This window comes from Quercus lobata, chromosome 10, assembly GCF_001633185.2.
Source record: "Quercus lobata isolate SW786 chromosome 10, ValleyOak3.0 Primary Assembly, whole genome shotgun sequence".
Classification (NCBI taxonomy): domain Eukaryota; kingdom Viridiplantae; phylum Streptophyta; class Magnoliopsida; order Fagales; family Fagaceae; genus Quercus; species Quercus lobata.
In genome coordinates, this window is record NC_044913.1 from 60,872,402 (window position 1) to 60,944,490 (window position 72,089).

General features: G+C 37.3%; 1 pseudogene; it reads left to right on the top strand.

The window, feature by feature from the left end:
- Positions 1-18,107: 18,107 nt before the first annotated feature.
- On the top strand, positions 18,108-20,475 carry LOC115962441 (annotated as a pseudogene).
- Positions 20,476-72,089: the final 51,614 nt, after the last annotated feature.

Consider the following 72,089-nt stretch of genomic DNA (forward strand, 5'->3'; position numbering starts at 1 on the left):
ACACTTTGTCAACTTGAAATTCAGGATGTGTCGGCGAATACTTCAAAGATGATAAAACTAAGCTTGGCAATGAGGAAGATCCTAGTAAGAGAATGCAAGGCTACAAATGTGTGCTTAATTCTAAGGCAACTGAAGAAGTCATGGTAGGCTGCTAACTATCCTAGTGGGTCAATTTGCTAGTAATAAGATAACTATTGAGTACTCAGTTTGTTAAATTTTCTAATTCAATTGTACAGGCTAATCTTGCAAGATGGGAACCTGCAAATGGCAGATTCAACTTTCAACATCCATGGAAACAATACCTCAAGATTGGCACATTAATGTGTAAGTGTGCTTATTGCATTGAGGCTCTCAACAGTTGCATAAACTCAAAAATTCAAGTAAAACACTTTACTTTGGTTTTATGTATCATACTTTGTTTACTTAAATTTCTTTTAAAATTAATTCCAATATTTTTTCTTGGCCACAGGCACCAGCCTATCTAAAGAAACATCTCAGTGATGTATGCATGGTATTGAGCACCAATTCTTCAGAGGTCTTGAAAGAATTGGTCATTACAATGAAAACTCTCACCAAATCATCCAAGATAGATTTATAACCTTAAAAACCCCAAAAGCCCAATCTTCTCCTTTTCTTTTTTCACAATTTCCCATTAACCAAACAGAGAAAATAGTAGAGTAACATACTATCTTAAAAAGCACCTGAAATTTGGGGAATATATGAGACTCCAATCTAGCAAACCATGTAATCCTCAACTAAACAAAACAAAAGAATGTATCAGATCATTTTATTAAATAGCCATAAAATCATCAAATGATTGTAGAAATATTACTTGGTAAGCCCAAAAAAAAAAAAAAAAAAAAAAAAAAAGCTAGCCAGATAGGTTAGTTTTGAACTTTAACTTTCACCCAATGAAATCAAGACATTTCCCAATTTTCATACACTATTACATTGACAACCCTGCTTTTATGCTGGAACTCAACATGGTTTCCCAATTCTTTCATTGGGTCAATTTGCTAGCAATAAGATAACTATTGAGTACTCAGTTTGATAAATTTTCTAATTCAATTGTACAAGCCAATCTTGCAAGATGGGAACCTGCACATGGCAGATTCAACTTTCGACATCCATGGAAACAATACCTCAAGATTGGCACATCAATTCGTAATTGTGCTTATTGCATTAAGGCTCTCAACAGTTGCATAAACTCAAAATTTTAGGTAAAACACCTTACTTTGGTTTTATGTATTATACTTTGTTTACTTAAAATTCTAGTAAAATTAATTCCAATATTTTTGCTTGGCCACAGGCACCAGACTATCTAAAGAAACGTCTCAATAATGTATGCATGGTATTGAGCACCAATTCTTCAGAGGTCCTGAAAGAATTGGTCATTACAATGAAAACTCTCACCAAATCATCCAAGATAGATTTATTAATTGGAGAGTTAAATTTAGCTGCACAAAAACTTCAAGATTCCTTAAACTCTCTTCCCAATTCTTTCATTGGACCTACAGTGTCAACACTACAAGCTCCCAATCTCTTTTCCATATATCAATACTCTTATCAGCAGAGCCACTGCACAAAAACTCCCCCATTTGACACTTACATAGGATAGCCATTTGATGAGCTTTTGTCTCATTAACTAAAAGGTGACAGATTTAATATATAGATTCAATATAGCTACATGATTGTCACACTATTTCTGGGTTTTCCCAACCTAGAAAATCCCCAAAAGAACTCCGAATGAACATACCCAAAAGAAGTAGTGCTCCAATTAAATAACCCAGCAGTAACAAATTCAACACCCTAACAAAAATGATTTAGAAAGTAAATGTAATGTAATAGCCATCCACACCACAACAAGAAATAGGTAGAAACAAATGTAGAAAGGGAAAAAAAACCATCAAGCAAAAGAATAGAGCACAAAGATGTAGGGATACCTCACCTCAATTGAACCACCTAGCTTACATCAGTATTTATATAGATGTGAGGAGAGGAAGGAAGACAGAGAGGCTGCCGTTAGAAGCCAAAACAGAAGCTGAAACCGTAGAGCAGGACGATGAAACCATGAGTGAAACGATAGAACAAAAGCTAAAACCATGAGACTAAAAAGGTGGGGAAGGGGAAGGAACTAAACCTAAAACGATGAAACAAAATGTGGTAGATTGGAATTTGAATCCGTGTAACAGAAGGGAATAGCATAAGTTGTAACCTTGAAAAGCAATCAAGTTTGACAAAGGGAGTTAGTTGAAAAGGCTTTGGGTGTGGGCTTAGGCTATATAATGGATTTAAATGTATAAAAAGTGGAATTTAAAGTAGAGATAGGGCTGAAAATAATTTTAGTTTTATTAGCATTTTAAAATTGAATTAAAAATTTAGAAAATAGGATAGAAATGACATGGTTGCTGATGTGGCTCAATGTGAGTGTAACAACATTAAATGCTACGCTTCAGCTTTTAGTAATATATAGATATAGACTAGTCGCTAACCCGTGCGATGCACGGGAAAGATATTGAAAAATAGATTTAATCTTTCATTTATTCTATTATATGTATATATAAGTGTGTTTAGGTCTATCGATAGAGAGCAATCATTGTGTAGCATACTCCATAAATTAACATTATACTGAAATTAAAAAAAAAAGAAAAAAAAAGAAAAAAAAAGAAAAGAAAAGAGATATAACATCATTTTCAGTTGTAAATCTATAGTTTTATAATATTTTAAACTTTTTTTAATGATATAATGTGTTTGGGACCAAGTGTGTGTGTAAAACATCATATAACTATAATCATAAAAGCAAGCATTTCTCATAGCAAAATGTGAAAAATAACCAAAATTTTTTTTTTTTTGGGGGGGGGGGGGGGGGTGGAACTTGTTGGGGAATGAGTTATGGGCAACCTTGTAATCATTTTGGATTTGAAAAACCTTTTCACTTCTTGGCCTGTGTTTGCTCCACTACCTTTCTCTTCTTTTCTAATAACCCTTCTTCTCTAATAACCCTCTTCTTCACTCTTTACTCAAACTTGTTTTCATAGCTCATATTTAAACAATCACAGTAGAAAATTTTCTATTAATAGTAAAATTTGTGTATACACAAATTACAGTTTCATGTAAAGTGTACATACACATGCTCTATACCTCTAAGGAAGGAAACATCACAAAATCTTTACATATATGGTTAGATTTAAAACAAACTACATATATTCCAAGTTTGATAAGCCAACTCAATGGTAGAAAAATGTTCTTTATAAAATTAGATAGTAACATATTTTACAAAAGAAGGAAATTCTTTGTAACTCTATATTGCTGACCATATTCTGCAGTATACAACAAAATGATTTATCTATCTAGGTACAATGGGCAATAGCATTGGCTGTTCTTAAGCACAATTCAATACAGACAAATGAGATAGAAAAAAAAAAAAAAAGTAACATAACAAATACGAAAAGTACCCCCGTTCCAGCACTCCAAAACTCCATAAACAAAACCCTTTCCTAGCCCAAAAATACAAAAAGTTCCCTCCTTTCCCACAAATCCAAGAGGGTTGAGACCACCAATAACTCCCCACAGCAATCAGACAAACCTCTAAAAGAAACCTGAAGAAAGTATGACCAAAAACATATAAAGCTTCCTCCTTTTTCTTATTGAACCAAAAAACCTAGCAAAGGCAGCTCCTTTTCCCATTCACTCGCAAGTTACCACGAAGCTAACTTTTTTCCTACATATATATATATATACACACACACACGCATATACATATATATTTATATATATTATTAAAACTTGATAACTCGATTTCTCTACTATTTTGTGAATCTAATTATGTCTTATGTTCTTTACTTAACCATTCAATCATTGGCGATCAATGATGTGCATATTAAACTTTTCCTTATTCCAATTTTAAATTCCATCTAATTAGACGGAGAATTTGAGATTTTAAGATCATTTAAAAGTTTCTTATGCTCAATAAATGTAGGATTATTTCAAATTAAAGGTGGAAATTATTTTTATTTTCCTTGATTTCTGTGTGAAATGCATTTAAAAAATTTTCTGCTATAATATGTTTTCCACTTTTATTTTTGTAAACAGTTTAGGGTTTCAATTGGGTTAGATTTCTATTGACCCAATATTTATGGACTTTCTTGGAGGTGGGGAAAAGAGTTCTCAACCCACCGATTTTGTTTTTAAATGATTATCATCCCATAATTTTTGGGCCCTTTTTGTAATGGGGGCTGTAGGCCTAGGCCAAGAGTTAGCTCTGGTTTTGCGCCATACAAAAAGTAACAAACAAAGAATAGGAGAAAACTAGATACTATTGGACAATACAATTTTACATTTATTCATAATGAAAGGAAAAAGGTACCTGCTCTTTTCTCATTCCTACTTTCTTGATTGTTCAAGTCTTCTTCCCTTTTTCTTTTTGTCAGTGGGTGGGTATGATGTGTCATATAGTTCCTCTATTGTTGCTTGTAAGAGCACTGGTTGAACTTTCCATTGCTGTTGGACTTGAATCTACTATGCATTTGTGCCTCTAGCTTCTTGCACATTTTCCATTATAGTTCAATCTGGCAAAAGAAAGAGAATACGTTGATGACTAGAATTGCCTCCAATTGAAGCAACTTGCAATTATTTATTTATTTTTTAAGTATAACTTTGACAAATGAAAAAGTCAAATAATAGATTGTTTTAATTGATGTCATATTTTGTCTCATTTGAAATGCAGAATTCCTCGATGGTACTGCTTAATTGTTAATCATCACCATTTCATCTATCTTATTGAGTTGATAAATTTAAGGCATTGATCATACAGAAAATTGCTAAGAGCATAAATCAATTTTCTTAAAGATCTTTATCTTAGTGCAGTTCTATGCTAATATGCTACTGTCATTTGATAGAATTTCTGAATATGATAGGGTGTTGCCTCTAATTTGAGCATGCCATGAAGTCTCTACTTCTGCATTTTAGCATGTCATCCATAAATAGCTTGTCATCCATAAAACTGATATATGAATTAATGTGGATTATTTGGAATTGATTTGAGTGTTGAGCCTTATGTCAGAAGTTGAAGTAATTAAATTCTTCTAAGAAAAGAATTTCAAAGATTTATTTTTCTCTCAAGAAAAAAAAGAAGAAAAAGAAAAAGAAACTCCCTCGAGAATCAGGTAACAGATTTTGTATTCTGGCAATATAGGCTTATTTTTATGTAGAAACACAACTTTGAGTTTACTGACAAACAGAATTAATTTGATTATTGTTTAATATCTATAAACATATTGACCAATTTTGTGAATGAGTAAAGTCTAATGGCCAATTAGGGTGGAACTTGCTCCTAAGATATTTTTGTAGGAGCATTTCAAGCCTGCTATGAATTTATATTTTTGAACAAAAATAAAATTTGTGAAGCTTCATTGTTGTTATTGTTCTTTTTCTTTTTTTTTTCTTTTTCTTTTTTTCTCTCTCCCTCTCTCTCTCAAGAGAGAATAGGGGTCGGTTTAGTTGGAGATTTCTAGTATCGTTGTTTAAAATGATGTGAAAACTGTGGTTTGAACAAAAATAAAATTTGTGAAGCTTCATTGTTGTTGTTGTTCTTTTTCTTTTCTTTTTTCTTTTTCTTTTTTTCTCTCTCCCTCTCTCTCTCAAGAGAGAATAGGGGCCCGTTTAGTTGGAGATTTCTAGTATCGTTGTTTAAAATGATGTGAAAACTGTGGTTTGAACAAAAATAAAATTTGTGAAGCTTCATTGTTGTTGTTGTTCTTTTTCTTTTTTTTCTTTTTTTCTTTTTTTCTCTCTCCCTCTCTCTCTCAAGAGAGAATAGGGGCCCGTTTAGTTGGAGATTTCTAGTATCGTTGTTTAAAATGATGTGAAAACTGTGGTTTGAACAAAAATAAAATTTGTGAAGCTTCATTGTTGTTATTGTTCTTTTTCTTTTTCTTTTTTTCTTTTTTTCTCTCTCCTTCTCTCTCTTAAGAGAGAATAGGGGCCCGTTTAGTTGGAGATTTCTAATATCGTTGTTTAAAATGATGTGAAAACTGTGGCTTAAAAAGTGTTGTGGAAACACATGTTTACAGTATTCATAAAGCAAAAAATGTATTTGGTATCATGTTTCAAATAATATGTTTCAGTATCTGAAAAAACATAATTGTTTATTTAGTATGTGTATGTTTTATTTTTAAAAAGCTGACAAGCAATTATGTGTTGAATAAGGAAGAGATATCAATGTAGAGAGAGAACTGCGTGTTTTATTAGTTTGACTTTTCGTTTTTAATTCCACCGAGTCCTAGCATCTTCTTCTCCATCAGTTCCTTGGTATATTCTTTTTCTCCCTCACAGTGCTTGGTAGCTCAACGTTCACTTCTCATTTATTTTGGTTCCACCATAAGATCCACTAAAACCCATTTCGGCCGGCATTTACCAAAACTGAAATTTTTTCTGAAGTGAAACAATGGGGTTTACCAATAAAAAAACACCCTTACCAAACGTGATTTTTTTTTTTGGGCCCACAGTTTTCAGTGTTTAAACATTGAAAACTGTTGTTCAAACTTCCTAACCAAACAGGCCCTAGACTGCCTAGAAGCTAAAGAAGAGATTTGTTTTTCCACTTTCATTTCTGATTTAATTCTTAATTTTACTTGTTTTCTATATTTATATGAAAAAGTCCGGGGAAATGAGTACAAAACAAATAATATGTAAGGAGAATGTAATATTATTTAAGGAGAATGAAGTTATGTTTTTAAATATAATAGAGAAACTAAAATAGGCAAATTTGACAGAAGCATAAAAAAGCAAATGATATGGAAGTTTTACTATTCTAAAGGAGAACCATAAGTAAACAAATAAACATTGCAACTTTTGTAAGGTTGAATTTATTCAACCATCTAATTGGCTTTATTCCGTGCCAAATTTGCTTGTAATTCAGCAATTAGTAACCCTGTATATAGGTGGGTTTGATGTAAGGGTAGTGAGTGAGATAGAGTGAAGATTGCTCAAGAGTGTGCAAGAAAACAGAGACTCGCGGCTGGGCCTCGCGGGTGACTCGCAGCTGCAAGCGCCAGACGCAGCACACGTGCCAAGCATGCTGGAAGGTGAACAGTCATGCAAGCTGGAGCACTACAGGACAAAACAGGACAACTGGCCATATGGTTATCTCGCGACTGGATCTCACGACTTAGTCAAGCCGCAAGGTCAAGCCGCGAGCCACCCCTGTTTTGTAAAACCTGACGTTTCACATTCCTCTCCCACTTCAGTACCCTTTTACCCACGATTGTAAGAGAGCTTCCAGAGAGAATTTTGAGAGAGAAACCCTAAAGAAAAACAAGATTGATTCACCCACAATCTATACATTAGAGTCTCTTCAAATTCCTCAACTCTCTTCCTCTCCATTGTCAAATCTTTAAGAGGCATTATACCAAACCTGATTCTCACCATTATCATTACTGTGAGAGAGCTGTTTGGATTTCTGGGAAGCCGTTAGGAAGGAACCAATCTTCATTGGTTGATGCTACGGTCTAGTAGCGGAATCCGGGAAGCTAGAAAAGAAAAAGGTTCGGCGCAACCTCGTTGGAGCAAGAAGCTTGGAGGGCTTAGGTGCACTGGGTAGATTAGGCTTGGAGGGTCTATTGCTGTCCATGTATCCCAACTGTATTTTCCAGTGGATTGTTTACCGCTTAGAGGGCGGCGGAGAGGTTTTACACCGAGGGCTTCGGTTTCCTCTTCGATAACACATCGCGTGTTGGCTTTGTGTTTGCATCTTCCTTCCTCTCTATCTTTGCCTTTTTATTATCTGCTGTGGATTGTGTTTTGTTTCGGCTTAGATATTTTTTACCAATTTCATATTATAGCGTATGTTAAGTTTTCGCACACTAGTTGTTTGACATATTGCTTGAATTGGTTAAGTTGTAATTTGGGGGTCTAAACGTTCAAGGGTGTTTATACACATTTTTGAACTTTCAACTTTGATTGTTGCTTGTATGTGATTGCCCTATATTCTTACTATTCATAAAAAAGGAGAATTTGGCTTGGTTTTGTTTGTGGTGTAATACAATAATGTTAAAATTGGTAAATGACATATACTACTTCTACCACCTATAACAAAAGGCGGGGAGAGAGAGAGAGAGAGAGAGAGAGAGAGAGAGAGAGAGAGAGAGAGAGAGAGAGAGAGAGAGAGGAATATGGGATTACACAGTTGTTGAGAGGGGTGAAAGGGAGAGACAGAAGTGACTGGAGCATTAGAGGCTTTTGCGTACTCGGTGTGGCTTTGAACTTTCAACTTTGATTGTTGCTTGTATGTGATTGCCCTATATTCTTACTATTCATAAAAAAGGAGAATTTGGCTTGGTTTTGTTTGTGGTGTAATACAATAATGTTAAAATTGGTAAATGACATATACTACTTCTACCACCTATAACAAAAGGCGGGGAGAGAGAGAGAGAGAGAGAGAGAGAGAGAGAGAGAGAGAGAGAGAGAGAGAGATGCAAGGAAGATTTATTTTCACTTTGTTGTTTGCCTTATGATTTTTTCAAGGTTTGCCTTATGATTTTTTCCCCCATAATTCTCTGATTTTCCTTTCACACAATGTGGTGATGTTGTTAATGATTGGACTAGATCTGTTGTCAATTAAAGGAAGGCAGTAGAAAGTATGTAATTAGTTGTAGGGAAAAGTTAAAGGATGCCTTAAGAACATTGGTTTAGGAATTATTTTTAGAAACTTTTTATGGGAAAAGAAAAAAGTAAATGATTTTTTGTTCGATTTTTACATTTTCCATAAAAGTAGTATCAAAACTTTCCTAAAATAGTCAATTAAAAAATGCCCTACGAGCACCTATTAACTGGACTCTTAATTTGTTTGGATGCATGTGTTATTGGACTGGATCTGTGTTTCCCACTGTTTCTGTCTGCTACTCTGAAAATGGGGCACAGCCATGTCAATATTTGAGCGTTGTAGCAGTATTTGCTGCTAATGGTACCACATTGCAACCTTCCTCGGTAAAATTCTGCATGGTTTCTTGGAGCCATTTCCTGTAATTATATCACCTGTTGTTAATTGCATCTGTTCTGCCTCAATTTCAGGTAAAAAGTGTCAAACCCCAGGAATTCAGAAGAATATTCACAATGGGCCTTCCATTTACTTCTCATCATGGTGGTCAGCTTCTCTTTGGACCTGAAGGTTTTACTTGTACTTCATGATTGGAGATGGTGGGAGTGTAGACCCTTACAATTTTGCCAAAAAAAAAAAAAAAAAGGAAATCCGTGCTTGGAAAGATAATGAGGCTTCACATAGATCATATCAAGTAAGTACTGGTCCTACTGGAAAATGTATTGTTTTAGTATAAATACTTGTTTGTATTTCACTTATCAAAAAAAATACTTGTTTGTATTTATGTTTATGCTCTTTATGTATTAGCTTTCGGTCTATTGCTTTCCTGTTCAGGTGTATCTTGTTTTCAACAATTCTACTTGTATAAGAAATTCAATTTATGGCGCGCATTTTTTGAAGACAGGCTTTATTTAAGGCCCCAACAAAAAACACTTGAAAAATAAAATCTTTTTAACAGGGAGGTATATATATATATACTTTTTTTTTTTTTTGGGTTATGATTAATAGACACTCTCTACATCACTTTCTTCTCTATTCAATCTTAAAGTAAAATTCATTTAGGTGATAAATCTGATGACTTATGGATATCAATTTTCATGGTTATGGCTGGGTGGGGGGGGGGGGGGAAGATTTTTCTTTTTAGGAACAAAACAGCTTGCTAGGGTTTGGCTTTAGCAGGGGACAAGGAGGGTTTTGGGTGTTCTATGTATTAAATATGTTTGACCAAACTTTTGATTCCTGTTTTACCATTTTAAACTTTCAAATCCACTAATTCTTAACAATGTATAATATGTTCTTGACACTACTTTTAAATAAATGTAATGCAATTAAACCTACTTGTTGGACATTTTACTATTGTAAGACCTGTATTTTTCAAACACATAGGAGTAGATGTATCTCTTGAAAATTTTAGCCTTCTTTATACTTCTATATCTCACTCAACCAACTCTCCTTGTATGCTTTCCTTCGCAATTAATAAATTACAGGTGCAACGGAAATTGCTGACCTCGAACTATAGGGAAATTATTCTGTCCCTGAAGATAATCTATTTGCTGAAGATGAGGAATTGCAGCCTGAAATTTGGGCCATAGAATTTAGAAATCCTTGGCAAATGTAGTTTTGATTTAGAATGGCCTTGATGCTTGCCAAGTTGGCAGGTCCTAGATTAATTTTCTTCCAAGTGACTATCCTTTTCAAGTTTTGTAGCTTTACGTGGGTGCAAAAATGTACACATGCAGTGAATATTTAAAGCTCTTTTTTGTTGCTTGTTCTTCACACGCGCAGATGTTTCTTTTTAAGTGAATTTTTTAAGAATCAATTGCCCTTACCTTATTTAATACCGTTAATGCTTTAAGTCACTGATCTTTTAGAACCAATATGAAGAGGTGGATGTAGTCACTAAGAGTGGCAACTATGGATGGAGTGTTTCTGAAGGCCCCTTTCTACAATCCCTGGGGGTAAAATTTCTGCTAGCTCCGTTGATCCAGTCTTCTCTGTAATGGGATACACCCACTGTGAGGTAAACAAAGTTGTCATATTTGCATCAATCACAGGTGGCTACTTTCATCTTGATTTAGCCTGTTACTTCTTTTTCTTCTTTTTTTAACTTTCATATTTTTATTTGCCTAAGTACTTAATTGGAAACAAGCTCACTATATTAGCACATATATGATTGTTCTTAATAAGTATGGTACTGTCCATCCTTACTTAGCTGGTTACTTATTTCTTAAAAAATTAAAACTTTATTACTTTTTTTTATGAAAATATTATCATAATTCCTTTGCAATTTTAGTTTTATAATACTTTTGCCAAACTCATGTACTCTTCTTACTGCAACATGTTATTTGATCCAAAGAAAATTCAGAGACATATTTAAGAAGTTTACGTAAGTGAAAATCAAGATTTGAGGCAGTTGGCATATGATGAGTATTTTGCTAATTGTCTTGAATGAAGGTTTGTGTGCTTTTTCTTTTTTTTTTTTTTTTTTGGGATATGTAATAAAAATTATATTATAAAGTACAAAAGTCCATAAACCCATGAATTGAAGATAAATCATGAAAAAAAGAGAAAGAATGACAGCCTAACACTGCAACCCAGTCCAATAGAGTCTTGAAAAAGGAAAGTTTGAGATCTAAAACAGTTTTCTCCAAGTCCTCAAAATGCCGGTTATTCCTCTTCCGCCAAATGCACCACATCAAACAATGAGGGACAGCCATCCAAATAGCACTATTCCGATGTCGCCCAAACTTTCCCTACCAGCAAGCCAACAACTCAACCACTGTCTTCGGCATAACTTAGTGAATGCCAAACAAAGTAAACACCATAGACCACAAATCAAAAACAAAGGGGTAATGGATAAGGAGGTGGTCTACTGATTCCCCATTCCTTTTACACATACAACACCAATTCAAAATCAAAATCTTCCGTTTCTGAAGATTCTTAATAGTCAAAATATTCCCCAAAGCTGTAGTCTAGACAAAAAAAGCAACTTTGGAAGGGAGCTTAGGCTTCCAAACAGTCTTCCAAGGGAAAGACTGATCAATACATTTTTTCAAAACCTGATAATAAGAACGAACTGCAAAACCTCTTTCCATAGTAGGTTTCCAACAAATCTTATTGTCCCCAACTCCTCTCAAAGGGATCCCATAGATTCTAGCCATGAAATTGTAGAAAGATTCTAATTCCTGATCTTGGGGGGCTCTTACCAAAAATTAAGTCCTAGAAAAGAACACCACTTGGGAACTTCATCACATCAACTACATAGGTCTCCTTATTTCGACTGATAGTAAATAGTTTTGGATAGCTCAAACTCAAAGGGGTGTCCCCACACCAGAAGTCCTGCCAGAATCTAATAGTAAATCTAGTCCCAACCTTAAACTGGATGTGACGAATAAAAGAAGGCCAGCCACAACTAATAGACTTCCACAAAATCACTCCATGGGTGCCAATAACAGGAAGAGAGCACCAACCTCCTTCTCCACAGCCATACTTTATCCCCATCACTCTCCTCTACAAGGCCTCTTGCTCATTCCCAAATCTCCATAGCCATTTACCAAACAATGCTTTGTTAGATTTCCTTAAGCTTCTAATATCCGTTTTTATTTATTTGTATTATCCTTAGCCGTTGTTATTTATTTTCTAATACAAGCTTTCACTGCTTGTTTACCTATTCTTGATGGCAAAGTCATTTGTTTATTGTCTTTTGGTGTTAATTTAATTTTTCCCCTGTATACATTATAAAAAGTTTTGATTATTTATATGTAAGAATGACAAAAAAGGCTTATTGATTTGGTATGACCAATACATAGAACAATAGTGGAATGCTCAAGAAAAACTATTTTTAGACTTGTGTTCTTAATTGCTGGTGAATAATTTTATAAGAGTCATGTTGGAAGATAAACTAAGGACTAGATTAATAATGTTAAATTTGTAATTTTTTAGGAAAAAGATAGAATTTTTAAAATTATATTAATTCTTCCAATAATGACAACTTAATGTATCAACTTTATGACATAAAGGTAAAATACCATTACAATTATTAGTTTGTGTGTTCTTTTTTACATATAATTTTTTGTGTTTTTTTGCTGAAGTAGTTTATTTATGGACAAAGTTTGATCATAAACTTAGTTAAAGCCAATGGCTACAATTCCATTCAATATCTTTTTATTGAATATGAATTTTGACAAATCCACCATTCGATTACATTTTCTTCTTATATTTTTTATGCTTACAAAACTTTTAGAGGATCAAATATTAATAGTTATGTTATCAATCAAATTTAAATTTCAACGTTTTGTAGTCTAAATTATGCATAAAAGATAAATTTAGGGATGAAATAGTAAATAATATGCAATTGACTCGAAATTCGACATACATGTTAAAAATATAAAGAACATGTAATCTAACAATTAGATTTTCAAAATATATAATCATGTTAATTTTTTTCGTGAGAGTTGTAGCCAAACTTTGTCCTTTATTTATTTAGTTAGTTTGTATATGAGACATCTATCTACAGGGGCTTGCACTTTGTTATAGGGAAAGGGATGAAGGTCGAACTTCATTCAATAGCAGTGGGATATCGAGTCTTTAGTAACGCTGCCTCACTTCAAAACCGGAAAGAAACCTGACTCACTTAAATGTCCTAGCGAACCCCTCCTATGAGAAAGAAAGGAGTCTAGCAGCCTTTTCTTTTCTCTCTATTTCTGATCAAACTCCCTTCCTGTTTTTTTGATAGGTAACAAGGCTTTTATTGAAAAAAATTGAACATCATGTTCACGATGATGAACACTCTGAACAAGAAACAAATACAATCTAATCAAGAACTAAAGGAGATAGAGACTAAGAATTCAGATAAAGAAATACAATTCGTACACCCCCCAAATATGAGCCCAATGAAACAGAGTACTAAAGAGGAGAGATTTTAGGTGATCTAATGTTCTCTCCTTGTCTTCAAAAATGTGGGTATTACGTTCCTGCCAAACTAACCACATTAAACATGCCGGGACCATATTCCAAATGGTTGAAAGATACTTTCCAAACCAGTTTTTCCCTTCCTGTCATCGTATTTTGGTCAGAATCACTTTCAGGTGTTTAGTTATGATGTTCTTACTGAAGAATAGCTTATTGTTTTCTTGTATATCAATCAACACATGCCACCTCAATAGTTATGAGAATAATTGTGAATTTGTTAATGTCTTCAGATTTTGAGAATTATTGTGAATTTGTTGATGCCTTCAGATTTTTGAATGTCACACATGGATTTTTTATTATTATATTTTTTGAGAAACACGTACTGTTAGTTGATTATAAGGAGGCAGGTTTATTTGTTTTCTTATGAAATTAATTGTTATTCTTTGTTAACTGTAATGATGTTATTTATGTGAACCCCATTACCGATCATGCCCTGTTATAGCCATTTTAAGTGACTAGCAATTTGGGTTTGGTTTATGGTTTTCTGTAGCACACTGTCAATTCTTGGGTTTGTTTATTTTACTTTAATGTTACATACAATTTTATCTATTATACTACTTATAACAATATTCTCTTATCTGATCTGGACTTTTCTGAAGACTAAAAATATCCTATCCAGTTACCAATGACTTCTCCTACAAATGATTGGAATAGGGTCAACATCACAGGATTCCCCATAAATTCCCTTTCTTGGATTGGACTTTTATGTGGTTCGAAAATACTCTCATCAATAAATGAGTGAGTTCTCTTAGAAATAGGGTTAACAACATCAAATACCAAGTTTCAAAACACCCATTTCTAGCTCAACTCCTCCGAAAAACATCAATAAACGAGTGAGTTCTCTTAGAAATAGGGTCAACAACGTCAAATACCAAATTTCAAGACACCCGTTTCTAGCTCAACTCCCCCAAAAAACATGAATCCACTCAGCCACTCTCCTATATGTACACAATCACTGAATGAAATCAGTTTCTTCACCTCACGTCTCCCACTTTTCTCATTCCACACAACTCACATTCACCCAAATTGCAAAACCAAGAAGCCAACTTTTGCCTGAAATTTTTTTTGCCAGAGCCATTTGTGACAGATTTGGCACAATCAATACAATAGTAAAAAGGTATGTAAACCTTAAATTTTGGTGGCATTCTCTTTTGAAATTGACAAAGTGTTTGTCTCATCCTCTTTTTATACCAAAAAAAAAAAAAAAAGATTGAATACACACTGAATTTGTTTTTTGTTTGGAAAAAAGACAGAATTCATGCAGATTTTTTTGCTCAAGCTATTTTGTGACAGAGCTGCACAATCAACACTGCTGGAAAGGAAGGTATCTAATTGCTCGAGCCATTTTGTGGCAAAGCTTCAATCAACACTTCTGGAAAGGAAGGTACGTAACAGTAAACCTTAAATTTTGGTTTACATTCTCTTTTGAAATTGACAAAATGTTCATCTCATCCTCTTTATACCCCAAAAAAAAAAAAAAAAAAAAAAAAATACCGAATATGCTTTGAATAAGTTTTTGATTTTGGAAAAAAGACACAGAACTCATGCAGACTTTTTGCTCGAGCCATTTTGTGACAGAGCTGCACAATCAACTCTGCTGGAAATGAAGGTATGTAACAGTAAACCTTAAATTTTGATAGTATTCTCCTTTGAAATTGATCAAGTTTTCATCTCATCCTCTTTTTAAGGAAACAAAAAATAATTATAGTAAATCAAACACACTAAATTCGTTTTTTGTTTTGGAAAAAATACGTAGTAGTCATAGTATCATCCTCTCAAGTAAAAAATATATAAAGCCATAACATCACATAATTTTTAGGAAAAAAAAATAAGAATTTTTTTAAAAAAAAAAATTTAAATTGACCAATTGTTTGCAAAAACAGATTTAATTTTCTTTTTAAAGAACCAACCAAATCCGGCGGACAGCCACCTTGCTAAATCAGATTGAAGACCAACAAGCTGCTGAAATGACTGAAAATCACAGTGGCTGGATTTCGATGAAGGGGACGACAGAGATCAGCGGTTGATCTGCGGGCTGGATTTGTTTTGGTTTAACTTTTTTCTTCACTTAATTCTGTTATTAATGCTTTTTCTCTATCATTAATATGAGTTTTTTTTTTTTTTTTTTTTTACAAAATAGAATTCTACTCTAGCCTAATCTAACCTAAGTGTATATGTGTGTGAAACTCCTTCCTAGAGATTTAAACCCCAGCCCTTGCTGCCCACACTCCACAAGCATTTATACTTGTGGAATGACTATCGCACCAAGGGTATGCGGCGGTCATTAATAGGAGTTGTTAGATACCTTTTGTGTTGGTTTTACTTTTTGCACTTAATTATGTTATTAATGCTTTTACTCTGTCATTAATAGGAGTCATTAGATACAAATTAAAATAAAAATTTTTTAAAAAAACACTATTCACATGTTTTCTGTTTTTTTGGTTTTCCTTTTTTTTTATTTTTCTTTTTCTTTTGTGATCAAGGTTCTTGGATTTTGCAACATTTTAGGAATGTAAGTTGTTTACTTCAGGTTATACACTTAAAACAGAATATTAATGAGTTCCCTTTATATATATATATATATATATATATAAAGGGAACTCATATAGGGTCATTCTATTATACCCCTAGTTTTTTTTAGTGGGTATGGTACCCACGCAAATCTTGACCATGGATTTTACTTTCTTTAATCCTGACCATCTATTTTACTTTAATGTCATACTTATTACCGGTCAAGTAGGTTGAATATAAAAGCAAAAAATAAATAAATAAATAAATAAAACATAGAGAGTCACAGAAGGGTTCTTCTCTTTGGCGTTCCCTTCGTTCCCTCTTTCAATTTCTCATGTTCAAAGCTCTCACAAGCAGTGGCGGCGCCACGTACAGGTCAGGGTGTTCCCAGGAACACCCTAACCTGAAAAAAATTAAAAAAAAAAAAATTATATTTAATCTATGCTAGGAACACCCTCATCCCAAAATTAGGAACACCCTGAATCAAAAAATTAGGAATACCCTCAAATTAAATAATTAAAAAAAAAATTATCTATCCTACTTTCAAGCCAAAAAAAAAAAAAAAAAAAAAAAAAAAACCCAAAAAAAAATTTTGAACTAAAATCTGAAAAAAAAAAAAAAAAAAAAAAAAATTGTTAACAGAACCAAGCCCACTACCCACGGCAAGCCAAGCCCACGGCAAACCCAGAAAGCCCAACATAATACGGAGGTAGCAAACCCATGAATTCTCACCCAAAAAAAAAAAAAAAAAAAACAGAGCAAATCAGAAATCAAACCACGGTCACGTCGTTGGCAGAGATCAAGACAGACAGTCTATACTCTATACAAGGCAAAAACAAATCAAACCCCATTACCCAACACTGCAATACAGAGGCGTTTGTCAAAAAAAAAAAAGAAACCAAATACAGAGCAAAAGAGAAACAAAATACAGAGCAAAAAAGAAACCCCAAACCCAGAGCAAACCAAACCCACGGTGGCGCCGCCACTGCTCGCAGGCGCAGCTCGCTCCGTGACCTCCGCCGCTCCTCGTCTAGTCGTCGTCGCTCGTCTCCCGCCGTCGTCGCTCGTCGCTGGCCCGTCGTCGCTTGCCCGTCGTCGCAGATCAGAACGGTCTCACCGTCTCAGCTGTTCCGCCGTCGTCGCTTGCCCGTCGCCAGTCGGCCTCAAGGTATTTCGCCCCCTTTTTCTCTCTGACTCTCTCTCTCTCACACTGAAATGAAAACCATGAAATGATGAAATGCAAAAGTCTGATGCCTCTCTCTCTTTTTATTTAGTCTTTAAGTCATTAACTCTCTCTCTCTCTTTTGAAATTTGAACTGGAATAATCTGATTGGCTGGCTGTGCCGAATCTTTACTCTTTCTTTTTTTTTTTTTTTTTTTGGGAACCAATCTTTACTTTTAACTTTATTTTGTTTTTTTGTCTGTTTTTTTGGCTTTATCTTATAGCTTTATTCGTTGCTTTTGTCTGTTGGGCAGTGACTCAGTGTGTTGCTGATTAGTAATATGTATTGTGATTGTGAAATTTTCTGATTGGCAGGTTGTGATTGGGGGATGATTTGTGCTTGTCTGTTGAGTGGGGTAGGGATAAATGGGCTGATGGGCAGTGGGCACATGGGGCCGGATAGTAAATGATAATTAAAGCAGTGTAATGTGTTGCACATTACACTGCTTTTATTATGCTACACATGAGATGTATAATGTTTAGTTCTTTTAGTGTAATGTGCACAAAGAACTAAACAATATAACAAATTAAAGTAATATAATTAATAACAAATAAATTAAAGTAATATAGTTTATTGTTACGCTAAACAATAATAATTAAAATAGTATAATTAATCAATGCATTATAAAAGACAAATAAATTAAATTATGTTAGGCTAAATAAAAATTAATAATTTTATAATTAATGAAACAATAATGTAACAAATTATAGTTTATAAAAAACAAACAAATTAATAAAACAACTAAACAACAATAATTAATAATTTTATTAATATTTCAAATAAACTTATAGTTTTTTGTTTATTCTTTTGCTAGAATTATGGACAAATATTTGATAAGAAAACCACGTACCCAAGATTCAGCTCCTGCACAAGATTCTTCTTCATCTTCTAAGCGAATTCGTGTTGACTTTAACTTAGAGAATCTTCCTTCAGATCCTGGGCTACGAGAAAAAATATCATCTTATCATCCTAATGATCGTGATGAAATAAGAAGATATTATTTAACAAAAGGCCCTTGTCAACCTGTTTTACACAGTGATGATTACCCTATATCTTTTTTTTCTGGAAAGCCTCGTCGATTTTTATCCAAATGGTATAAAGATAGATGCTGGTTGGAATATAGTATAGACAAAGATGCAGTATTCTGTTTTTATTGCTACCTATTTGGACAAGATGTTGGTAAGCAAGGGGGAGGTGACACTTTTGTAACGAAGGGATTCAAACTTTGGAATCAGAAAGATAAGTTAAATTCCCATGTTGGAGGAGTTAATAGTGCTCATTACCAAGCTGTCCAGAAGGGTAATGATTTGTTGAACGAAAAGCAACACATTCAAAGTGTTTTTGTTAAGCAATCAAATCAAGATAAAATTGACTATCGGATTCAATTAAATGCAATAGTTGATTGCATAAGATTCCTTTTATGCCGGGGATTAGCTTTTCGTGGTCACGATGAATCTCAAGGTTCAAGTGATAAAGGAAATTTTCTTGAGCTTGTACAATTTTTGGGGGATCACAATGAATCTATTAATGAAGTGTTGCAAAAAGCTTCGAAAAATTGCAAGCTTACCCACCCTGACATTCAAAAAGATATTGTGAATGCAATTGCACGTGAAACATCCAAAGCCATCATCAAGGATCTTGACAATGGGTTCTTTTCAATATTAGTTGATGAGTCACGTGATATCTCAGTGAAAGAACAAATGGCTCTCGTTCTTCGTTATGTGAACAAAGAAGGAATTATTATAGAGCGATTCCTTGGTATTGTACATATAGCAAGTACTACCGCTTTGTCACTCAAGCATGCTATTGAATGTTTACTTTGTGAACATAATTTGAGTTTATCGAACCTACGTGGGCAAGGTTATGACGGAGCTAGTAATATGCAAGGTGATATCAATGGTCTCAAAACTTTAATTTTGAAAGAGAACAAGTCAGCATTTTATGTCCATTGTTTTGCTCATCAACTTCAATTGACACTTGTTGCTGTTGCTAAAAATCACATTAACATTGCTGAATTTTTTTATGTGGTTAGTAATTTAGTAACTGTTGTTGGAGGCTCTTGTAAGAGACGAGATGCTCTTCGAGATATACAATTTGCCAAAATTAAAGAAGATTTAGAGAATGGTGTACGTAGAAGTGGGCAAGGTTTGAATCAAGAGACAAATCTTAAACGTCCTGGTGATACACGTTGGGGATCATATTATGGGACCATTCTCAGTTTGATTTTGATGTTCTCTGCTATTGTTGATGTACTAGAGATTATTGAAGAAGATGGCCTCTCCGACCAAAAAGTTGAAGCTCGATCTATTATGAGGTCAATTCTTTCTTTTGAACTTGTCTTTGCTCTACACTTGATGAAAAATATTTTAGGGATCACAAATGAGTTGTCAATAGCATTACAAAAAAAAAAATCAAGATATAGTAAATGCTATGGATCTTGTTAAAGTGTCTAAGCAACGGTTGCAAGTGATGAGAGATGATGGATGGGCATCTTTATTGGCTGAAGTATCTTTATTTTGTACCTCACATGATATTCCTATCTTGGACATGGAAGCGATATTTGTAGTTAGTGGGAGGCCGCGGCGCAACACCCAACAGAATACAAATTTACATCATTATCGTGTTGAGCTATTCTACACAGTCATAGATATGCAACTTCAAGAGCTTAACAACCGTTTTTCTGAGGCGAATACTGATTTGCTACTTTGTATGGCTTGCTTGAATCCAAGTAATTCATTTGTGGCTTTCGATAAGGAAAAGTTGATACGTCTAGCTAAGTTCTATCCTTCTGATTTTCTTGGGACAGATATTTTGGCACTTGACTCTCAACTGCAGAATTATATTTTTGATATGCGCAGCAATGACTTCTTTTTAGAGCTTCAAGGAGTTAGTGAACTTGCTGAAAAGTTAGTGAGCACAAGAAAACACGAGACTTATCCATTAGTCTATTTGCTAGTGAAGCTAGCTTTGACCCTTCCAGTTGCTACTGCAACAGTAGAAAGAAGTTTTTCAGCAATGAAATATGTAAAGAATGAACTGCGCAATCGAATGGGAGATCAATGGATGAATGATTGCTTGATTGTGTATATTGAAAAAGATGTAGCTTGTAGCATTGATAATGAGACTATTATGCAACGATTTCAAAATATGAAAACTCGTAGAAAGCAATTGTAAATTCTATGTATTTGTGTATTTTTTGATTGTTGTTATTGTCAATATATAAAATTTTCTTTTTATTATATTGTGTAATTTATGCTTATTGAGGAACACCCTAAAAAAATTTCCTGGAGTCGCCACTGCTCACAAGTTCCACTCCACATAAATTTGAATGAATATCCGATCTTTCTCATTCACTCTCTTTTGCTATTAGTTTTTGTTTAATTTTTGTAGTGGTTAATTCTAATATTGTGTTTTAGGGTACTTTTCTACAATTTCTTAAACATTTCAAATATATATATATATATATATATATATATGTCTTCATCATGAAAAAAGGATACCTAGGCTTGGAATCAATAATATATATGGTTAGGGACTAAGGTTTGGTTTGAATTTAGTTTTACTATTAAAACTCTTTAAATTAATCATGACTAACAATAATTGTATAGATGAACCCAAGGGATTAAAAGTTTTTTTTTTTTTTTTTTACAAAATAATTTGAAATGCACCGCACATTGCGCGAAATATCAGCTAGTATTATATATCCTCCGTTCGGGTACCAATGAAAAATGAAAATTATTTCACTATTTAACTTATTTTTGCTATTATTCATGGACCTCACTGTACTTTTGATACTATTCATTGATCACACTGTACTATTTTAGCTTACTTTTGCTTTTATCTACAGTACTTTCAGCAATAAATTTTCAATTTCAACAAAATAAGCAACATTCAAACAAACCCATATAGCGGTTTAAGCTAGCACCCGTTTCAGCATATCATCTTGCTCGACCCAAATCCATAAGAGGCGAAGTCCCAAGCATATTGAGAGTAGCTATAGCAGATCCATTTAGAGATCGCAAGCCCCCTCCAGAAGTAGAGATAGAGGCAAAAGCACTTTTTGATTCTCCAGTTTTATATCAAAAGTAGTTGACCCCATGAAAGCAACGGGTTCCGGTGTTGGCTTTGTTGCGGATTTCACTGGAATTGGATTCTAAGAAGTGCGGTAAATTTCCTTTCTCCAAGCTTCAACAACTTTCTTGAGCCTATCAAAGAGATAAATTTCAAGATTTTGTTTAAAAGGATGAACTTACAGCGTGCATTAATGGTTAACTAAAATCCTTACCAATCATCTATTAGCATATGACCCGCACTCTCTATTCTATTAACTTTAAGCTTGATGGCAGTTGGATTTCCTTTTTGAAACTATTTAGACAGATACTTGTCTAATATCCCCCAAACCAAAAGTACTGGTTTATCCAACAATTCCCATCTATAAGTCCAGAATCCATTAATTTACAATTCATTAGTTGAAAGTTGAATACCATATCAATAACATGAGTAAAACATATAGTTAGTGAAATACACAACTATATTTATTTGAATTTCTAAAATATGACCATTGTCAACATTATAAGACCAGCCATAATTGCTGATGAATAGAGTCTCGAGTGTGACAAGGTAACTACAACCCATGCATACTCATGTCCTACAGTTGTTCTTGGCTTCAGTTTGCATAGTAGACACACTACAGCATTGAAGTCAAACCCAAGTTATATTTTAGTCAAGCTTGCAAAGGTATGATGCATAACTTAGATGCCTACTTGGCTAAATACTTGCACTTTTTGACGTCTCTACACTATTAGAGCTTGATCTCCGGCTGACTGCTTTTGGTCAATGATCGATCTGCAACTTAATATTTTGACATACCTTGTTTCAACTGCTAGCATTTTCAGATTTTTTTTTTTTTTTTTTTGATAAGTTAAAAAAAAAAAAAAAAAAACCCTCTATATCATCCAGCTCCTGTAATATATACATAAAAGGGAATTTGAGCAAAAACAAATAAACATAAAAGGGTAAGAAGGCACCGAACACAGAACAATATACATAGGTGAACTTCACCCTTGTCTGCATAAGATTCCTACTAAATAGTACATTTACCAATGTTGGAATGTCAAAATACAAGGGAAACAACATAATTTAATACCTTTCAATAAAATAAAAAATCAGGTCTTTGACATTTTGAAGTAATTCCAATTGTTCTTGTTTCAGCTGCAGGCAACTAGCTACCATTCATCTCTGCTTGTACAGTTCTCCTGATTATCTAGGCTTCTATGTCATACTTCTACTTTCAATAACTCATGTCTCTTATCTCAATATTTCTTCCAAGCACCTGATGTTTCGATAAATATATAGAATATGAATCAACTCAAATCCTTTTTTGCAAGTTATTCTATTCACGTATCAATCTTGTTTGGATTTATATGGATATCACTGAAATACAGACGACTTAATTATAATGCATTCTGAAATAAAATTTTATGTCCACACTAAATTTATTCTATGTCCAAGGTCCAAAGGCACAAAATTATTAGTCTGCCTCACATGTGAACTTTTGTCTCTGTGCCACCGTGATGTTGCCTTGTATGCAGATGTAGAGGATATTTTTAGTTACCAAATCTTACTTCTACCTAGCTAGCTTTTCAGAAACATACCTATGGAGTATCAATAAAATTATTTAAGGGATCTTTTTAAAGCTTAATATTAAAATTAAAAATTCTATTGTGTAGTTAGTGCTAAATCTGCCAATTTTGGATTTGGTAACATTCTCTATTATTTTTTTGTAAGTATCCTAAACTAATATTAACATGATAATTTGCAATATACAGTCATTTGAAAGTCACAAATGACAATAGTTAAAAAGTAATTCCAAGAACATATATATTTGGTTGCCCTTTTATAGCTTTCAAATATGAAATTCACCATCAAGAATTTGAGTTATAAGAACGTGATTGCTAAAGATTTTAGAAAAAAAGAAAAAAAAAGAAAAAGAAGTGAAGTGAAATTGAAGTGATTGTAAAAGGAGAGTTAGGGTATATATAACTTAGATAATTGCAAAAGGTGGGCATCTAAAGGGCTAGACGTAGAAGAGACATATAGCTTAGATGATTGCAAGAGGTGCGCAACTGAAGAGTTAAAGGTAGAAGAGTTAAAATAATGGTATTTCTTTTTCTATTATTAAATAATTAATAGTATACTTGAAAGTTTAGACGTTATTTTAGTCAAGTAAGACTTGAGAGAGAGAAGTGACGTGGAGTAATAAGTAATAGATGAGGTGTAATTTCAACAAAAACAAAAACAAAACAAAAAAACAAACAAACAAACAAACTTGGATGATTTTCATAGAAGGCGTCATACGGTAGAACCTCATGCTTTCCCGCATGAAGTCTCTGTTTATATATATATATATATATATATATATATATATATTGATTATATAGTGTAAGGACTCGATTTGTAACGAACCGTAACAGTGTTGGGTTCGCACGTAAAAAGGCCCAAACAATATCATTTGTAGAGCGTGGGTTTGAAAGGCTAGGTCTTGATCACCAAACGGTGGGTTTTTCGTGGTGTTCATACATGATTAAGTCGTTTTCGCCTTAGAAGTCTTTCTCCTAGAGGCGGGCTGGGAGGCTCTGGTTTTTGGCCATTTTTCCCAGCCCCTTCTTGGTGCACTAACTTTTACATTATATAGTCCTTCTTGGTTGATCTCAACCCTCCACTTGTTGGTCAGGCAGGTGCTTACTTCTGTACCCGTCCCATCAGCCATCCCATCTTACTTTCTGTTAGTTGCGATGATCGAAGTTACACCGTCCAAGCGTCTTTTCTCATTAACATGATAAAAACGCTGGCAGGTGCATTTAATACGGAGGGAACGTATTTTCCTTTCAACCAATTTTGCACCGTACCTCCACGTGGGCCCTATTCCGCTCACATCCCCTTCAGGGGGCTGTTTGGGGATAGTCTTCACCAAGACGTTGCTCTTGTCACCGAAGTCCTGGAGTGCCGAGGATAGGGTCGTCCACAGCTGTTCCCCTTAACACCTCGGCCTTTGATCACTCGTCCTCGGCACACTACCTCCACGTGGGCCCTATTCCGCTCACATCCCTTTCAGGGGGCTGTTTGGGGATAGTCTTCACCAAGACGTTGCTCTTGTCACCGAAGTCCTGGAGTGCCGAGGATAGGGTCGTCCACAGCTGTTCCCCTTAACACCTCGGCCTTTGATCACTCGTCCTCGGCACACTACCTCCTCGGCACGAGCCCTGAGCCCGGATAAAGCGTGGGCTGGATCATAAGCTCCCCGGCCCTACATATAGAAATATAATAATATTAAACACATGTTTACAATTATTTTTAGAATCCATTTACCCTTTTTGGTAACAAATTTCTTGGAAGTAAATACAAATTGTTTATTTTTTTAATGTATGGGAGATTGAATTTCATACAGTGATTTAGTTAATTTTTTTTTTTAATGAATGGGAGATTGAATTTTTATTTTTTGTGATGACAAAATGTATGTGTTTTGTGCACGCATGTACTGTACTTCAATGTTGAGGCACTCATTCTTTTTAAGTTTTGTAGTTGACAATAAGGTTTGTGACATAGATTTGAAAATAAATTTGCAAGACTCAACCATTATACTTTGAAAAAAAATAAAAATAAAATGTTCCGATTATTGTTAATCATATTTCACTAGTTGAAAGCTCAAACACTTGCTAGCAACTGGATTGCACAGTTTGACTAAAAGAGAAAGATTTTACTAGGAGATGGAAATGGATGCACAGTTAAGCACAGCAAGAACGGATTTCTTTGACTTGCAAACTATTTTATAATATCTCATTTTCCTACTTTGACCCACCCTTTGATGATTCAATGGTGAATCAAGGGTATTTTAGTCATTTTCTAGGTTTTAAGGGTATTTCAGGCATTTTTAAGTTTCTAAGAGTATTTTAGACATTCTCTAGGTATTGGGGCATTACGATCATTATTTTGGTTCTAAGAGTATTTTGGTCATTTTTTAGGATTCATGGTTATTTTAGTCTTTTTTTTTTTTAGGTTTTTAGGTTTTTGGGTCATTTCAATCATTTTTTAGGTTTTAGGATCATTCGATTATTTTTTAGATTCTAAAGGTATTTTAATCACAGTTTGCACCCCACAATTATTTTTAGGTTCTAAGGGTATTCTGCTAATTCTTGAGGGTTTCGGGGATATTTTGGTCATTTTTAAATTTTATGAGATATTTTGATCATTTTATAAGTTTCAAGGGTACTTCAAAATTTTTTAAGGTTTTAGGTCATTTTGGTCATTTTAAAGGATCTACGGGTATTTTGGTCATTTTTTAGGTTTCAGGTACATTACAATCGTTTTTAGGTTCTAAGGGTATTTCAGTCACTTTGTAGGTTACAAGATCATTTCAATCAATTTTTAGGTTTTAGGGTCATTTAAGTCAATTTTGAGGGTATTTTAGTCTTTTTCTAGGTTTAGAGGGTATTTTGGTCATTTTTTAGGTTCTCAGGATATTTCAATCATTTTTTAGGTTTTAAGGATATCCCAATAATTTTTAGAGTTTTGGGGGTATTTTGGTCATTTTTAAGTTTTAGGGGGCATTTTGAAAATTTAATTATATTTAAGTGTATTTTAGCAATTTTTGAGGTTTTAGGGGAATTTTTGTTCTATATATTTGTTGATTATTAGGTAAGTCAATGAGGTTGGCTATAACCATATATGATGTTGGTACTGTTTAACGTGACGATAAAAATATCAAATGTGAGTAAAAAAAAATAAAAGAACCACCGAATATGATAAAAGTACGGTCATATGTGATGTTGTTACCACCCAATGTGACTATGGAATCGTCAAATGTGAGTAAAAAATAATGGAACCACCGAATGTGACAAAAGTAAGATCATATGTAATGTTGATATTGCCCAATGTGACCATGGAACTCTCAAATGTGAGTAAAAAATAATGAAACTACTGAATGTGAGTTATGTTGGTATTGCCCAATGTGATCATGGAACTGTCAAATGTGAGTAAAAAAATAATAGAACTACCAAATATGACAAAAGTACAATCATATATGATGTTGGTACTGCCCAATGTGACGATGGAATCGTCAAATGTGGAAAAAAAAATTTCCCACCAAATGTGGCAAAAGTACGGTTAGATAAGATGTTGGTACTGCCCAAAGTGACGATAGAATTGTTAAATATGAGAAAAAAATTATAGAAAATTAGGATACCATTGAATGTGACAAAAGTATGGTCAGATGTGGTATTGGTATTGCTTAATGTGACGATGAAATTGTCAAATATGAGAAAAAAATAATGGTATCACAAAATATGACAAAAGTACAGTCAGAAGTGATGTTGGTAATGCCCAATGTGACAATGGAACAGTAAAAAATGAGAAAAAAAATTAGTATACCACTAAATATGACAAAATTATAGTCAAATATGATGTTGGTACAGCCTAATGTGACAATAGAACCATTAAATGTGAGAAAAAATAAAAAAGTCACCGAATGGAACAAAAGTATAGTCACATGTGATGTTGGTACTACCTAATATGACAATGAAACTATCAAATGTGAAAAAAAAAAAATAAGGGAACCACTGAATATGACAAAAGTATAGTCACATATAATATTGGAACTATATAATGTAAGAATGGAATCGTTAAGTGTGATTTTTTGGTAACATAATATAGCATGTTGCCTATTAGTAAGTACCGTACCGTACCCAAAAAACGGGGTGTACAGTAGAACTACCCCTCTATATATGTGAGAGAGAGAGAGAGAGAGAGAGAGAGAGAGATTCACGTTTAATAAATTAATCTACAAAGCCCACTATCTCTCCGACACATACATTGAGTCAACGAGATACTTTTTCTTTGTCCTCCACCAGTCCACAGAAAAAACATGGTAATTTTGCAACATATTCCGTGATAGTCCACAGAAAGCAGGCTATAGAATCTAAAGGGGTGTTTGGTAGAAGAGTTTGAGTAATATTATTTGGATGTTTTTGATATACATATAGGTGAAAAAGTGTGTGAAAATATGTGTAAGTATGTTTAAAATGCTCAAAAATGTGCTTGATGTAGGGAATTTCACCGAATTCCCAACCTGTGAGAAACAAAAAAAATAGAGAAAACACACGCCAAAGAAAACAATCACACGCACAAGACAATATTTATGCGGTTCGGTAATTTGCCTACGTCCACGGAATTACAGGGATTTCACTATTATCAGGGAATAATACAGAGTACAAAATTGCGGCTACAATACTTTTTTCTCTCACCCTCAAGAATGCGGCAACAACAACCTACAATCTTAAAAACCCTAATCACAGCAAAGTCGGTTTATATATATGAAATGGGCCCAAAAATTTTTCCGGGGGGCATTGTCCCCGAACCCCCAGAGGCTTGTCCATGAGCGCTTCGGCTTGGGCCGCCACTCCATGGACTAAGCCTCAGTAAATCTCCCATTAAAAACTACGCAATATTATTCGAGTCGAATCAAGTCATCAAATCGGATCAAACAAAATTAAGCTCCACAAAACCCAACACTTGCCCTACCAAACGAGCTGTAAAAGATGTAATTTGACACGGTGGAAAAGAGTAGTCTTTTTATTCATCTACTCTTTTCTACTGGCATGTTATTACTTATTAGTTTGTTTAATAAATAAAAAGCATGATGTTATTTTAATTTGTGAGTATTTTTAACAACTACTTTTTATTAATTTCCTGTATTCTTTTTTTTTTCCTTGTTTCTCTGTTTTCAAGGTTGACTTATTTAAAATTCTGTTGAATAGCATAAAAGGCCAATATGGATGAGTTTTAACTGGAATCTTTTTTCCTTTTTCTTTTCTTTTCTCTCTTTTGCTGGTTGACTTATTAATAATTTTGTTGGATTGAATAAAGGTCAATTTGGATGAGTTCGATGAAAGACAATATTACCTAACTGTATGACTTTGAGGACAATTTGAGGCGGTTGCCATATATGTAGTTTACTTCATTGTATGACTGGAAGGACAATATAAAGTGGTTATGTGTATCTATCAATGTGTAATATTCATATTTCTTAAGATGACCAAGTACTTCCTCAGCATTTTTACACAAGTTATGGAGTTTCAATAGGGACATAATTTATGTGTAATATTAAAAAATAAATACCATATAGAGCTTGAGTGGAGCTAGATAGATACCTGTAGGACATCGCTCAATATAGCACAGATATAAGAGTATGTTTCAAGAATTCGGTACAAAAATTCATAAATCGTATATGAGCATATAATACAATAAATTTAATATTTTTTCTATGACGTGGAATTTCACCAAAATAGGGCCATTTGAATATCCTTGGAGAATAAACCGAGGATACATGACCCAATTTGCTAGAATGTCTAGTGGTTTACAGCTCATCTGAAGCATCTAACCACTAGGCTTCACACAAGTCAAGGTTAAATTTAATTTATATGGAAATTTATAACATTTTCTTTTGGGTAAATACAATGATCGTTGTATCACAATCACATAACAAAGTCTCAACAATTCAATTTGAAATAATATACATTAGTAAAGAAAATTACTAAAATAATCATAATTGTGATAAAAAAATGATTAATATTGATAATGTTTTAGTTAGTTAAAACATCTCAAACAATTGATCCTAAGTAATTAGTCATCAATGACCTTTTCCACCACTCTACTAAAGAATAAGCCTATCAAAAATGGTCATGATCAAGAGATTCAAAAAGCTCATTAAGTTTGTCAAGATCAATTGGCTCCAAGTATCAAGATTCACGTGTTAAACTTCTCCATTATCATTGAGTTCATTCTTACGTACACCAAATTATCTAACATCTGAGTTGACTGCATGTTTGCTTCCTTCGTTTGTGTTACTTGAAATGCATTCCAAATACGCTTACATGAGGAAGAACTACAAGGTTGACTCAAAATTCAAATGACATACTTTTGTAAGATTGGAAGGCGATCTCCACAGAAATCCCACCATATTCCTACAAATAAATTACAATTTATATACTCAAAATTTATCAAGAAATTATATAGTTATATATAAAAATTATATCAAAGCTATTGAACTTACGAGGATGAGATGTTTTCAACATTGTCTTTGCTATACTTTATTGCGATAAAGTTGCACCTGTTTCATGAAGTCTTCCCTTTCTTCAATAGCTACCAAATTCTCCAAAATGAAACTTATACCATCTTTTATCTCACTGCTCTCTATTAAATTTTCACTACACATGTAAGTAGGATTCAAAAATGTCACTGCAGCATGAATTGGGTGGATTATATATTTAGTACGCCTACAATTAAATAACTACCATATTTGCATATATTTGTCTAGATTGCTAGAACACTGTTGCTTAATTGCTTCTTTTGCCATTTCCATTGCTTCATATAAATATCTTGTAGTTGACCAATCACTATCAACTAATCGAAGAACTCAAACCAAAGGCTCCAAAACTAGCAACACATCTTTCCCTTGAGTCCAAAATTTTGTACTTTGGATAATTAATACTAGCAACCGCTTTAGCAGTGCCCTTTTCATTGTGATTTAATTTTTTCCACTTAGAAGATACAACAAGTAACTGCATTTCTTGAACATTAAAAATGGATTGAAGCATCAAGAAATTAGAAGAAAACATACTTGTACAAGGATGTTTCAATTCCTTATAGTTTGTGATTTCTTTCATGAGTGAAAAAATGATACTATCCTTATACATATATGAAACAGTTAATTTTGCATTATTAATTATCTTTTGCACCCAATCAACTTCATCTCATATATCCTTTAAAAGCATTTGAATGCCATAAGTAGAACATCAAGTTTTGTACAAACGAGAGTACTTGCTAATAAGCATGTTTCTAGCAGACTCAAAATTTGTAGTGTTATCAGTGATCAACTAAACAACATTATCAGATCCAATTCTTCAATTACTGAAGAGATAATGACTTTAATATACAACATTGTTATTTTATCTCTTGAAACTTCAAATGACTTCAAAAATATTAATCCACTAGGAAAGTATGCAATAATATTGATAAATGCTCTTTGCTCGACATCAGTCCATATTCTTGACATAAGAGTACAACCAGTTGCAACCCAAGAATTCTTAAAACTTCTAATATACTCTTCAACTTCTACCTAAAGATTTGGAATTAACTTTCTTTGGAGAGTCAAATAAGAGGGGTAACTTATATTCAGGACCATATTCAGCAACAACTTCCACGAAGCGAATAAAAAATGTGTTTTGAACATCATCAAATGGTATGTTATTTACCATTACAAGTTGGGCAAGCAATTTGTCCACTACACTCTTATCCTTCTTATCGCACATCTTTGAATTGGAAGTGTGGCACAAATCTTTCGATATTGAACATGAAGTGGTTTTACTCTCTTTAGCATTGCTTGAAATTTATGCACACTTAAGTTTTTTTGTTAGTCCATCCAATTGCTAGATAAGCTTCTTTTTGAACATCTTCAGGCACACCTGTACAAATATCTATAGCATGATCTTTAACTCCAGCCAAATGATATTTAATCCTAGAGGCACCCTTGGCAAAATCACGTCGACAAAAATTACATTTGAAATGGTCATCAAGGACTTCAACATAACTCCAAAATCGATCTTTTTTTCTAGCCATATTTCTTTTTCTTTAAAAAAGAAAAAAAAATAAAATCAAATATAAATCAATCTAAGAAAAAGAATAAATAACCAATTAAATAACTTTATTCTATTTCTATTACACATTAAATAATTTGGTTATCTCTCATTCTCTTAATGAAACATAGATATTGTGGGGATCGTTCGATTAATAGGCCCATAGGATTCAGAATTGGTTCAGGATTGTTGGGCCAGTGGCCCATCCGAGGCCGTACACCCGTCCGAGGACACCACGCTCCTCGGCAGTACGTGTCCGAGGACGATCAGGACGTGGTCTCGCTGCGATCAGATCTCAGAATTAGGTCATCTCAAAGGGTAGAGTAGCCGACTAAAGATGAAAGAGATAAGGCAAACAAATATCTGAAACTACAGCTGCCTCCGCATTAATGACCTCTCAACCAACTCTCTGGCCGCATTAATGTGGAGGTGATACCTGAACAGTAGGGAAGCAGCCTTACAGCTGCCCATAGGAAGTTCCAGGAGGTGCCAGATGGGACAGAAAGAAATCCTCCGGACACAACCTACACGTGTGCGGCGAGGATGGAGCGCAAAGGGGAGTATATAAACTAAAAGAAGAACATGAAGAAGGGGATCGGGAGAAAAAGAAAAGGGAAGAACAGACATAAACTGGAGAGAATAAAGTAAGAGGAGAGAGAGAGAGGTGCACTAGTGACTAAAGAAAAACGTTCATTATACCAACTTTAAAACCTTGAACGGGCTTGAGAGTAAATCTTGGAGGTAGATACCACAGTTAACCTAGTTCTTTACACCCACGCTCTACAAATCATATTGTCTGGGCCTTTTACGTACGAACCCAATACTGTTTAGGTTCGTCACAAAATCGTGTCCTTACAATTGGCGCCGTCTGTGGGGAGAGCTTGTGTTAGCTTGTACAACCTCTGATACAACGTTTCCGATGGAAGGAGTGGAACTACCTCATCCCGCAGCGGGGCTGCAACAGGATGATGTCAACTTGCACCAGGCGGAATCAAGGGGCTCTCAGCATGGTGGTCCTCGAAGGAGTCCCGAACGGAGGTTAGTCCGGGAGGGGAGTATACATACCACTCATACCACGAGGAGCCATACACGCGGGAAGAGTCACGTTTCCCACGCGAAGCATGGTGGGGATCTGCAACGTGAGATTGCGGACTTGAAGAGAGAGTTGCGCCATGCACGACGGGAACGTTCCCCACCTCGCTCCGAACTATCATCCGGGGAGTCGGATGGAACTAGCTACAGGCGGAGGTCGAGAACTCCGCAGAGCGAGACTTTCTCCTACGAAGAGGAGCGTCGCCATAGGCGTAGGCGTAAAAGTCCAACTAGCAGGGGCTTGGGAAACGATGCCATGAACAAAGCCTTGAGTCAAATTTCCAGGTCACCCTTTACAAGAAGCATAGATGATGCTACCCATCCTCGGCGGTTCAATCAACCTACGTTCTCTCTGTATGATGGCCATTCGGATCCGGTGGAACATGTAAGCTATTACAGCCAGAAGATGGCTATTCATTCCAGGGATGATGCTCTGATGTGCAAGATTTTTCCGTCGAGTTTGGGTCCAACGGCGATGAGGTGGTTCAATGGCTTAAGGGCCAATTCTGTTGGATCTTTCAAAGCACTGACCCAGGCTTTTGGTGCTCGTTTTATTACATGCAGCAGGACTCCTTTGCCGCTGGGGTCCTTGTTGACCTTGTCTATGCGAGAGGGCGAGACTCTCAAGAGCTATTCGGATAGGTATTGGGAGATGTTTAACGAAATAGGAGGGAAGAATGACGCTGTGGCTATAACCACTTTCAAAGCCGGTCTCCCAGCTGATCACGACTTGAGGAAATCCTTGACGGGTAAACCTATTACCAGTGTGCGCCAACTGATGGACAGAATAGAGAAGTACAAAAGGATAGAGGAGGATCAACTTCAGGGGAAAGGAAAGGCCAAGATGATCCCTCAGGAGAGGAGGGATTTCAGGTCGGATCGTTATAATAACAACCGACCAAGGAGGGACTTTGTTGGCCAGTCGGCCTCGGCGGATGTCCAGGTTGTTAATGCGGTATTTCGGGAGCCTGTTCAGCATGTTTTGGAGAAGATAAAGGACGAGCCATTTTTCAAATGGCCGAACAGGATGGCGGGAGAGCCTACAAAACGCAACCCGAGTTTGTATTGCCATTACCATCAGGACCATGGGCACACGACAGACAACTGCAGGAATTTATAGGACCATTTGGAGCAGTTGGTCCGCGAGGGGAAATTAAGGCAGCTCTTGCATCACTCCAGCGGAAGGGCGAGCCAAGCAGGTTCCGAGGTGCGTGGGGATGCTTCATCAAGGCTCCCTCGGGGTACGATCAACGTCATCTTTGCGGCCCCGGGTAGGACTGGATCTTGCCCCACCAGAGTATTGTCGGTGTCCCGATCCCCGGCCGAGGATCGCTCTCAAGCATGGAAGAGAACCAAGAGGCGTGTCCCCTTGATTTTGGGTTTTTCAGACGAAGATTTGGTTGGAACCATACAACCCCATGAGGATGCCTTGGTGGTAACGTTGAGGATTAGTGGGTACGATGTCCGAAGAGTGATGGTTGATCAGGGAAGCGCAGCAGATGTGATGTATCTGGATTTATACAAGGGGCTAGGTTTAAAACAGCAGGACTTGACAACCTATAATTCCCCTCTAATCAGTTTTGAGGGAAGGTTAGTCATTCCCATAGGGCTAATCAGGCTGCCTGTGCAGTCAGGCGCGGAGGTGGTGGAGGTGGACTTTATTGTCGTAGATGTTTATTCTCCGTATACAGCTATCTTGGGCAGACCTTGGATTCACACACTTAAGGCGGTTTCATCCACCCTACATCAGAAGGTGAAGTACCCATCCGGAGACCAAGTGCTGGAGATAGTAGGGAACCAAGCGACTGCTCGGCAATGCCAAGTAGCGGCTATTCGGCATCGGCCGGAGGCAGAAACCTCGGCTACAGTCGATAATGAGTCATAGCAATTAAAGTCACCAGCATTAGGTTTAGACGTACCAACCAATGGGGTAGAGTGTGAAGATCTGGAGAAGGTGACTGTTGCTGATGATCTAGAGAAATTCTTCCGGGTTGGGGCCAAGTTGCCTCTGCAAGAGAAAGCGAGTTTGCTGGAGTTCCTCCGAGCTAATGTGGACGTCTTTGCATGGGACCCGTATGAAGCCCCAGGAGTAGACCCAAGTTTCATTTGTCACCGACTCAATGTAAACCCTGCCGTTCCCCCCAAAAGGCAAATTCCTCGGCGACCATCGAAAGAGCATGCCAAGGCAGTCCGAAGTGAAGTTGCCAAGCTAAAACAGGCTGGGGCTATCAAAGAAGTCTTTTACCCCCAATGGCTGGCCAATACGGTGGTAGTGAAGAAGAAGACGGGGAAATGGCGAGTGTGCGTGGATTTCACGGATCTCAATAAGGCATGCCCCAAGGACCCATTTCCTATGCCGAAGATTGACCAGCTGGTGGATGCGACCGTGGGCCACCCTAGGATGAGTTTCTTGGATGCCTTTCAAGGGTATCACCAAATACCGTTAGCCGCCGATGATCAAGAAAAGACCGCTTTCGTGACCCCGGTTGGGAACTACCATTACAAGGTGATGCCCTTCGGTCTGAAAAATGCTGGATCTACCTACCAACGCATGATGACGAAAATGTTTGAGCCACAGCTGGGCAGAAGTATTGAAGTTTATATTAATGACATGGTGGTGAAAAGCAAGGTAGTGACTGAACATGTGGAGGACCTCACTAGCATCTTCGGGATACTGAGAGAACATAAGTTGCGCCTGAATGCTTCGAAGTGCTCCTTTGGTGTAGGTTCCGGGAAATTCTTGGGGTACATGGTGACCCATAGGGGAATTGAGGTGAATCCAGATCAAATTAGGGCCATTAACGATTTGCATGCGCCTCGAAATCCAAAGGAAGTGCAGAGGTTGACGGGGATGACTGCTGCGTTGAACCGGTTCATCTCCAGGTCGGCTGAAAGGTGTCGTCCTTTTTTCCGTCTGTTACATAAGTGGCAGGGATTCGAATGGACCGAGGAGTGCACTGAGGCGTTCCAGCAGTTGAAAGACTATTTATCCAAACCGCCGATCATGTCTAGCCCTGAAGTGGATGAGGTGTTGTATGCCTATCTGGCGGTAGCTCCTCACGCAGTCAGTTTCGTCTTGATGCGAGAAGACCACGGCGTCCAGAGGCCAGTTTATTATGTAAGTAAATCCCTCCATAAAGCCGAGGTGAGATATCTGTCGTTAGAGAAGGCCATACTGGCAGTCGTCCATGCAACACGTAAACTTCCGCAATATTTTCAAGCTCACACTGTAGTTGTTTTGACCCAATTGCCTCTCAAATCCATACTTAGAAGTGCTGACTATACCGGCAGAATTGCCAAGTGGGGAACGATTCTGGGTGCTTTTGACATCAAATACATGCCCCGCACCTCTGTGAAGGGTCAAGTTCTCGCTGATTTGGTAGCTGAATTCACTGAGTGCCCTGAGGAAGTTAGTAGGAATCAAGATCACATGGATGAAAAGTCGGTTGGCGTGATATCCGCGCCAGGAGGGCCGGTATGGAAGGTATACGTGGATGGGGCTGCAAACCAACGGGGAGCTGGATTGGGATTGGTTCTGATATCTCCCGAAGAGGTCATCATCGAGAAGTCGCTAAGACTAGGGTTCTCGGCTACTAACAATGAATCAGAGTACGAAGCTCTGATAATGGGAATGAGCATGGTCCATAAAATGGGTGGAAAGGCGGTGAAACTGTTCTCGGACTCGAAGCTGGTCGTTGGCCAGGTGACTGGAGAGTTGGAGGCCAGAGACCCAAGGATGCAAGGGTATCTGAACCGGGTTAGGCATATGTGAACAGAGTTCGAATCTTTTGACGTATTACATATTCCACGAGGTGAAAATACCCACGCTGACTCCTTAGCGACCCTTGCCACCTCCTCAGTACGAAATTTCCCTCGGGTAATTATCGTCGAAGACTTGCGTACTCCCACTTCACCAGAAAAGGAAGTTTGCCAAATTCGTCAAGCTAGTTTAACGCCATGCTGGATTGACCCTATATTAAAATTTCTCGACAGTGACGTGTTGCCCGAAGATAAGGTGGAAGCTGAGAAAATACGAAGGAGAGCACCTCGGTACTGGTTATCCGAGGATAAAAAGCTATATAGACGGTCCTTCTCTGGGCCATACTTGCTCTGCGTGCCTCCTGAGACAGCAGAATCAATCCTGGAAGAGTTGCATGAGGGCATTTGTGGAAGCCACACAGGAGGAAGGTCCCTGTCATGCCGAGCACTAACGCAAGGTTATTGGTGGCCGAATATGCAGAAAGAAGCGCAGGAATACGTTAAGAAATGTGATCAGTGTCAAAGATATGCTCCGAATATCCACCAACCCGGAGGAGTTCTTAACCCTCTCTCAAGCCCTTGGCCCTTTGCACAATGGGGGCTGGACATTGTCGGCCCTTTTCCTAAAGCTATAGGAAACAAGAAGTACCTGCTGGTCGGCACAGACTACTTTACTAAATGGGTTGAAGCTGAACCCTTGGCCAACATCCGGGACGTAGATGTGAAGAAGTTTGTCTGGAAGAACATTGTTACGCGATTTGGAATCCCACGAGCTCTTGTTTCGGACAATGGGCTCCAGTTCGATAGCAACGCCTTTAGGAAATACTGTTCAGAACTGGGAATAAGAAACAGATATTCCACTCCAGCTTATCCGCAAGGCAATGGACAGGCTGAAGCTATTAACAAAGTCATTGTCAATGGGCTTAAAAAGAGACTAGACGACGCGAAAGGAAAATGGGTGGAAGAACTACCACATGTGCTTTGGACGTATCGGACAACACCCCGACGTTCGACGGGAGAAACTCCTTTCTCCATGACCTATGGGGCCGAGGCCGTTATTCCACTGGAAACTGGATTCCCAACGTTGAAGACCAGTGCATTCTCTTCTAGTAAAAATGATGCGATGTTGGAAAAAAGTTTAGACCTGATTGAAGAACGAAGGGAGAGCGCGATGGTTCGGCTAGCTTACTACCAGCACAAACTCAAGCAGTGCTACGATAGCAATGTGAGGATGAGGCCGTTAGCCATAGGAGATCTGGTGCTGAGAAAAGTCCTGGGGGCCACTAAGAATCCAAATTGGGGAAAACTGAGACCCAATTGGGATGGACCATATCGGATTACTTCTGTAGCAGGAATAGGGGCTTACTATCTAGAGGACCTAGATGAAAAACCTGTACTCCATCCTTGGAATGTAAATAATCTCAGAAGGTATTATTACTAGTAAAGAAGTTTTAATTCAAATATTCTCTCTTAACTTACGTCAAATATGCATCCTGTAAATTTCGCATCCTGTCATATCATACTGAATTGTTAAACAGAAACTAAGTTATGCCAGGTCCTCGGATCGCAAACTTAGTGGAAATTAACATCCTATCATACTGAATTGTTAAACAGAAACTAAGTTATGCCAGGTCCTCGGATCGCAAACTTAGTGGAAATTAACATCCTATCATACTGAATTGTTAAACAGAAACTGAGTTATGCCAGGTCCTCAGATCGCAAACTTAGTGGAAATTAACATCCTATCATACTGAATTGTTAAACAGAAACTGAGTTATGCCGGGTCCTCAGATCGCAAACTTAGTGGAAATTAACATCCTATCATAATTAACATCCTATCATACTGAATTGTTAAACAGAAACTGAGTTATGCTAGGTCCTCAGATCGCAAACTTAGTGGAAATTAACAACCTATCATACTGAATTGTTAAACAGAAACTGAGTTATGCCAGGTTCTCGGATCGCAAATTTAGTGGAAATTAACATCCTATCATTCATACTGAATTGTTAAACAGAAACTGAGTTATGCCAGGTCCTCGGATCGCAAACTTAGTGGAAATTAACATCCTATCATTCATACTGAATTGTTAAACATAAACTAAGTCATGCCAGGTCCTCGGATCGCAAACTTAGTGGAAATTAACATCCTATCATTCATACTGAATTATTAAACAGAAACTAAGTTATGCCAGGTCCTCGGATCGCAAACTTAGTGGAAATTAACATCCTTTCATTCATGTTGTATTGTTAAACAGAAACTATGTTATGCCAAATCCTCAGACCACAAACTCGGTAGAAATTGACCTGCTAAGTGGTATATCGAATTATTAAATGGTAAATAGAGCGGTGATGAGTTTTCTAAATCATAAACTTGGTGAAAATAATGCCCTATGAACATTCATTAAGGAGACAGAAAGAGAGAGCTTCGAATGCAAGGTTGGCGTACAATGAAAAAGGTGATTGAGATGAACCCATACAAAATTACGACGACAAAGTAAGTAAGTGTGAATATAACTTAGAGCCATCAGAATGATAAGAAAGTAAGCGAGAAAGTACTCTATTACGTGTCTATTTAAAATTACAAAACAATTTCTACTTTTTTACTTTTAGTTGGTAATGTCCCCAGTTGATTGAACTGTGGAGTCCAATTCTTGTTGAAAACCCTGTGAGACCGTCTCTGCCTTCGAAGCAGTGGTGGGTTTGTTGGGGGAAGCTCCTGGAGGGGAATTGCGAGGCAAAACCTCCTCGTTAGGGTTAATAGCTGGGGAAGGGATATCAGCCTGGTATGGTTGAGGAGCTGAGGAGCGTATCGCTTCGGGGTAATATACGTTCTCTGGCTTACGTAGTTCAGATGAGGCTTCAACCCCAGCACGGTTAAGAGCCTCACTCCAGGTTCTCGCGCAGAAGATGCGGCACACCTCCAGAACTTCGGCTCTTAAGGCTTTTTCAGTTTCAGCTATCCCAATTTCGTAGCCCCTCTGCTCGGCTTCATTCATTGCCTGTTCGGACTTGATTTTCGCTTTCTCGGCTTGTTCTTTGAGCTTTTCAGCTTTCTCCCTTAGCCTCTGAGTCTCTTCTAGATGCTTCTTAAGAACAAGAACTTGCTCATGAGTCTTCTTCAGCTCGGCATTCGCCTCGCGCAGAAGCTTGGCTTGTTCCTCGGCCTGCTTCTGGTAGCCTTCTGATGTCGATTCAACACTTTTGCGAGCTTCTTCTTCGACCTGTAGTTTTTTCCTTGCGACAATTAAATCCTGTTCAGATTTGGACAAGGTTTGTACAGCCATTACCCTTGTTTTCCTTTCACCATCTAGCTGGTTGGAGCAAGCATTGAGCATCTCATCTAGCTTGAAAGTATTTTGGATGATCTGTAAAAAATGGGGGGTGAGTTAGCGTTCTAGTTAATGAAAAGTGCACATTAGTAAGTAACAGTCACAGAATGAAACAGTGTAAAAGACAGCTTCTCACCATGCCCAAGTATCGTTTATTATCAAGAATGAGTTGATTCTTCCTCACATTCTTTATCTCAGCCATATCCTTTGGGAGCAATAAGGCCTCCTCTATGGCCGAGGCTACATGACACCCAATGCCGCCGTTAAAGTCCCTTATAGAGGCATCGTCTCGCAGGGGCTCCCCACCGAGCATAGGAGCTGGCAGCCACGCCTGTAAATCGGGATGTGGGGAATCGGATTTCTCTTGACCCCGCGTAACGGGGTGCCTAGTTTTCTGCTGCTTTGCAGCTCGTTGGACATCCTCCTCTAGAGTGGGACGAGATTTACTCGCATCTGCCACCTCCTTACCCTTCTGTTCTCTGCGCTTTTCTTGCTCGGCAGCGCTGGGCGGCGCTGGTTGCGAAGATGATCGAGGAGGGTGGCGAGGAACTGGAGGAGGAGACCTGGCTGGAAGAGATGAAACCAGGGATGGTATTGTTTGGGCGAGTGCAGACTTTCCCTGTTGACCTTCCATCAGCTCCATCAAGCTTTTCTGGGGTTTCCTTTGTACCCCCATCTCGTCAGAACTTTCCTCGGGGCTTGTGGGCTGATCGAAAATCTTGAAATCGTCCGTGGATTCAGATACTGTTACAACGGTTTCCTTGTTTTTTCCCCTTTTCCTTCTCCTATTGGTTCCCTTTTTCTTGAAGGAAGATGAGGGTAAAGAAGGCCCCGCCGAGATGCTGGCCACAAAAAGAGGCTCTGTGAGAGGTGTGTGTTTGGGAAGTGGAATACCCTCTGGAACAATGAACCCTTCGTAGGCAACACTGATACGGCGAAGCCGAGGATCGCGTGCCCTAATCACGCACTTCGGCGCCTGAAAGCCAAAAGAAAGGGGGGTATAGCCAAGAATTAAATGTGCTGCCCGTAGCTGACCATCAGCCTCGTTCACGTATATTTCAGCTTTCAATAACCTGTCTAGGCTCGCTTTATTGACTAATCTGAGATTGGGCTTCGTGTAGCGTCTATCTGCAAAACCGTTAATTTTAAAGTTAAAATTGTAAGACACGAAAATAATAAAGGTAAGTAAAATGTGTTCACAAGCTAAGTAGCATAGGCCTATAACTTCGCACCCACCTGGTGTTCCCTCTACTGTCGGGCAAGGTAGGCCATCATGCCATTCCCCAGAAAAAATAAGGAAATCCTCTTTTAGGTACTTATTTGAAGTAGGGAGGCACTGAATTAGCCTTACTGCAGGATATCTCGACTTGAGATAATAGTCCTGGTCAGCTAGGCGGTGAAGGCTGTACACCCAGTTCACATCGTGATGGGATAGATTTAGATCCATTCTCTGATTCAGAGCGTCTATACTCCCCAGAACCCTAAACATATTGGGAGCGCATTGGATGGGGGATAGCCTAAAGAAATTAAGGTAACCCCTAGTGATACTACCCATGGGGATGGTCATCCCGCGTTCAATAAAGGCGATCATGGGGATAACCACTTCCCCAGTTTGCCTGGCGTCAACCCACTCCCCTTGGGCTGCATACCTCATCCCTACCGTTGGTGGGATATTGTACTTAGAGCGGAAGTTTCTAATACCCTCCTCGGAGTCAACGAGACACCGAAAGGGATTCCTCTGTTTCCCCATTTTTCTAAAGAGACTTAGTAGAGAAAAAACTTTTTGGTTTTGAATAAAAATGGTAAAAGCTTCAAGAGGACTTACAGGTTCAAAGGAAGGACCTCGGACAACGTACGATTATTTGTAGTCGCCAGGAGAACAGTGAAGACTGGAAGAAGGCAGATTCAATGTATAAGCTCTGGAACCACGTAACCATTAAGGGTAAGGTGTAGGTTCAATTTGGGAGCGCCTTTATAGTCATGTGAAGATTGTGAGCGGTGAAATTCCCGCTCACAAAACAAGAGAAGCCCCCTACCATTTGATTTGGATCTCACCGTCGAACGTGGGAGACAAGGGAGTTGTTAGAATTTAATGCTGCCAAAATCGGGGTGCTGAAGCGTCAGGGGCATGCCCCAAAATGCACACAGGTGCAGGCTTATGACGTCAAAATCCACCTTTTCTCCTGAGGAGTCGAAAAGTAGGATTTTGAGGGGCTATTATGGGGATCGTTCGATTAATAGGCCCATAGGATTCAGAATTGGTTCAGGATTGTTGGGCCAGTGGCCCATCCGAGGCCGTACACCCGTCCGAGGACACCACGCTCCTTGGCAGTACGTGTCCGAGGACGATCGCGTCCGAGGACGATCAGGACGTGGTCTCGCTGCGATCAGATCTCAGAATTAGGTCATCTCAAAGGGTAGAGTAGCCGACTAAAGATGAAAGAGATAAGGCAAACAAATATCTGAAACTACAGCTGCCTCCGCATTAATGACCTCTCAACCAACTCTCTGGCCGCATTAATGTGGAGGTGATACCTGAACAGTAGGGAAGCAGCCTTACAGCTGCCCATAGGAAGTTCCAGGAGGTGCCAGATGGGACAGAAAGAAATCCTCCGGACACAACCTACACGTGTGCGGCGAGGATGGAGCGCAAAGGGGAGTATATAAACTAAAAGAAGAACATGAAGAAGGGGATCGGGAGAAAAAGAAAAGGGAAGAACAGACATAAACTGGAGAGAATAAAGTAAGAGGAGAGAGAGAGAGGTGCACTAGTGACTAAAGAAAAACGTTCATTATACCAACTTTAAAACCTTGAACGGGCTTGAGAGTAAATCTTGGAGGTAGATACCACAGTTAACCTAGTTCTTTACACCCACACTCTACAAATCATATTGTCTGGGCCTTTTACGTACGAACCCAATACTGTTTAGGTTCGTCACAAAATCGTGTCCTTACAGATATAATATATAAAATAAGAGGAAATTATAGTAAACCCATCTGTGGTTAGGCCTGTTTTCACTTTGCCTAACCGTAGTTCAAAACTTAACACTTTGTCCACCTGGGGTCCGCTCTATTAGAACTCCATTACCCACCTCTATTAAAATTGAGGGTAAATATGTATATTTGCTTTTCTTTTATATCTCTCTCCTCCCAAAACAAAATAAAACATAAAAAAAATGAGAAAAATAAGATCTAAAAGCAAATTTGCAAAAATTGTGAAGTTCTAGTTGAAGAACACACTATCTCTTGGTATGAACATTCTTGAGCCAATCAATCCAAATAAAATTTCATATTCACATAAATCCAAAAAACATTCTACTCTTATATACATACAATAACCTTAAATTTATAAAATCCTACTCTTATATAAATACAATAACCTTAAATTAAAAAATCCTAAACTTTCAGAAACTCACACACAAACAACCATCACCACCATCGACCTCCAATCCATGCTTGATCTACCCGATCTCAGTTTCCACCTTTCGCTCTCTTCAATCTCATCCAAGGAACCCATGACCAAAGTTTCACTAGGTTTGTTGTTTTCTCTCTCTCTTCATCTCACACACACACCCAAACAGTAGCCACCGCGATGACTTCGTTTTGCTTCGTGGGTCTCTTTTTTTTTTTTTTTTTTTAAGGGGTGGTTTTTTGGGTTATGGGTTGATTTGATTTTGTTGTGGTAGAGGTGGTTGATTTGATTTTGGCAGTGGCTGTGTGTTGTGGTTTACGATTGGTTATGGGTTTTAAAGGTGGAGTAGTCACCGCGATGACATCGCTTTGCTTCATGGGTCTCTTTTTTTTTTTTTTGGGGTGATTTTTTGGGTTGTGGGTTGATCTGATTTTGTTGTGGTAGAGCTGGTTAACTTGGTTTTGGTGGTGGTTGTGTGTTATGGTTTGCGATTGGTTATGGGTTTCAAAAGTGGTTGCGGTGACTGTTTTGGACGGGAGAGAGAGAGAGAGAGAGAGAGAGAGAGAGAGAGACAAATCTGGACATGGGAAACCTAGTTTTGGGTCTTTAGAAGCAAACCCAGTTTTGCTCGAGGACTGTCTGTTGAGATTGTTCATGCTATTGAGGCTTCCAACCATTCATTCGTTTGGGTTGTTGGAAAAACCTTCATATGTTGGAGGGAGTTTGTTATGGTGTGCCTATGATTACATTGCCTCTTGCTAAATAGTTCTTGAAGTTTCTGCATTTTTAAAGTTCTTAAGCAACTTTTTACCATTTTAATATAATGACATTTTTTAATCTTGTTTTCTTTTGATTTTGTATGAATTTTTTGTTTTGGGAGAAGAGAGACATAAAAGAAAAGCAAAAATACATATTTACCCTCGATTTTAACAGAGGTGGGTAAGAGAGTTCTAACAGAGTAGGCCTCGGGTGGGCAAAGTGTTAAGTTTTGAACCACGAGTAGGTAAAGTGAAAACAAACCCTAACCACAGATGAGTTTACTATAATTTCCCTTAAATAATAAAATACAACATTGTTATTATGGCTATAGTTCTTCCTTATCTCTTTCACTCACATCTCTTCCTATTCTTTCATTGGACATCACACCCATCTCAATTCTTAGCTTCTCTTTATCATTTTCCCCCTTTCTTTCATTTTTTTTTATTATTATTTTTTTTTTGTTTTTTATTTTTTAAAGAAAGTCAAGACAATTGCGAAAAAAAAGGACATAAAACTAAAAACCCATTAGGTAAAACTAAAAACTAAAAACCCATTAGACATAAAACTAAAACTAAAAACTAAAAACCCATTAGACATAAAAAAAAAGACATAAAACTAAAAACCCATTAGACATAAAACTAAAAACCCATGTTTTATTATTATTATGGAGCTACAGTGCACTTCTCTTCTAGTAGTAGAAGTAGACTGTAGCTCATGCTTTTATTTTTATATTTTAAATTTCTCTTCTATCTTCTCTCAGCCGCTCTTAATTTTTTATTTTTTATAATTTCTTATTTGTTTTGGGTTGGGTTGTGTTTTGAAATAATATTAGGTGAAGATACAATTGTGGTCTCTAAATTTTAAGGTCATAATCAATTTTGCTCAAACATTTGGATAGTAGATAATTTGGTCTTTGTTTTTTTTCAAATTATAATCAAATTAGTTTCGACTGTTAATTTACTAATGAAAAAAGCTAACGTGACAAATAGAGCACAACATTAGTGTTGGGTGGATGATAAAATAATAAAAATATTTAATTTCTGCTTAAAAAAGTCACATCAGCAATTTTATTAAGAATAAAAAAATCCACTTCGAAAAAGAAAAGAAAAGAAAAAGGTAAGTATTTTTATAATAAAAAAAAATTCAAGCTTTTCTTGCACTTTTTGTTAGCCAAACACAACAACCCGGAAACACAAAAATATGCTCAACCCAGAAAAAAGAAAAATTCCCAGCAATTAGATCCATCATTTATCCTTGGCCTCAAACAAGGAAGGCCACAACAACATTATAAAATTACAAAAATCCAAAATGAAAATATAAAACAAAGTCAAAAAAGAAAAAGAAGAATAATAGCCACTATCACACTTCCCTCTCCCATACACACATGACACATCCACTCCCTTCCAAGGTTTTCAGATCCGGACCGTTTATTGAACTGTAAAAGGGAGAGGTTCAAGGTTTTTAAGGTCGAACCGTGATGACGTTATAGTTAATTTAATAATTAATTAAAGCCTAAATATAGATATTAAATTTATAAAACTAGCAAAATTGACTAATATATCTATATATGTGAGGGAAATTTAATGATTTTCAAGCATATATTTAATAATTAAATAAGAAAGTTAATAAAATAAAATAATAACCATGAAAACATCAAAATTTATGATTAATTTTTGAAGTAAAGTTGAATATTTTTGAAGGATTTTAATTATAATTTTTTTTTTTATTCCTTGTAAGAGATGGATAATTTAATTAAGTAGAATAAAATTGTGTTAAGTTATTTTTATCAAAAAAAAAATTGTTAAGGGGTTGGATCGCACGGTTCTTGCCATCAGTTTGTGCAGTCCAACCCCGGTTTTAGGGGTTCATGAAATTGCCACATATGCTCGGTTCTTTATGCTTAAAAAACCGGTTTCATTCCGGTTCTCGGTTTTCACGGTCTAAACTTTCGGTCCGGTCCGGTTCTAAGAACTATGCTCCCTTCTTCTTCAAACTCTTCGACCACCACCACAACAAAACGTAGTGTTCATTTCTGTAGCTTCCCTATGTCTATACTATAATGACGTGGACTCGATTGTTTTGTACTCGGAGTTCTAAAGAAAAAGAAGATAATTTCACCATGCCTACCATCACCACCAGCATGTATGAGAGTTATAGTACATCTACAAGGCATAGTTCAAGGACGAGGTGACCTTTTTAACTTTTTTCTTTTTAATTTGGATTTTTTTATTCTTAATATTGCTGATGTGGCTTTAAAAAGAAAAAAAAAATGCTAAAGTTACTAATTTTTTTACAAATTGTTAATGTGATAAATGATTTTTGGTAAATAAAAATAGTGTAAGTAATTAGATCAAATACAAATTGTGGGTACCCGAGGACCAAGGAGGAATTTGAAGAGTCGAAGCATTGGGCCGAGGCCTGAAGAGGGATGGGAAAGGTTGGAGCGTTAATTGGAACACGCCGTTAGACGCGGGCCAGAGGAGCAACGACACCCGAGGAGGGAGACGGACCCACCATAATGTCTAAAGGTACCCCATCGAGGGGACTGCAAGCTAAAAGTAGATAGAAATCAATGGAAGACAAGGAATCTTCAGGATGGAACTGCCTGTCGCATCCACATTAAATGATGCACACCGGCTTTATCAACCGTATTAATGAGGAGGTAACCTGAACAGTGCTAGCCACAGCTACACAAGCTACTGCCGCCATCTACTTCAGATGCAAAGGGTGACAGGTGTTGGAAAGGGATGAAGATCAGGTGGAAATGGACGAAGAAGATACACTAGGGAAGGGCTATATAAGGAGGGGTAAGGGCGGGCATTGGTAAAAAGGGGGATACAAAATTGGAACTCTGTTTTCTTGGAGAGCCTGAGTGTAAAGCTTAATGTTTGTTTGTTTCAATAATGCAAAGCCTGACCTTTGAATATTAGTGTCCTCGGGCACGATCCATCGTTGTTATCCTTTCTCATCTCTAACAAATTCTATTGGTTTGGGCCTAGTACTGAGGGGAACATCTCGCTATTCTAAGTGGGCTTGGATCCCAACCTATTTATCTGGTCCTTACACAAACCAATTAAAATTTGCTACTTTAAATTTGTAAAATGTTTTAAAAAAAAGTTTGTAACTATAGTATTACTTAAAAAAATTAATAATATTATTTAAAAAAAATGAAATAATGATATTGTTAAGAGACCGAAGTCCACGTTTATGAAATAAATTTACTAAAATTAGTAACAATGTATACGCTGACAGGGGTGGTAAGTTGAAAGTAATATATACTTTAATTATGAACTAAAAACACAAATCAAAATGGTATTTTGATTATAATATTATTTTAATCAGTTATACGTAGGGGTGGCAAAATCAACCCAAACTCATTTGCCCACCCAAACCCACCCACTTAAATGAGACCCAAACCCACCCAATTATTAATTGGGTTAAATGGGTATTAGCCCAATTAATATTAATGTTCATTGGGTTTTAATTGGGTACCCAATTAGACTCAATTATGATCCAACTATCATTTCTACAAATCACCAAACTCTAAAATGCCCCAAAACCACTAAAATTACCAAAATTCCCCTCAGCCTAAAAAATGACCAAAATAACACCTAAACCTAAAAATGACCAAAATAACCCTAAAACCTTAAAAAAGACCAAAATACTCCTTAAACTTAAAAAATAATCAAAATAACCCAAAAACCTACAAAATGACCAAAATACCCCTCGAAACCCAAAAAATGACCAAAATATCCCTCAAAACCTGAAAATTACCAAAATACCCCCAAAACCTAAAAATTACCAAAATAACCCCAAAACCTACAAAATAACCAAAATACCCCCCAAAACCTAAAAATGACCAAAATACCCCCAAAATCCAAAAAATGACCAAAATACCCCTGACACCCAAAAAATGACCAAAATACCCCTAAAACCTAAAAATGACCAAAATACCCCTGAAATCCAAAAAATGACTAAAATACCCCCAAAACCTAGAAATGACCAAAATAACCCCAAAGCCTAAAAAATGACCAAAATAACCCCAAGACCTAAAAAATGACCAAAATACTCCCGAAACCTAAAAAATGACAAAAATACCTTTGAAACCTAAAAAATGGCCAAAATAATCCCCAAGCCTAAAAATTGATCGAAATAATCTAGAAACCTAAAAATGACCAAAATACTCCCCTAAAACTATAAAATGACCAAAATACCCCTTAAACCTAAAAAATTACCAGAATACCTATGAAACCTAAAAACTGACCAAAATACCCTCAAACCTATAAAGTGACGAAAATACCCCTAAACCTTTGAAATGACCCAAATAAACCCAAAACCTCTAAAATGGCCACAAACAACCTAAAACCTCTAAAATTACTAAAAATACCCTAAAACCCCTAAAACGACCAAAATACCTCTAAACCTATAAAACGACCAAAATACCCCTCAAAATATCTAAAATGACCAACATACCACTAATCCTATAAGATGAAAAAAATACACCCGAAGCCTCTAAAATTACCAAAATAGGGGTTTGGGGTATTTTGGATGTTTCGAGAGTATTTTCGTTAAATTAAAGGTTCTAAGAGTATTTCAGTCATTTTGTAGGTTTTGAGGGAATGTCACTAATTTTTTAGGTGTTAGGGGTGTTTCGTTAACTTTTAGATTTTGGGGCCATTTTTTCTAATTTTCTAGGTTTTGGAGGTCGTTTAATAACTTTTTAGGTATTGAGGATATTTCAATCATTCTTTAGGTTTCCGAGTTATCTTAGTCATTTTTAGGTTTAGGGGGGTATTTTGGTCATTTTTTATGTTTAGGGAGTATTCTGGTCATTTTTTAGGTTTAGGGTGTATTTTATCGACTTATAGGTTTAAGGGGCATTTTTGTCATTTTATAGGTTTTGGGGTATTTTGGTCATTTTTTAGGTTTCGATGATATTTTGGTCATTTTAAGGTTTAGGGGTTATTTTGGTCATATTTAGGTTTTAGGGGTGCTTTGGTCATTTTTTAGGTTTTAGGGGATATTTCAGTTAATTTTTAGGTTTTGAGGGTATTTCGATCATTTTTTAAGTTTCGAGGGTATTTTGATCATTTTTTGGTTTCTAGGTTATTTTGGTCAATTTTTAGACTTCGGGGTTATTTTGGCCATTTTTAAGCTTTTGAGGGTATTTTGGTTAATTTTTAGACTTCGAGATTATTTTGGTAATTTTTTAGGTTTCGGGGGTATTTTGGACATTTTTTGGGTTTCAGGAGTATTTTGGTCATTTTTTATGTTTCGGGGGGTATTTCTGTAATTTTTTGGTTTCGGGTGTATTTTGGTCATTTTATGGGTTTTAGGGGTATTTTGGTAATTTTTGGGTTTCAGGGGGTATTTTGGTCATTTTTTGGATTCCTGGGGGTATTTGGTCATTTTGTAGGTTTTGTGATTATTTTGGTAATTTTAAGGTTTCAGGGATATTTTGGTCATTTTTTGGGTTTCGGGGGTGTCTTGGTAATTTTTGGGTTTCGGGTGTATTTTGGTAATTTTTGGGTTTCAAGAGTATTTTGGTAATTTTTTGGGTTTCGGGGGTATTTTGGTCATTTTTTGGGTTTTTGGGGTATTTTGGTCATTTTTAGGTTTCGAGGGTATTTTGATCATTTTTTGAGTTTTGGAGGTATTTTGATAATTTTAAATTTGGGGGCATTTTGGTCATTTTTGAAGATTTTAGAGTATTTTCACTTTAGTGGCATTTTGGTAATTTTGATAATTGGGTGGGTTATGGTTTACCCATAATAATTGGGTTGAGTTAGATTTGGGTTAGAAGCAATTAGTTAAATGAGTTTTAATGGGTAAATGAGTTTTATATATCCAATCCAATTATGCCCACTCCAAACCCACCCATTTATCACCCTAGTTATACTTATACGGAAGAATAGAAGATTAGATTACCATGTACCTGTTTGGATTGCACTTAATTTGGTGTTTACGTTTTCAGTCTTTTTTTTTTTGCATGTGAATAGTAAAATCATGTGATTTTACTGTGCAGAAAAAAATACTGTTCATACACTATTTACGTACTATTTACAAGTCCTACGGCATTATTTATATATTTAAAAATTATTTTATTACAATATTTTCAGTTTTCAATTTCAACAAAAATAAGTTTAATCCAAATGAATTCTATAATTAATTTTTGATATGTTTAAAGATCTAAAGTAGTACAGTACTTTTTTAGGACATTAATGTTTTATCTTGATTTTGCCAACAGCCTCAAAAACTGTGTCTGTCTCTCCTTGTCTACAACTCGACTCAGACTAGTCTCTCTCTTTTTTTTTCTACAACTTGACCGTCCCCATCACAATCAAATCAATTTGACTTCTTACAACTTTGCTAAGGACTTGGAATGGATGGCACTGCTGGAAATGGAGTAATCTATGAAATGGATTATAACAATTTCCTACAGGAAGCCATGGTGGTAAGTGGTAACTAAATGATTATCCAAAAGCATGTGATATTAGATTATTGTGCCCCAAAAAAATATAATATTAGATTATAAGGAAGTTTTACTGTTGTTGGTTTAGAAAATATTTTTAGAATTTTTTTATTAAAAAAATAATTAATTATTTTGACAACTGTTTATATTTTTTATAAAAATTGTGTTAATTTTTTTTTTAAATGATTTATTATCAATTATCCTAAAAACACTAATTAATGAGACCATTTATTATATTAAATTAGATGTTAAGTGTACATTTTTTAATAACTTATAGTTTTCACTAGTTTATTTACATAAGGTTTATTAAAAGATATAATTTCATTAACTAAAAAGTAAATATGTCTCTCTGCATTCAGTTGCAAGAAAAGCATATTACTGCTTCCTAATATATTGGTTAGACATGATATAACGGGTTAGAATTTTCTGATCCAACTTAATCTGAAAAATATCTGATTTAAATCTCATTTTTTTGATCCGAAACAAAAACAGATTAACCCATAATCCGAACCATTAAAAAAATTCACAAATTTTTTGTTTTAAAATAACGTCATGATACTAAGTGTATAAAGCACAAAACACCAGGACGATAAAGCTAAACCAATAGACAATAGTCAATAATCAATGAATTATTAAATTACAAAAAGACAAAACAATAGCTTTTTACATGCAATTTGCCTATTTGATTTTGAGGGCTTCACACGAATCACAAAACCAATAAAGCTAAAAGCTTCAGCTCTGCCTCCACAGACCACAGAGACATGACATGAGAAGACTTAGACAACACAACCCATAAAAAAAAAAATAAAAAAAAATAAAAAATAAAAAATAAAAAATAAAAAATTCTAATTCAATTGACTAACTTAGCTGGAGTCCAATGCCAAAATTGTGATTCACAAACACGAAAGAGTGAAGCAAAAACGTGACAACACAACACAACCACATCCACGGACCACAAGGGTCAAGGGTCAAAGCGATACATGAATTTGAAGATAATTTAATTTTTTTATAGTTATAATTATATAATTTTAATTTTTTATTGATTTCTGTGGTTGCACGATTTTCCTGGCCCAAATTCTAGTGATCAGGCTTCGGCCCAAGACGCAACCCACAACGAATGTTCGTAGAGAATGGGTGAAAGAACTGGGCTTCAGTGAGCCTGTTCGGTCGGATGCGTGGATAAGGTGGTTGCAGAAGATAAAAGACACAAGAAAGATTTCTCAGGTGTAACTGTACTCTTTTTAAGCCTCTACACCATTTTTCCGTCCCCTTCTATGAGGGACTCCACTACATTATATAGCTCTCCTCTTTTCATCTCAACCTTACACCTGTTGATCATCTAAGCATCTACTTGAGCGCCTGTCCCATCAGCCGCCCTCACCACTCACTTTGTGAGTTGCAGAGGCCAAGGTGGTACTGTTCAGGGGTCTTTTCCTCATTAATGCGGCTAAGAGGTTGGTTGGGGCGCAATTAATGGGGTGGTAGCTTTTCGTGAGATATTTTGGGATTTTATTCATTTTATATGTCAGGAGGATGAACTGAATTGGTTGGGGATGGATCTTGGTCTGGGCTTCGTGATGTCCGAGGAGGAGTTACTCCTCGGAAAGGTTTCCTGGGCGTTATTGGAATTGAGTAATGCTTCAGGCGTGGTCTCTCCTCGGAAAGGACGCTCCTCGGATGGGCCTGGATTCGGAGTGGCCCATTATTTTTGGGCCGGGCCCCACAATAGCCCCTCAAAACTCCGGTTTTTATCTCCTTCCGAGGAGAAAAGCGGGGTTTTGGTGTTAATGAGTGGATAGGGATAAGGAGAACCTGGGGCGCGCGTGCAGATCGTGACTTTTGACGTGCCACAATTTACGAGGCGTGGCCATTAATTTCTGGAGGCGTTATGTTCCCTTCATCCAACGGTGCGGCGTGGATCGAACGACCATCGTTCATTCGCGTATTTTTAGGCAGGAGTGATCTCTCCTCTCTCCTCCTGGCTATATAAGACGTCAGGAGGGTTCAGTCCCTTCTTTTATCTGCGTTTCAAAAACCTCAAAGGGCTCCAGAGATCTCCATCGAATCCCAGAGATATACGAACACCTGCGTCCGTTACGCCACTGTAGCCGTTTTTGCGAAGCGTTTTGTCCGCGAGAGATTTCCGGGCGTCCCATCGAGCATCTTGTGAAGGTACCCGTACATTTCGTTCATCTCGTCGTTTCAATTCTCTCCTCGGACCCTTCTTTTCTGCTCAGTCTTTACTTTCGTTTCCCAGTTCAGTTCAGATGGGTAGATTCGAGAAATTAGTAAATACTCCGGCCGCTATGGAGGCCTTTAGGGCTAAATACCACATTCCCCCGGGGGTTGGGCTGCGGTACTGTCCTCTTGAAGGAATAGTGACAGATAAACGTCTGGGAGAAGTTGTCATCCCCATGATTGCTTTCATTGAGGGAGGGATGACACTTCCCATGCGTAGGATTACCAGGGAATACCTGTTCAACCATAGGTTGGCGCCGCAACAGTGTGCCCCAAATATGTTCAAGATACTAGGCTGTGTAGATGTCTTAGATGAGCGGATGAACCTAGGCCTTACTTGGCACGATGTGGCCTATCTGTACGAGTGTCACCGCCTCGGGGATGAGGGGTATTATCTTAAATCCCGGAACGAGGACGTTAGGTTGATCTCTTGTCTCCCGGTATCCAATAAGACCGTGAAGAATGACTTCCTCATTGCTTCTGGGGAGTGGTTTGACGGTATTCATTGTCCGACTCGGGCAGGAAACCCAGGTGCGGCGTCTTTTAGGATCGGTCCTTGTTGGGAAAGGATTTAGTGTTGAGGGTTTATTTTTACTGCTTTCCTTGTAACTGGTAAATTTCTTGAACTAACCCCCTTTCCTTGGTTGTTTGCAGACAAGTCTCACGTCGCTCCTCGGCTAAGCTTGGTGAACGTGCCAGCGTTGAATTACCTGCTTAGGTTGGAGATTTACGTTTCCGAGGACGGACAGCTGCGTGCGGCCCATCTAGTTCTGGGCTATCAACCTCTGAGCAGCTCTTTCCAAGCTGTCGGTCACGCTATAAGGGCTGGCAGTCCGAGGTTGGCTAGAATTGACGTGTCCAGAGACGGGTTCCTAGCCAAACGAGATCTGCCACCAGTCGTGTTGCCCGATGTTAGAAATCCGTATCTAGCCGAGCAGCTACCTCCGCCGAACGAACCTGGTGCAGCAAGGATGACATGTATCGTCCCGGTGGGGGGTCCCAAGGACACGTCCTTTCGGGGCTCTTGTGTTGCTTGGCCGGGATGGCCACTCGACGGGTGCAGTAGGTGACGTAACTTTCCTTCTCGGACCAACTGATCTAGGTGATTCCATAGATTCCTGCAGTCCTCAGTAGTATGCCCATGGTCCTGATGATAGTGGCAGTACAGGTTCCGGTTACGCCTGGAAGAGTCTCCAGCCATCTTTCCTGGCCACCTGAAATAGGGCTCATTCCGTACTTTCTCCAACACCTGTTGTACTGGCTCCCTGAATACGGCATTCACTGCCTGCGGGTTGCTCTGGCCAGCCTGTCGCGAAAAATCTCTCCTCGGCTGACTAGGATTATGCCGTTCCGACCTGAAATCACTTGCTTTGGGGGGGATAACTTTCTCCTTACCCCTCCCTTGCAACTGATCTTCCTCCACTCTTTTGTACTTGTCAATCCTATCCCTCAGCTGATCAATGTTGGCAACCGGTTTACCAGTGAGGGATTTCCTTAAGCCATGGTCGGTGGGGAGCCCGCTTTTGAATGTGCTGATAGCGACTGCATCATGGTTGTCATCCAGGTCGTTGTACACTTCCCAGTATCTGTCCGAGTATGCTTTCAGAGTCTCTTCCTCGTGCATGGACAAGGACAATAGCGAACCGAGGGGCCTGGGGACTCTGGTGCTGGTGATAAAGCGGGTGCAGAAATCCCGAGTGAGCTGCTTGTATGAGCTTACGGAATTTGTCTTTAGGCCATTGAACCACCTCATCGCCATTGATCCCAGGCTGGATGGGAAGATCTTACACATAAGGGCCTCATCTTTCGAGTAGATCGCCATTTTTTGGTTAAACTGACTCACATGCTCTACCGGGTCTGTTCGACCGCTATAGATGGTGAATGTCGGCTGATTGAACCGTCGAGGCAACTTAGCCCCTTCAATTCTATACGTGAAGGGGGACCTTGAGACCTGGTCCAACGCCTTCTTCATGGCATCGTTTCCCGAGCCCCTGCTGGATGTGCTCTCATACTTCCGCACATGGCGTGGTTCCTTTACGTAGGAAAAGGTTTCACTTGGGGGGGTCCTTGACCTCCGTCGGTAACTCACATCCTCCGCATTAGAGGACTCGTCTGAGTCTGAAGGAGATCGTTTCCGCTGGGTTCGTCGCAACTTTCTCTTCAAATCATCTATCTCTCTCTGCATGGCCTGGTGACTCTTTCGCCTCTGGGACGCGTGGCTTCCTATCTGAGTGTGACTCTGGCTTGTCCGGATAGTTTGCACACTTCCCTCACGATCTCCCCTGTGGCCTGGGTTGACGGGGTTATTTTGCTTCTGGGACTCGACGGGTTGTGTTCGTTGGGAGTCAGCCTGGTGAGGATTCCCCTGGTGCGGATTTAGTTCTGCCATGCTTGACCGTTGTGCTTGCTGATGCCCTAGTTCTTCCCACAGACGGCGCCAATTGTGGTTGCATGATTTTCCTGGCCCAAATTCTAGTGATCAGGCTTCGGCCCAAGACGCAACCCACAACGAATGTTCGTAGAGAATGGGTGAAAGAACTGGGCTTCAGTGAGCCTGTTCGGTCGGATGCATGGATAAGGTGGTTGCAGAAGATAAAAGACACAAGAAAGATTTCTCAGGTGTAACTGTACTCTTTTTAAGCCTCTACACCATTTTTCCGTCCCCTTCTATGAGGGACTCCACTACATTATATAGCTCTCCTCTTTTCATCTCAACCTTACACCTGTTGATCATCTAAGCATCTACTTGAGCGCCTGTCCCATCAGCCGCCCTCACCACTCACTTTGTGAGTTGCAGAGGCCAAGGTGGTACTGTTCAGGGGTCTTTTCCTCATTAATGCGGCCAAGAGGTTGGTTGGGGCGCAATTAATGGGGTGATAGCTTTTCGTGAGATATTTTGGGATTTTATTCATTTTATATGTCAGGAGGATGAACTGAATTGGTTGGGGATGGATCTTGGTCTGGGCTTCGTGATGTCCGAGGAGGAGTTACTCCTCGGAAAGGTTTCCTGGGCGTTATTGGAATTGAGTAATGCTTCAGGCGTGGTCTCTCCTCGGAAAGGACGCTCCTCGGATGGGCCTGGATTCGGAGTGGCCCATTATTTTTGGGCCGGGCCCCACAATTTCTTTTGATGGTACATTAAATTATATTAAAATATTGTATTACAGATGAAGATGTTGATGAAATTGACCAACTTGAGTTACAATTTGCAAGTATAAATATTTGTAGCGTTGAATCTGCTACCAATGTTGAGTAAATTGAGATTGAGGTATAATTCTTATAAAATATTTACTTATTCTTCTTTACTTAATATGTTATGTTTATTTTATTTTTTTTTTTTTTGTTTAGTTTATCTTTCTAAGTAATCTAACTTTACCATTATTTTAAATGCAACATGAATATGTGCACTTAAGAAGACTGATAACTTTCTACTTTGCTGACTTGTTTTGTTTGTTTTAAGATCTATCTCTTTTTGAAGTTGTAAAATTGTAATTGTATGCATTTTGACAGTGGATAGAATAACATTAAAGATTTTTTCCATCATGAATTTATGACTATAAATAATTTTTATCAAGCTCAAAAGTTAAAACTGTCAGAATTGGAAAGATATTAACAAGTGACATTAAGTACAATTCATTTGCTTAACTAATTTTATTCATTCTCTTTAAACAAGTTGTCATTGATTTGTTTTTGTAATTGAAAAAAAAAATTTGAAAAATATAGGTCTACCCAACCCGCAATCCGATTGAGTTGCGACCTGTTTGACCCGTCAACCTGATTGACTCGACCTGCCGGTTTTGCCATCTCTAAATTATTGGTACGGATTCAGTTCCTAACTGGTTCCTCATTTATGTATCTTTCCTCTTTTACTAGTCATATCTCGGCATCTCTCTTTCGAAAAGTCAATGCAGCAGTATATGCAGCGTCCCCCACATCAATGGGGCCTATCTGTTATAACTTATAAGAGAGATGCTGTATATAGTATATACTGGTACCACCTCAAGAAAAATTATACCGGTATATACTGCCGGGTACAGGATATACAAAAGCCCAGCCAACAGTTCCCCCACTTTGTTCCTGTCCCTTTTCCCCTGTCAAATATTTTCTCAAAGTAAGAAATCAAACTATGTAAAACTTCCACAGCCACTCCCACACACACCTCATCCTCATCATCACATTCACAGGATCTTCGGCCAAGCTAGCTCTTTCTCTCCATCCTCAACTCTTTAGGACTCTAATCTCAATTTTTTCCCTCGATCTCCACCCTTACATAAACGTAAACTTCCCCAATTGACCATTCATTTGGAAGCACCTTCTCTTCTCATCAACGAACATGGTCCCTATTCTTTCGCCCACCAACATATACAAAACAATCAGGCACAAAGACAGCATCAACAAATTAAGGAAGCAAACAACAACAATAAAAGGTAAGCAGCCAACGGTCAACACAGCCAACAAGCGCGGAGATTGGCTCTATATATCAAGCTCCAGCACACTCAACAAACTCATACCTAGCAGGCTAGCCCCCTCCACCACAAGGCATAACACCACCACCACAAGCAGCCCATATTAGCCGATCCCCCACGACTAAAACCAAATACATGCTCCTAAATCTGAGCCGAAAGAAACATATAACAAACCCTAAAAATTTCCCTTAATATCCGAATTAGCTACCCAAATTAAACAAACCACAAACATAAGTAACCTGCAATTCCTCGTCGGTAAGGACTGACTACTGAGCTCCATTTTTGTTTGATATAATATTTATGTGGACATTCTTTGGTGTCTTACCAGTCCTTTTTGTTGTTGGCTAGATTACTTTAATATTTACTTGACCAAGTTAGCTGCGGCTTCTTCTGGCCTGCACAGGGGTAATTTAGTCATCGAGAACCACCACCAATTAGCAATCCTCAATGATGTCGGTGATGAGTGACAAAGCAGCAGCTGTAACACACTGCCCCTCCGATCTACACATATCGGCTGTCCCCGACTTCGATCTACCATGAGAATTACATTTACAATTTCATACTTCTCAACATTAATGTATATATATATGTTATGACTGTCCCAAAACACAGATTAATTTCTCTGAAAATGTAACACATTCATTTGCACTTTTTCTTTATTTCAAGGAATTGCTTTTGGGTTGCCCTTTTTGCTCTCTCTCTCTCTCTCTCTCTCTTTCATGCAGGTCGCTTCTCCAACCATCATCATCATTCATGGAAAGAGTTGGCTCTTACCACTGGAACCACCAAAGCTGGAGGGTTTCAGACGGGGTTTTGTCCGTACCATTACTTCTTCTGCAATTGCTCTTTTCGCATCCTCCGAGAGCTTCCTCTTCAGCCAGGGTAATTCTTTTCTCAACAGTCTTTACGGCGGTTTGAAAAATAAAGATTGATTTTTTTTTTTTTTTTTCTAAAAATAAACTCTTTTATTATTATCATATTTTGCAGAGATGTTGACTAATCAATGCATTTTAAAAGGTTATAAACCCATAAGTATAACAACAATCATCTTTCATTCTTTAAATTTATTAAATGCGTAAATTTGCACGGGTTAATGGGTAATAAATGTATTCTTAACCCCCCCCCTGCGCAGCGGCTGCCGCTTAACCCATATATTTATTTAATTGGATTGGCTATGAATCACTTAGAGCATTAACATTGTTGTTGCTAAAACTCCCAAATTACCATTCTATTTTAGAACCCCAAACACCAAAAGACACCCTACATTTGGATTCTTATACTTGAAAATTTACATACACACTGTAGTAAACCTTTACTTTTAAAATTTATTGTAGCAGTTCTTAATTTTTTTTTCTCTCTCTCTCTCTCACACACACACTCTCTCTCTCTCAAGTCTTTTCCTCTCTCTCTCTCTCTCTGAAACTTGCAATCCAACATAGGTGGTCTGGTCTCTTGGTCTGAAATAGGTCACTAACAAAGTTGTAGAAATAGGTGATGGTCCAATTTGGTGGTCTGGTGGCAGTGCTTCGGGGAGAGAGAGAGAGAGAGAGAAATTAATAAATAAATAAATAACGTTGGCTGTGATGTGAAAATAAGAGTTCATATATAGGGGTGAGTCGTGAAATAATATGCTAAAATATATAAAATAACTTTTTAGGATGTAAAATGAGAAAAATTTTAAATTCCTGAATGCTAATGTTTTAAAAGTGGTAAATTTGGACGTGTTAATGGGGTTGGACCATCATTTGTCACCTTGGAGGGAATGAATGATAAAGAGCTCGAGTAGGCGAAAGGTAGTGGATAGTCAAAGGGGAGAGACCCAAGCAATTTTTATTACTGCGATTTTATCCTGGTCGAGCTTAGCCCGATCCATTTCTCGAACCCCGCCTTATCAGGAAAAAGACTACTTTATGGGCATGAATTGTGATAGCTAGAGGCCCATACAGCCCAACCCCGAATGAAATTCCAGTACAGCTCACACTTGTCCAAGCCATCTAACCCAGCCACCCCAAACCCAAATAGAGAGGCCCAAGTTACACTATAGTTTGCCCAAGCCTAAACACTTCCTCTTTCGGAGCTTGAGCAAGCTAAAGACCAACCACTAACTTTTTTTTTTTTTTTAGAAGAACTAACCATTAACTTTAGTAAACCATGTCCACGCCTAGTCCACTGGCCATGGTACTGCTAAGAATTTGTGTCATGGACTCATGGGCTTGGGTTTTGGGCTTTTAAACAGTGGCCTTATTTTTTAAATTTATCTTGTCTTGTCTTGTCTTTATTGGATAGTTTTGACTTTTGGGTTTCCACTCAGTTTTTCTTCTCTTGCTTTACGTATAACACGTGTGCGTTTAAAACGACGTTTTATACTTTAGTTTAAAACGGAGTATTACACTTTCGTTTAAAACGTCGTTAAACTTTCGTTTAAAACTTCGTATTAAACGTATGTTTAAAACTTCGTATTATATACTGACGGCAATGGAATCAAAGCTCTCATCCTCTCTACACACTGCTTTCTTGTAAATCTTAGTTCGAATCTGTTTCTGTGAGTTCTGCATCATTATTTCTTGTTCTTCTTTTTAATTACTTAAGTTTCATTATTGGCATGTGGTGGCATGGTATTGATGATGCTAGTGAGGCAGTTTAATTAAAGTCCTAAACTCATGTTGTAGTTCCGATACCATGCATACTTATAATTACAAGTACTTATATTTTGAAGTATGCCTTGCTTCAAAATATAACTACTTGTAGCAGCTGCTACATTTCATATTTATATATAATTACAAGTTGAAGTAGTTATATTCTAAAAAGCACAAACACTTCAAAATCTCCAACGTGTCTGTGTTTGTTATGGGAAGTTTTGCTACATTTCTTCTTCTTTCATTTTTTTTTAAAAAAAAAAAAAAATTTAATTGTATTATTGGCATTTGGTTTGTACTTAGGTTATTACTTCTTTGTAGGATATGCTTTGTAGGACATGGAAATACTCCTTTATGGCTATAAATGAGTTGAATCGAGATGAGTCGAGCTAAGCATTAAAAGTTTAGTCTTGATCATTTAATTTTGTTTTGAATACAAGTCGAACTAGTTTTTCACCAAATAATATTATATGTTCAAGCTTAGCTTATTTACTTGTTGAATAAGCTTGAGCTTGTTCACGAGCTACTTATTAAACAAACGAATATAAACAAGTTTTTTTCTCGAATCAAGCTTGAGTTGTTCATAAATAGCCTGGTTCATCTACAGCCCTAATTTCCCTATCAACCTTGAGTACTTGTTAAATTGATTCTTTCTTATAGATTCATTTTATTTAAATTAATATATATGCAATGTAACCTTATTCCATATATTTTTATAAGAATAAATTTTATTTTCAGATTATATATTCTCAATATACATGTGAAATTTTGTATTAATTGGATGTCATATATACATATTTATAAATTCATGTTTTTCGTATAATTTAAAGTTAAAAAGAATTGAATTTAAACATTGTATTATGAGATACTTGTTGATATTGAATGATCTTGATATTTTTAAATATGGTGAAGGGAAAAAGCACATGGAATATGGTGAAGGGAAAAAGCCCAAGGGTAGGCCTAGGGATAAAGCTTGGGGTATGGTCGATCTTCTTCCTAACGAATCCAAACGTTGGATTTGTCCACATTGCAAAAATACATATGCTGGCGATGTAACAAGAGTTAAGCGACACTTGGCTCGTACGGGCGGAGGAGGAATTGTTCCATGTCCAGACGTTACTCCAAAGATTCAGCAAGACGCTCTAGAGCTTCGGCAGGCACAAGCTGCGACAGCAACTGCACGCAAAAATGGTAAGAATTTAATATTAATTGTTACATGTTTTCCCCTAATCAAATAGTACCAGTTATATATATATATATATATATATATATACACCCTATTTAACACTTGGCTCCCTAAACTATCAAAACGTGCAATCAACCTTATAATTTGAAAACTTTGTAACACTTAACCTCCTGCCGTCCGTTTTACTGATAAGTCTATTGAAACTTAGCATTAAAAAAGAAATTTATCTTTTTATTGTCTATTTTGAAGAAAATGGTAAATTGGTCTTTCAATACTTAATTGTATATAATACTTGACACCAATTCAGAAAAAGAGGACATTGAACTAAAACTATAACCTTGGATGGTCAAATGTGCATTTCGATAATTTAGGGAGTTATGTGTAATCGAAGTGAGAGATTAAGGTAAAAAAGTGTAATTTGCCCCAAAAAAAAAATCAAAACTTTTTTTGCAACTTACCAAGATGGTAGGCTATAATTAGTACAACGTCAATTTCGTATCACTTTACCATTAATATCGTTTTTATTGTCTACCAATTAGAACATGACATCTCAAATAGTTGTAATTTTTTATGTCCTTAAGACATATTACTTTTGAATGGAAGTAAGTTCATTGTTTTCTTATAAAATTAAGAAAACAGATCGTGCATAGTTATAGCTATTTGGGTTTGATGTATGTTACATAGTATTTTCTTACTTACAATTCCATATATCAATGTGGGGCTTGGGATTAAGAGAATGAATATGGGTGAAACCTTGAAAATAAATTTAATATAATAGAAGGATTGCACGATAGAATGAACGAGAAGCTTGTTGTAGTTGTAGATATTATTTGTCTATATTAAAAGAAATTTCTAAAACTTCACTTTAGATTCGATACATAATGATATCCTCTTCTTTTTTCTTTTTTTTTTTTTTTTTTTTTTTTTTTTTTTTTTTTTTTGCTGCTGAAACGATACTTGATGATTTTAGTACTAGTGTTAACTCTAAATTAAATTTAGTGTTTATTTTTATCTTGGTACCTTTCTAGTACTTTATATGATAGATCCGATTAGTGATAGATTTAAAATATCAAATCTTTATGTCAATCCTATGCAAATCTGTCATGTTTAATAGATAGACCTTTGCTGTTGGGGCTAGGGAACATTGCTGTTGCTCAAGGGGGGCAGTTGGACAATGCAACGTTTGTGGGTCTTACAGGGACTGGTACTGGTCCGCACAATCCGGATGCAGGACAAAACCATCTAGTTGAAGAGACGTGGGAAATGGAGCTAAGTGAGTCTGATCTTGAGTTGCTTTCTGCGTTTCTCCATAATGAGCCTAACGAGTAATTTATGTAATGCTACGATAAATGCCCACAAGAAGTGTTACAGTGCTATTGATGTGTATGGGAATTTTTTTTTGGGTGGCGATGTTGGTACTTGGTATAGGCTACTAAAATGGTTTTTTTTTTTTTTTTGTCCTTAATCTTTTATAGTATTTTAAGTAAATATAAGCACTTTGTGGCCTTGTGGGTAATTAGTTATGGTGGAATAACCATATTTGAAGGTTTCAAAATGTGCTTGCTGATATATATTGGATATGTAAAAGGGTCAGGTATGTAGAAGTGTCTGATAAAAGTATTTGTGCTCCGTGTTGATCTCGATTTTTCTCAATAGATTTTGTTTCAATACACTAAGAGCATTCGTATCCGTAACTTTCATCCTATTCTATTTTACCATCTCAAAAAACTATTTTATTAATTATACTATGCCATTTTATAATACAACTAACATTCTAATTTTTATTTTCTTATTCTACTTATTAAAATAATATATATATATATATATATATATATTTTTTTTTTTTTTGGTAAACCACGATGTATCCTCAAAGCTTTCAACCAGAGACTAATCACCGTTCGTGCCTGGTCGGCCCACGAAGGGGTAAAGCACTGGCCCAGGGATTCTTTTCAAAGTGCAGGTTGCAGGACTCGAACTAGGGAGCACACCTAGTCGAGCCAAGTACAAGCACTCTGAGACCAAGCGCCGAACCGCTTGGCCAACCCCACTGGGTTATTAAAATAATATATATTACCCACTAAAATAATATGATATATAATTTTTGTGCTGTTGCTACAGTGCTACAGTAATCTTTTGAAATTAAAATATATTATAATTTTTACAATTGTAAAAAACTTTGCAATTCTCAGATTTTATAAGTTCAGCTGCTGGCATTTTTGTACCTTGATGCTAAAGTTTTCCTGCATTTCCCATTTACAATTATCAATGGGAATGCTCCACAGCACAACGATAAAAAGTGTTAAATATAAGTAGTGTCATTCCCAAAGTACCGAGTCCATCTGTCCATGGAAATTTGTTGTTATACAGGACACAAATAATATATATTACCCATTAAAATAATATAATATATAATTTTGTGCTGCAGCTATAGTGCTACAGTGATCCTTTGAAATTAAAAATATATTATAATTTTTATAATTGTAAAAAAATTTGCAATTCTCAGATTTTACAAAGATAACGGCTGGCTTTTTTGTACCTGAATGCTAAATTTTCCATTTACAATTGTCAATGGGAATGCTCAACAGCACAATGATAAAAAGTGTTAAAATAAATAGTGTCATTCCCAAAGCACCGAGTCCATCTGTCCATGTTTTCAAAAAAAAAAAAAAAATAGTCCATCTGTCCATGGAAATTTGTAGAAGCATCTATTTGTTAAGTTGTTATACAGGACACAAACAGCACTACCATCACAAACAACACACTAAGAGATATAGAACTTTTTATTTTTTGGGGGCCTAAATAGTGGATATAGAACTTAATCACATCGCAAGGAGAGAGAAATAAAAGTAAGATAAGGGAAAATAAGAGAAGAAGAAACAAACCCATGGGAATTAAAATACTATAAGTATCGAAATATTCCGTGATTGTAGCCATTTATTTTTTGTCATGCCATGTATACATGAAAATGATTCTTTACTAGTCAAAGATTAAACACTAATTTAGTTGAAGTCTTTCAAGACCTACCAAGCCCACTGTATGAAAAAAAAAAAAAATAGATTACTTATTGACTACTTAGTACTTATACTAGTCAGCAAGTTTACAGTTTCAAAACGTTATCTTCCTTTCATACAACTTCCGAATCATGAAAGAGTCTATCTCCCTATCTAGACTAATCTCAACGATCAAGTTCACAAACTCCATTAGTCCAAAGCCGACTACATCATCCTTAATTCTATCCAGTGATTGACCAATGCTCTTAATAATGTTTGCCATATTGCAAAAGAATACAACGGGATTGAAGAGTGAAAAGATGTTGCATACATACCTTTTCCTTCGTTAGGTTTTAAGTCTTTACCTTTGGCCACGGGATTTCATCACTTACTTGCATCATGTAATGCAACTCGACTCTTGGTCAATGAGACAAGAAGCTTAGTTAGCTCCTTGACACCCCAATCAGAACCAATATGTTTAGTAGTTGTCTAGTAGTCCCTCCATGACAGCACAGGAAAATTTCAGCCACATTTTCTTCCATCCCTTACACAAGAAACTAGTATGGACTATGGACTACTATGGAAAGTTTTGCAAAGAATAAGAGGATGCCTCTAGCTACTAGAAATAGACAACCATATAGAACAGGAGCTACATAGAAACTTTGTACGACATTTTCTCCTACAATAAATAATAGTGAAAATTCAAATATGTGTAAAAACACCCTTGAACGTTTAGACCCCCAAATTACAACTTAACCAATTCAAGCATTATGTCAAACAACTAGTGTGCGGAAAATTAACATAAGCTATAATATGGAATTGGAAAAACTATTTAAGCCAAATTAAAATCACAACCCACAGCAAATAATAAAAGGCAAAGATAAAAGGGAAGGAAGATGCAAACACAAAGACAACACGCGATGTGTTATCGAAGAGGAAACCGAAGCCCTCAGGGTAAAACCTCTCCGCCGCCCTCCAAGCGGTAAACAATCCACTAGAAAATGTAGTTGGGATACATGGACAGCAATAGACCCTCCAAGCCTAATCTACCCAGTGCACCTAAGCCCTCCAAGCTTCTTGCTCCAATGAGGTTGCGCCGAACATTTTTCTTTTCTAACTACCCGGATTCCGCTACTAGACCATAGCATCAACCAATGAAGATTGGTTCCTTCCTAACTGCTTCCCAGAACACCAAACAGCCCTCTCACAGTAATGGATATGGTGAGAACAAGGTTTTGGTAAAAAGCCTCTCAATGGTTTGGCAATGGAGAGGAAGAGAGTTGAGAAATTTGAAGAGGCACTTATGTAAAGATTGTAGATGAATCAATCTTGTTTTACTCTAGGGTTTCTCTCTCAAAATTCTCTCTGGAAGCTCTCATTCTTTTGTGGGTATAAGGGGTATATATACTAGGGTGAGAGAGGAATGTGAAACGTCAGGTTTTTCAAAACAGGGCTGGCTCGCGGCTTGGCCTCGTGACTTGACTGAGTCGCGAGATCCAGTCGCGAGATAACCGTATGGCTAGTTGTCCTGTTTTGTCCTGTAGTGCTCCAGCTAGCATGACTGTTCACCTTCTGGCATGCTTGGCACGTGTGCTGCGTCTGGCGGCTTGCAGCCGCGAGTCACCCGCGAGGCCAAACCGCGAGTCTCTGTTTTCTTGCACACTCTTGAGCAAACTTCACTCTATCTCACTTCAAAGTTCAAATATGTGTATAAACACCCTTGAACGTTTAGACCCCCAATATACAAAATAACCAATTCAAGCTTTATGACAAACAACAAGTGTGCGGAAAATGAATATAAGCTATAAACAGAATTGGAAAATAATCTAAGCCAATTATAAATCACATCCACAGCAGAAAATAAAAGGCAAAGATAAAGCGAAGAGAGATGCAAATACAAGGACAACACACGATGTGTTATCGAAGAGGAAACCGAAGCCCTCGGCGTAAAACCTCTCCGCCGCCCTCCAAGCGGTCAATAATCCACTAGAAAATGTAGTTGGGATACATGAATAGTAATAGACCCTCCAAGCCTAATCTACCCGATGTACCTAAGCCCTCCAAACTTCTTGCTCCAACGAGGTTGCGCCGAACCTTTTTCTTTTCTAGCTTACCGGATTCCGCTATAATCCATAGCATCCACCATCCTTGGCATCTTCCAATGCTTCCCAAAGCTCCAAAAACACTCAACACTCTAAATGGGTATGGGTAGTGTTTGGATAGAAATCTCCTTTCAATAGGTATGACAATGAGAGAGGGAATGAGAAGAGATTACAAAGATTTCCCTCTAAGAATGAGTAGCTCTCTCTAATTGGGTGGGTGTTTTGAAGAAACCTCTCTTAGGGTTTTTCTTTCTGAATAGCCACACATATTTTGTGGAAATGAGGGGTATTTATACTGGTGTGAGAATAGAATGCGAAGAGTCAGTTTTTCCAAAACAGGGCTGGCTGGCGACTTGACCTCGCGACTTAACTGAGTCGCGAGTTCAAGCCGCGAGCTAGCTGAATGGCCAGTCTGGATTTTTGTCTTGTAGTGCTCCAGCTGGCATGACTGTTCAGCTCCCTTGCATGCTCTGCGCGTGTGTAACTTTCGGCGGCTTGCAAGCCGCGAGCTTCCCACGAGATCAAGCCGCGAGTCCCTGCTTCACTGCACAGTCTTGAGCATTTCTTCACACTCTCTCACACACTACCCTTACATGATCCCCACCTAAATACAAGGTTTCTAAGTGCTGTATTACAAGCAAATTTGTCACGGAATAAAGCCAACACATGGTTGATTAAATTCAACCTTACAATCTCCCCATTTGGCTATTCCGTGACAAAACACCCTAAAACAGGCTCTAGACTTAAACGTGAGTTTGGGAACAATGGTAAAACTCACTCACACCTAAATCTAGAAACTGTGAAGCTCTTGAATCATATGAACATGAATCTCCTGAAACACAACAATACACCATGATCATTGTAAGCAGAAAATCGTGAAATGCATATGAAACAGGCAATATGTGATCAAGCAAAGATGGAGTTAAGAAACAAACCATGGCTTGATCAACCAAGTAATCACTACAAGGTAGTGACCACAATGCTCATTCACACTTGGAATGAACACTAGGACATACAAGCTAACAAGCTCAATGCAAGTCTCTTGCATGCCAAACACTCAACCAATGCATAATACACTAAGTATATGCATCTAGGAACAATCCTACAAGGGCACAAGAGTGACAGTACTTAACCAGAAAATGCATGACATTAGGATAGAAGTACAGATTTAACAAAAATATAGAGGCTGCATAAAGCATGGTACAAACCATAAAGCCTACAATAAAAGAACATAAACCCTAAAAGCTTACATAAGCAACATGGTTACAAAGCACCAAATACTGAATAAAAACTTAAACAATATAAACTAAAAGTGCTTAAAGTTTCTCCCCTTCAAAGTGATGAAAAGTTGTGATGCACTTGAAACATATATACTTGTAACCTGAAACACTTGCACAAAACACATTAGACCCTCAAGGTAAAGCAAGTAATAAAAGGACAAGAATAATATAACAAGTAAATTGCGATCAAGTAAACATGATGTGAAACATGTGAGCAACTTGATCATACACCAAAATAGTCATATAGAAATGACTACAATGATCATATAGCAAAGCAAATGATCATCCGAACATGCATTCCATGGAGCACAATAACATTGGGATATATGCAAGTCCAAAACAAAAACATGATGTCATGAGAACCACAAAGCATAACTCAAAGCACCATAAAGCCAACAAGAAAACAAACAGAACAAAGTTTTCTTATGATCTCAATGTCTTCTCCCCCTTGGTATATGCATCTCCCCTATGGAATAACTCTCCCCCTACAAATGTGCATGAGAAATAGAATTTCTCCCCCTAAGGATGTGCACAAGAGTCATATAGAAATGAAAAAACACTCCGGTATAAACTCTAGAGTATACTCTCCCCCTTTTTGTCAGGAATAGACGAAGGGTCAAGAAGAAATGAGGGCAAGAGATGAAGGAACGAACAATGATAATGATGCATGAGGGATGTGAGATGAATGAGAAAATGAAGCTCAAAACAAAGACAAAGTAAAATGCTACAGAGCATAAGGTAGACATGACAAGCTAAGATGAAGAAGTAAGGTCAAGACCAATGCATGACAATGGTAGCAAAGGTGTGTGCAAGAGGTGGCTAAGTGCAATGCATGACCAATGCATGAAAAATGCACATGTGGGGCAAGGTGTGTTAAATACATAACCAATGAACCAAACATCTTCCAAATGAGGAGACATGAGAAATCCCAAAGTTTGGTACTCATCAGAGTCCATACAAGTGAGAAAATATCTAAGAGGCATTTTATCAAACACCTAACATGCACACTATGAACAATAATGTGAAACAATGCATGAACATCATGAAATTCACCCTTAATACATGTTCTTTCTGCCACAAGGGGCCAACATCCAATGCAAATCAACAAAAGAAACCAATCCTATGAAAAAATTTGACAAAAATTAAGTTTTCCCAACCCTTATGATAAAAATCTCAACCAAGAGCACAAAACTCTCCAAAACATAATCTAAGGATCAAAATTAATGAAAAGAGTTTATAAATACCTTAGAAATGTTAATGGAATGAAAAATCATTCAAATTGGTTGGGTTTTGATGTAAAAATATTGAAAGAGGGGTTTTAGAGAGGATGGGAGAGGTTTTAAACAAGTTTCCCATAAAAAGCCCTTTAAAAAGCTGTTTCTGGGCGTTTCGCGACTGGGCGAGTCGCGAGGTTCAGTCGCGAAAATTTTCGCGAGTCGCGAGTGAGTCGCGACCAAGCCGCGAGTGAGTCGCCAAAAGCTTCTGGATGAACTCGCGACTGGGGTTTCGCGACTGGCAAGTCGCTAGCTGAGCCGCGAAAAACTCTGACACCAGTTTTTCAAAACAGAACATGTTTAAACAATGAAAAATAAAGTAAATACTAAACATGATCACAAAGAGTGATAAAAATCACTTCCAAAAACATATAAAATGATCAAAAATCTTTTTGAATTAATCCATATAAGATTGAGCACACACACATCACATTTAGACAAGTACAATCTAACAAATGAATAAGACATTCATTGAACATTAGGCATATGTGTAGTGTGTGTGTATCAAATGTGGAATAGTCCTTAGTCTAGAGTGAAGCTTCAATGATCAATTCAATCAAGTCATACACAACTAGTACTAAGGCTGTGTTTGGTTGCCGTAAAACGTTTTCCGGAAAATACATATTTTCCGGAAATGCTAATTTCCGGAAAATGAAAATATTTTTGTGTGTTTGGTTGTATTTCAAAAAATTTTCCGGAAAATATTTTCTAGTGTTTGGAAAAGAAGGAGGAAAACACAAAACCCAGAAAACACAAAAGCCACAACCCAGAAAATCGCGGTCTCGCCGTCGCGAGATCGCGATCAACGGCGCGGTCTCGCCGTCGCGAGATCGCGATCAACGGCGCGATCTCGCGTTCGCGATCTCGCGGTCGACGCTTCGCGAGATCGCGTCGTAGATCGCGATCTCGATCCGGCGCGATCTCGCGAAGGCGAGATCGCGATCGACGGCGCGATCTCGCGAACAACGCTTCGCGAGATCGCGCCGTCGATCGCAATCTCGATCCGACGCGATCTTGCGAAGGCGAGACGGCGATCGACGCTTCGCGAGATCGCGATCGACGGCACGATCTCGCGAAGCGTCGATCGCCGTCGTCGGACTGGTCCGCGCGCGTTCGATCGCCGTTTTGTTCTGGGGCTCAAGCTCGCGTGTTGTGTTCTGTTTTTTCTCTCCCTCTCTCTGCGTTTTGCAAGCCACGGAATTCATTTGAAGTGAAAATGAAGGCAGATTTGCATTTCCGTGGTCAAGGCTTCAAACAACGGTCAACAGGAAATTCATTTCCGGAAAATAATATTTTCCGTCACAGCCAAACGCTCCATTTTCCGGAAATTGATTTCCGGAATTCATTTGAAGTCGAAACAAACGCACCCTAAGTCAAGTGGTCTATCTCAATTATAGAAATGAACATATATGACCTCCCACAAGAAAATTATTACATAAGATTGAAACTTTTCATTTGGCTTCTTACAATTCATATCATTTGATCATTTTGAATCAATACAACTCATTTTGAACAATACATCTCATTTTTGAGAATGATGCCTAAAATTTGTGATATTTCAATTTGATGAACAAGCCTTTGGCTTTTTGGGCATCATACATTTTCATATAAGTCGCTTTCCCTTTTTCCTAGTCGAATACTAGCATGTGCGACGGCTTTTGCAGCTCATTATCTCTTTTCATTTTGACATTTACATTTATTGAGCTCTTTTTGCAATAAAAATAAAAAAATGGGAAGAGATATAAGCATAAGTCTACGCATGTATCAAAACTAACATGACTATTAACTAATCATTCATGACAAGCTTGAAGATCGATTTACAACAATCACACAAAGATGTCAAAATTTTTCCCACAAAGATATACGTGCAAAAATAACAAGCTAAGCTCAAAAATGCACAAAGCCATTTGTACAAGGGTACAAGGCCAAACTCACATGTGATGTGTGCTCAAACAAATACGATCAAACTTTTTGAATTTTTCACTTTTTATGTGGTTTTGGATTTTTACTCACACAAAACAGAAACATAAAAGTAAGATAAAAAACGAAACAATGCATACAAATAAGTGCAAGATGCACAAAATGCATGAAGTTATGACATTTAATGCATGAAGGGTCCTACAAAGATTGAAAGAATTAGATCAAGGACCAAAAGAGCAAAGGCTCAACCATAGGAACCCTTCCTCATCCAAACAGAATGATTGTTTGGAATGAGTGTCTCAAGAGAAGTGAGACGAGGGTTGGAAGAATGAGAACCGGAGATGCACATAGTCAAGGAGTTAAGAGCATCAAACATTTTCTTTAACAACATGCTATTTTCACTCAAAACCGGTATACTCTTTTTAGCACAACTTCCAAAAAGCTCAAGTTTTTCTTTTCTTTTGATTCTTTTAAAAGCATGAAACTTAGAGCATTGAGGTCTTAGATGACCAAAGGCACCACAATGGTGACAAAAAATGTGTTTAGGTCCACTAGGCTTTTTGGGAAGGGATCTAGCAACATGGTTTTGTTCCCTCTTCAACTTATGACATTGAGGTCTTATATGACCAATCACACCACAATGGTGGCAATTTGGAACAAACTTAGATCCATCCAAAGCCTTAGGTTGAGACCTAAACAGAGGCTTTGACTTAACAGCCTTTCTCTCCACATTTTGATTTCTTTTGTGTGGAGGAACGTACACCGATTTGTCCTTAGAGGTTGAATACACAATAGGCACAAGATCGGGTACCACAACATGATTGCAACAAATATTATCATCCCTTTTATCAATGGGTTCAGCAATCAAACACTTGGCATGCATCTTAAGAGATTCATTTTCACATTTTAACTCATCAACAAGTTTGTTAGAAAAAACAAGTTTAGCATCCAAGTCCATATTCAAACATTCAAACTCTTTTAGCTTTTCAAGAGAATCTTCAGCAAGTTTTTTATATTTCTCAACCAATTTGTTGGATTCATTGAGCTTAGCAATCAAATCATCCTTTTCACAAAATAACTTGCTTAAATTCTTTTGAAACTTCTTAGCATTTTTCTTCAAAAGTTTGTCAACAACACCCATGGATTCAAATAACATGTCATCACACTTATGAGGATTAACACTCATAGAGGCATTTTCACAAACACGTGGCATGTTACATTCATCACCAACCAAATCATGCAAAGAGGCATACAAAGTACAATCCATGACAAATAAACACAAGGGGTCAAGGATCACACTTAGGTATTTAAACCACAACAAGTGTACCTGCTCTGATACCAATTGAAAGTTCAAATATGTGTATAAACACCCTTAAACGTTTAGACCCCCAATATACAAAATAACCAATTCAAGCTTTATGACAAACAACAAGTGTGCGAAAAATGAACATAAGCTATAAACAGAATTGGAAAACAATCTAAGCCAATTATAAATCACATCCACAGCAGAAAATAAAAGGCAAAGATGAAGGTAAGAGAGATGCAAACACAAGAACAACACACGATGTGTTATCGAAGAGGAAACCGAAGCCCTCGGCGTAAAACCTCTCCGCTGCCCTCCAAGCGGTCAATAATCCACTAGAAAATGTAGTTGGGATACATGAACAGCAATAGACCCTCCAAGCCTAATCTACCCGATGTACCTAAGCCCTCCAAGCTTCTTGCTCCAACGAGGTTGCGCCGAACCTTTTTCTTTTCTAGCTTACCGGATTCCGCTACTAGACCGTAGCATCCGCCATCCTTGGCATCTTCCAATGCTTCCCAAAGCTCCAAAAACACTCAACACTCTAAATGGGTGTGGGTAGTGTTTGGATAGAAATCTCCTCTCAATAGGTATGACAATGAGAGAGGGAATGAGAAGAGACTACAAAGATTTCTCTCTAAGAATGAGTAGCTCTCTCTAATTGGGTGGGTGTTTTGAAGAAACCTCTCTTAGGGTTTTTCTTTCTGAATAGCCACACATATTTTGTGGGAATGAGGAGTATTTATACTGGAGTGAGAATAGAATGCGAAGAGTCAGTTTTTCTAAAACAGGGCTGGCTGGCGACTTAACCTCGCGACTTGACTGAGTCGCGAGTTCAAGCCGCGAGCTAGCTGAATGGCCAGTCTGGATTTTTGTCCTGTA